General features: G+C 42.7%; 1 protein-coding gene across 1 annotated transcript; it reads left to right on the top strand.

Moving 5' to 3' along the window:
- Positions 1-44,813: 44,813 nt before the first annotated feature.
- LOC134910922 (nicotinamide N-methyltransferase-like) lies at positions 44,814-52,129 on the top strand. Its single transcript, XM_063919311.1, has 3 exons — positions 44,814-44,961; positions 46,060-46,267; positions 51,700-52,129. The coding sequence occupies exons 1-3, from the start codon at positions 44,814-44,816 to the stop codon at positions 52,127-52,129; spliced, it is 786 nt and encodes a 261-aa protein (XP_063775381.1).
- The last annotated feature ends 19,960 nt before the right edge of the window (positions 52,130-72,089 follow it).

Below are 72,089 nucleotides of genomic sequence, written 5' to 3'. Positions count from 1 at the left end.
TCCACTTAACCACGGACATGTGGACAAGTGGAGCAGGGCAGGGTCAGGACTATATGACTGTGACAGCCCACTGGGTAGATGTATGGACTCCCGCCGCAAGAACAGCAGCGGCGGCACCAGTAGCAGCATCTCGCAAACGCCAACTCTTTCCTAGGCAGGCTACGCTTTGTATCACCGCTTTCCAGAATACGCACACAGCTGAAAACCTCTTACGGCAACTGAGGAAGATCATCGCGGAATGGCTTACCCCAATTGGACTCTCCTGTGGATTTGTGGCATCGGACAACGCCAGCAATATTGTGTGTGCATTAAATATGGGCAAATTCCAGCACGTCCCATGTTTTGCACATACCTTGAATTTGGTGGTGCAGAATTTTTTAAAAAACGTCAGGGGCGTGCAAGAGATGCTGTCGGTGGCCAGAAGAATTGCGGGACACTTTCGGCGTACAGGCACAACGTACAGAAGACTGGAGCACCACCAAAAACTACTGAACCTGCCCTGCCATCATCTGAAGCAAGAAGTGGTAACGAGGTGGAATTCAACCCTCTATATGCTTCAGAGGTTGGAGGAGCAGCAAAAGGCCATTCAAGCCTATACAATTGAGCACGATATAGGAGGTGGAATGCACCTGTCTCAAGTGCAGTGGAGAATGATTTCAACGTTGTGCAAGGTTCTGATGCCCTTTGAACTTGCCACACGTGAAGTCAGTTCAGACACTGCCAGCCTGAGTCAGGTCATTCCCCTCATCAGGCTTTTGCAGAAGAAGCTGGAGACATTGAAGGAGAAGCTAACACGGAGCGATTCTGCTAGGCATGTGGGACTTGTGGATGGAGCCCTTAATTCGCTTAACAAGGATTCACGGGTGGTCAATCTGTTGAAATCAGAGCACTACATTTTGGCCACCGTGCTCGATCCTAGATTTAAAGCCTACCTTGGATCTCTCTTTCCGGCAGACACAAGTCTGCTGGGGTTGAAAGACCTGCTGGTGAGAAAATTGTCAAGTCAAGCGGAACGCGACCTGTCAACATCTCCTCCTTCACATTCTCCCGCAACTGGGGGTGCGAGGAAAAGGCTCAGAATTCCGAGCCCACCCGCTGGCGGTGATGCAGGGCAGTCTGGAGCGACTGCTGATGCTGACATCTGGTCCGGACTGAAGGACCTGACAACGATTACGGACATGTCGTCTACTGTCACTGCATATGATTCTCTCACCATTGAAAGAATGGTGGAGGATTATATGAGTGACCGCATCCAAGTAGGCACGTCACACAGTCCGTACTTATACTGGCAGGAAAAAGAGGCAATTTGGAGGCCCTTGCACAAACTGGCTTTATTCTACCTAAGTTGCCCTCCCACAAGTGTGTACTCCGAAAGAGTGTTTAGTGCCGCCGCTCACCTTGTCAGCAATCGGTGTACGAGGTTACATCCAGAAAATGTGGAGAAGATGATGTTCATTAAAATGAATTATAATCAATTCCTCCGTGGAGACATTGACCAGCAGCAATTGCCTCCACAAAGTACACAGGGAGCTGAGATGGTGGATTCCAGTGGGGACGAATTGATAATCTGTGAGGAGGGGGATGTACACGGTGATATATCGGAGGATGATGATGAGGTGGACATCTTGCCTCTGTAGAGCCAGTTTGTGCAAGGAGAGATTAATTGCTTCTTTTTTGGTGGGGGTCCAAACCAACCCGTCATTTCAGTCACAGTCGTGTGGCAGACCCTGTCACTGAAATGATGGGTTGGTTAAAGTGTGCATGTCCTGTTTATACAACATAAGGGTGGGTGGGAGGGCCCAAGGACAATTCCATCTTGCACCTCTTTTTTCTTTAATTTTTCTTTGCGTCATGTGCTGTTTGGGGAGGGTTTTTTGGAAGGGACATCCTGCGTGACACTGCAGTGCCACTCCTAGATGGGCCCGGTGTTTGTGTCGGCCACTAGGGTCGCTTATCTTACTCACACAGCTACCTCATTGCGCCTCTTTTTTTCTTTGCGTCATGTGCTGTTTGGGGAGGGTTTTTTGGAAGGGACATCCTGCGTGACACTGCAGTGCCACTCCTAGATGGGCCCGGTGTTTGTGTCGGCCACTAGGGTCGCTTATCTTACTCACACAGCTACCTCATTGCGCCTCTTTTTTTCTTTGCGTCATGTGCTGTTTGGGGAGGGTTTTTTGGAAGGGACATCCTGCGTGACACTGCAGTGACACTCCTAGATGGGCCCGGTGTTTGTGTCGGCCACTAGGGTCGCTTAGCTTAGTCATCCAGCGACCTAGGTGCAAATTTTAGGACTAAAAATAATATTGTGAGGTGTGAGGTATTCAGAATACACTGAAAATGAGTGTAAATTATGGTTTTTGAGGTTAATAATACTTTGGGATCAAAATGACCCCCAAATTCTATGATTTAAGCTGTTTTTTAGTGTTTTTTGAAAAAAACACCCGAATCCAAAACACACCCGAATCCGACAAAAAAAATTCGGTTAGGTTTTGCCAAAACGCGGTCGAACCCAAAACACGGCCGCGGAACCGAACCCAAAACCAAAACACAAAACCCGAAAAATTTCCGGCGCTCATCTCTACACTTAACACTAAGAAAATAAACACAAATAACACACTCCTCCACTAACACTACACACCATACACCAACCACACACAAACACACACACTAACAAGGACAATTAACTGAAAAAAATACAACCACAAAAAAGTAGACAAACTTTAAAATTACCACACTACAATAATCACAAGATGACTTACAAACACAATACACCACTCAGCAATCAATTAAACTCACCAAAACCACTTTACTACTCTCCAACAGTACACACCACTACCTCTCACCTCTCCACTAGCTAAACCCACGAGGTCCGTCCGGTTTGGGGCATATTTATACTAAGCAGCACAAACACTCCTCCATCACAAACCCAACCAAACACGTTCAAGTGACAAAAACGAAAGTAGTAAAAAATATGTCCACAAAAGTAATAAAAACACTGCCGCGAATGGTAAGTACGAATCCGTAATAAATTTCCGAAAATTACGATACAAAACACACAAATCGACCGTAAAAGCAATGTGTAAAATACGAATGACATTGACATCGGAAAACACAAAAATGCAGTATACGACAGCATAGTAAATGACACATAAATAAAACAAAAGTTGCAAATTCACACTACCGATGTCATTTGTGTTTAATCTCCCACCAAATCCCTACAAATACGAATGTTAGTAAATATACCCCCAGGATTGTTAGTGTGCCTGAGGACCGTGGTTGGGAAACACTGTTCTAGAAGATAATACCTGGAATCTGATTGGTTGCTATTGGCAACATCCTATCTCAAATAGAACTCCCATCTTAGTAAATCTACCCCTAGGAGTGGAGGTGAAAGCCTGTGTGTTGTTCCTGATTGCATGTGCCTCTCTAAATTTTTAGCATCTTCTTGACACTGTCCTCTCCTCTTGCCTTTTCTTATAATATGAAAAGTCATCAACTAAGGAGGTGGTATGTTTGTAGCTAGCTATGATTCGGAGAAGTTGGCAAGCTTTTTCCAGGGGGACCACCTGTCGTTGAAATGTTTATTAAACCATGCATGTCCTGTGTAAACAACATAAGGGTGGAACAATTCCATCTTGCACCTCTTTTTTTTTCTTTGCGTGATGTGCTCTTTGGGACCTAGTTTTTAAAACTGCCATCCTGTCTGCCACTGCAGTGCCACTCTTAGATGGGCCAGGTGTTTGTGCCGCCCACTTGTGTCACTTTGCTTAGTCATCCAGCGACCTTGGTGCAACCTTTTGGCCTAAAAACAATATTGTGAGGTGTTTATAATAGACTGGAAATGAGTGGAAATGAATGTTATTGAGGTTAATAATACTGTAGGATCAAAAATACCCCCAAATTCTGTGATTTTAGCTATTTTTATGTTTTTTTTTAAATAATCCAGATCCAAAACCAAAACCTGAAAGGGTGGTTTTGCCAAAACCGATCAAGGTCTAAAACACGAACGGTGATGCAGATACAAAACCAAAACACAAAACCCGAAAAAGTGTCCGCCACACATCTCTAGGAATAATGCACAGTTATTCTCTCAGAGGGGGAGATGTACTAAGCCTGAAAAGTGATAAATTTCACAGTGATAAAATGCCAGCCAATCAGCTCCTAACTACCATGTCACTGGCTGTGTTTGAAAAATGACAGTTAGGAGCCGATTGGCTAGTACTTTATCACCTTGATATTTATCACTTTTCAAGGCTTAGTACATCTGGCCCAGAATAAGAAAAGCAATGTGATCGGGTTGCTAGGTCTTTAAAACCTAGGAAAAAAACACTGTATGGAGAGAGACGGCACTAGGAGACATTTAAATGAAACCAAAATAAAATAATGGCGATAGCGGAAAAGATGTCAAAAAGGGTGGATGTACAAGTGGAATTATACATTGATAAAGCTAAATATTTATCGTATATAATACCCTTTATGAGGTCTAAGAACACTGTACGCTAACTACGTATGAAGTACCGTAAGGGTACGCACGTTGCGTATCGATCGCTTAGCCGTGGTCGAGACGCTCAAGCGTTACGTTCGCTCACGGCCAAGAGATCACTGGCAGGCACGCTATTGGCTGCCGACTACCGTAATGATTCGCTATAGCGATGCGACCGCTCGAGACCACGAAGAGATCACCAGCGGCGCATACGCTCACAATGTAAAACCTTTATATCTAAACCATAAACAGTGTATTATGCAGTAAACCCTTTGTGTAGTGATATGGTATGAATGCAACACAGTATAACCTTACTAGCTTGAAAGCAGTTTGAGCGTCACCGACGCTCTGAGAATACTTAACTCTATAAGAAATACACAGATACCTAGGCTTAGGGTCCAACGCCTAATATATATATATATTTTGAATGATATACTTGCAAAAGAATTAATACAAATACAAATCATACACTACAATATAACATAGACTAACTAACCAGGTAACTACACAGTAAATACAATACAATTAAGTTTAAGAGAAAATGAGAGATAGAGGAGAGAGAGAAAGATATGGCCCATAATAACAAGAGAGAAACAGTATGATTACGGAGAAAAACTTACGCACAAAGGAAACGATCGCATGCGCCTCTGGACATCCAGCTCCCGATTTTCAGCAATGATAACCGTTGAAGAGTGAGAGCTGGATGTGATCGGCCTTTCTATTTATGCCCCACACACAATGCAATTCAATGGTCCCTACAATGTCATTGTTCATTGGACACAGGAATTCGGCTTCGCATTATAACAAAAGGTCATAGGTTGATTCATACAGGTGGGCTGTGACTATTTTTAACAGCTCAGGTGGGAGGGAAACTGGGTTTCCCGCCGCATGGGTAATAAAGTGCAAATAAAGTAAATGTTCATAAACTTCTTATGTCCATAACTATTCGCACGAGCGATTGATCTGCTTCAAACCAACACCGGAATATTTCTAATTAAATATTCTTCCGATGGATACTAAACACCACTGTATTACTCCTGTCTGACCCTTCGTATCAAACAAAGAGGGATTTCTCTGTTCATGAACATTCTATATTAACCAAACTTTCAGAATCTATCAAAGGGACCATGATCTAAAAAATACATTATATAGTGAAAATATGTAATGATTGAGTTGCACGCTACGATCACATAAACTCTACCGTAAATACGCATACCGTGCGCCTGCGGGTGCCCGCGACTGTGAGTATGCGCACGTACGGGAGAGCGTACGCATGCGCAGCACGGACCTGTGTGAGGTGCAAATATGGTAGTGTGCATAGAGATATTTTTCTGACTTTGACAACATGTAATCCAACAAATAAAAAGGTAAAATAATTACGATGCTGCAGCATGGAATTTCTACTATTGTGCTTATGCATGTTTTGGCCACGTGGTGAGAGGAGCCCCTCCTGGCAGCTAAGGGGCATGGAGGGTTGGGTGGGGGCAGAGTAGGGGCAGGAGCAGCAGGTTATCATCAACATGGCAAGAGGAGCCTGTCCTTGCAGCCAAGGGAGGGAAGAGGAAAGGGGGGAGAGGAGAATTGGAGAGCGGGGGAAGGCCATGTAGCAGGATAGAAGGTAGCTAGCAATCACCTAATAGTATCCAGCCACAGAAACAGGTAAAGATGGGCTCTAACACACAGACACTATAGGAAGTTTGCAGTCACGCTGCGGGGTTACCTCTCTTTAGCTCTTATATTGCTGAAAGTGCTGAAAAGCAAAAAGGAAATAGGGACAGAAATATAGTCCCCCGTTGGGTGATAGGCGGCACAGACAAGCCCAGCGAGTGTCAGGAGGCATAGGGGACTGTGGTGCGGACGCAGATAAGCGCAAACAATGACAAAATACACGATTGGACATCACAAAAAAAAATACTACCGTTAAAAAACAGGAAACTAACAAACTAAAGAGGAATGAAAGGACAAAACAGTTATACATAAAACAAACATGGAGTTTCGGAGCCACTAGCAAAACAAGCATTACTGCGGCAGGTACAGTAACACAGACACTTAACAGGATTGTGCATTACTTACACAAATAACAGGCAACTTCTGTGTGCATATCATGTTCAACCTGTCACGATCCGGGTAACTGAACGCCATTTTCTACCTGTTAAGTGTCTCCTCAGATTGGCTCAGTGTGCCAGGGCCAGGTTATAACTATGTGTTCCTTACAGCTCTTTTGGTATTGCCTGCAGCGCTGGCTCAGCGGCCTTCTCAGTGTACTCACTTAACTGTGGTATGGCGCTCTCAGTCCCGCCGCGCCTGTGGTCTCACCTCATGAAAGCTAAGTACGGCATCCTCCATGTGCTGCGCCCGCTGTTATCATCCCTGTGGCCGCTGTGCGTGTGTGAGTGTGCGCGGAGCCTCTGCTGCTGCGGCTCTTGCCGCCATTACTGTTTGGCACATGGTCTCTCCGGATCATCTTTTCCCCTTCAAACCCCGTCATGGGCGCAGCCATCTTGGACAGAATCACATGTTGCTTTCCTCACCAATCCACAGCGCTGCTGCGGACTAGAGATGTGCACCGGAAATTTTACGGGTTTTGTGTTTTGGTTTTGGTTCCGCGGCAGTGTTTTGGATTCGGACGCGTTTTGTCAAAACCTCCATGAAATTTTTTTGTCGGATTCGGGTGTGTTTTGGATTCTGGTGTTTTTTTTAAAAGAAAAACCCCTCAAAAACAGCTTAAATCATAGAATTTGGGGGTAATTTTGATCCAATAGTATTATTAACCTCAATAACCATAATTTCCACTCATTTCCAGTCTATTCTGAACACCTCACACCTCACAATATTACTTTTAGTCCTAAAATTTGCACCGAGGTCGCTGGATGACTAAGCTAAGCGACCCAAGTGGGCGGCACAAACACCTGGCCCATCTAGGAGTGGCACTGCAGTGTCAGACAGGATGGCACTTAAAAAATTAGCCCCAAACATCACATGATGCAAAGATAAATAATAAAAAAAAGAGGTGCAAGATGGAATTGTCCTTGGGCCCTCCCACCCACCCTTATGTTGTATAAACAGGACATGCACACCTTAACAAACCCATCATTTCAGCGACAGGGTCTGCCACACGACTGTGGCTGAAATGACTGGTTGGTTTGGGCCCCCACCAAATAAGAAGCATTCAATCTCTCCTTGAACAAACTGGCTCTACAGAGGCAAGATGTCCACCTCCTTATCATCATCCAATTCCTCACCCCTTTCACTGTGTACATCCCCCTCCTCACAGAGTATTAATTCGTCCCCACTGGAATCCACCATCACAGGTCCCTGTGTACTTTCTGGAGGCAATTGCTGGCGAATGTCTCCACGGAGGAATTGATTATAATTCATTTTGATGAACATCATCTTCTCAACATTTTGTGGAAGTAACCTCATATGCCGATCGCTGACAAGGTGACCGGCTGCACTAAACACTTTTTCGGAGTACACACTGGAGGGGGAGCAACTTAGGTAAAATAAGGCCAGTTTGTGCAAGGGCCTCCAAATTGCCTCTTTTTCCTGCCAGTATATGGCTGACGTGCCTACTTGGATGCTGTCACTCATATAATCCTCCACCATTCTTTCAATGGTGACAGAATCATATGCAGTGACAGTAGACGACATGTCAGTAATCGTTGGCAGGTCCTTCAGTCCGGACCAGATGTCAGTACTCGCTCCAGACTGTCCTGCATCACTGCCAGCGGGTGGGCTCGGAATTCTTAGCCTTTTCCTCGCAGCCCCAGTTGCGGGAGAATGTGAAGGAGGAGCTGTTGACGGGTCACATTCCACTTGAGTTGACAAATGTCTCACCAGCAGGTCTTTGAACCTCTGCAGACTTGTGTCTGCCGGAAAGAGAGATACAATGTAGGCTTTAAACCTAGGATCGAGCACGGTGGCCAAAATGTAGTGCTCTGATTTCAACAGATTGACCACCCGTGAATCCTGGTTAAGCGAATGAAGGGCTCCATCCACAAGTCCCACATGCTACCGGAATCGCTCTGTTTTAGCTTCAATCTCTCCAGCTGCTTCTTCAAAAGCTTGATGAGGGGAATGACCTGACTCAGGCTGGCATTGTCTGAACTGACTTCACGTGTGGCAAGTTCAAAGGGTTGCAGAACCTTGCACAACATTGAAATCATTCTCCACTGCGCTTGAGTTAGGTGCATTCCCCCTCCTTTGCCTATATCATAGGCAGATGTATAGGCTTGAATGGCCTTTTGCAGCTCCTCCAACCTCTGAAGCATATAGAGGGTTGAATTACACCTCGTTACCACCTCTTGCTTCAGCTGATGGTGGGGCAGGTTCAGGAGTGTTTGCTGGTGCTCCAGTCTTCAGCACGCGGTGGCTGAATGCCAAAAGTGGCCTGTAATTCTTCGGGCCACCGACAGCATCTCTTGCATGCCCCTGTCATTTTTTAAATAATTATGCACCACCAAATTCAATGTATGTGCAAAACATGGGACGTGTTGGAATTTGCCCACATGTAATGCATGCACAATATTGGTGGCGTTGTCCGATGTCACAAATCCCCAGGAGAGTCCAATTGGGGTAAGCCATTCTGTGATGATGTTCCTCAATTTCCGTAAGAGGTTGTCAGTTGTGTGACTCTTATGGAAAGCGGTGATACAAAGCGTAGCCTGCCTAGGAACGACTTGGCGTTTGCGAGATGCTGCTACTGGTGCTGCCGCTGCTGTTCTTGCTGCGGGAGGCAATACATCTACCCAGTGGGCTGTCACAGTCATATAGTCCTGAGTCTGCCCTGTTCCACTTGTCCACATGTCCGTGGTTAAGTTAACATTGGGTACAACTGCATTTTTTAGGACACTGGTGAGTCTTTTTCTGATGTGTGTGTACATTCTCGGTATCGCCTGCCTAGAGAAGTGGAACCTAGATGGTATTTGGTACCGGGGACACACTACCTCAAGATATTCTCTAATTGCCTGTGAACTAACGGCGGATATCAGACGCACGTCTAACACCAACACAGCTGCCAAGGCCTGAGTTATCAACTTTGCAACAGGATGACTGCTGTGATATTTCATCTTCCTCGCAAAGGACTGTTGGACAGTCAATTGCTTACTGGAAGTAGTACAAGTGGTCTTCCTACTTCCCCTCTGGGATGATGATTGACTCCCAGCAGCAACAACAGCAGAGCCAGGAGCAGTAGGCGTTACACTCAAGGATCCATCTGAGGAATCCCAGGCAGGAGAGGACTCGTCAGACTTGCCAGTGACATGGCCTGCAGGACTATTGGCTTTCCTGTCTAATGAGGAAATTGACACTGAGGGAATTGGTGGTGTGGTTTTCAGGAGTTTGGGTACTAGAGGAAGGGATTTAGTTGTCAGTGGACTGCTTCCGCTGTCACCCAAAGTTTTTGAACTTGTCAATGACTTCTGATGAATGTGCTCCAGGTGACGTATAAGGGAGGATGTTCCTAGGTGGTTAACGTCCTTACCCCTACTTATTACAGCTTGACAAAGGCAACACACGGCTTGACATCTGTTGTCCACATTTCTATTAAAATAATTCCACACCGAAGAGGTGATTTTTGTTGTAATTTGACCAGGCATGTCAATTGCCATATTTATCCCACGGACAACAGGTGTCTCCACGGGTGCCTGACTTAAACAAATCACCTCACCATCAGAATCCTCCTTGTCAATTTCCTCCTCAGCACCAGCAACACCCATATCCTCATCCTGGTGTACTTCAACAGTGACATCTTCAATTTGGCTATCAGGAACTGGATTGTGGGTGCTACATCCAGCACTTCCAGGGGGCGTGCAAATGGTGGATGGAACCACCTCTTCTCGTCCAGTGTTGGGAAGGTCAGGCATCACAACCGACATAATTGGACTCTCCTTGGGGATTTGTGATTTAGAAGAACGCACAGTTCTTTGCTGTGCTTTTGCCAACTTAAGTCTTTTAATTTTTCTAGTGGGAGGATGAGTGCTTCCATCCTCATGTGAAGCTGAACCACTAGCCATGAACATAGGCCAGGGCCTCAGCCGTTCCTTGCCACTCCGTGTCGTAAATGGCATATTGGCAAGTTTACGCTTCTCCTCAGATGCTTTTAATTTTGATTTTTGGGTCATTTTACTGAACTTTTGTTTTTTGGATTTTACATGCTCTCTACTATGACATTGGGCATCTGCCTTGGCAGACGACATTGATGGCATTGAATCATCTCTGCCATGATTATTGGCAGCAGCTTCAGCACTAAGTGAAAGTGGATCTTGATCTTTCCCTATTTCACCCTCCACATTTTTGTTCTCCATTTTTTAATGTGTGGAATTATATGCCAGTAATATTATTATATCAATAGTAATGGCCTGCTGTACTGTACAACTATATACTGTTGGTCACCAAAATGCTGCACTGTAATACTATATATACTGCTCACATTTGCAGCACAGATATGGAATGGATACTTGCAGTGACACAGAGCTGCAAGATACAGCAATGGCCTACTGTACTGTACAACTATATAACGTTGGTCACCAAAATGCTGCACTGTACTACTATATATACTGCTCACAAAAATGCAGCACAGATATGGAATGGATACTTGCAGTGACACGGAGCTGCAAGATACGCAGTGGCCTACTGTACGGTACAACTATATACTGTTGGTCATCAAAATGCTGCACTGTACTACTATATATACTGCTCACAAAAATGCAGCACAGATATGGAATGGAAACTTGCAGTGACACGGAGCTGCAAGATACAGCAAGGGCCTACTGTACTGTACAACTATATACTGTTGGTCACCAAAATGCAGCACTCTGAGAACAGATATGGAGCTTTTCAGGCAGAGAACGTAGATATTTGCAGCACACTGAGCACAGATATGGAGTTTTTCAGGCAGAGAATGTAGTTATTTGCAGCACACTGAGCACAGATACTTGCAGCACACTGAGCACAGATATTTGCAGCACACTGAGCACAGATATGGAGCTTTTCAGGCAGAGAACGTAGCCACGTCAATGCTTCCCTGCTCTCTGCTCGGCACCCAGCGCTGGCTCCGCCCCCGACCTCCCTGCAGCCACTGCGGCCTGCTGGGAGATCAATAAGCTGCGCATGCGCAAAGGGACCCACTGCCGGACTCCACGCATCGCAGGGAGGGACCGCTGAGATGACCTCACCGCAGGAGCCCCAGATACCGCAGCGCATTGTCGGAAGGGTGAGTATACATGAATTGCTACTTATTACAGCCAGGCCCGGCGACAGGGGGGGTCAAAGGGGACACCTGTACCGGGCCCCGAGGGTTGGAGGGGCCCCATGAATCAGGGAAATAAAATATAGGACGCACTGCCTATTTGAAGTGAATGCCTGCCCAGCTGCCAATCACCTAAAAAATTAATTAAGTGTCCAGTCAGAAGCCGCACATCCCTGTATCCTGCCTCCGCTGAGGAGCAGTCCAGAAGCTGTGTACAACCTCCCGCTGCCGGCCTGGCCACCGGTGTGTGACTCTCGGAAGGAGAAGATTGCAGCAGCCCCCCCGCAGCGCTACACACGAGAGAGACACCCTAGCTGTGGTGACAGTGAGTCCTTCCTGGACAGTCTATGTCTGCTTTACAGTATGTGTGTATACAGTATATGTGATGTGTATGTATGTATGAGTGTGTTTGCGCTCCAGTAACGGACAGAGTGCACTTTTGTTCTGTGTTTTCCATCTATGTATTGTAGTGTTTCAGTATATGCACAAACCTAGTGCCTTGTATTTGGTGATGCCTGTATTGGCACATGCAGGTTAGGGATATTTAGGGAGTGGGGTGGAGGGGAGGGGGGCCCCAGAGATATCAGTGTAACGGGCCCCAAGATTTCTGTTGCCGGCCCTGATTACAGCTATACATCGCATCGAAGCGATAAGATGTATAGTGATAGGTAGCAATTCTGTTTTAGTTTTCTTAGTGAATAGACCCCCTAATGAGTTTCATTTTTTTGACACTTCTACGGGGAGAAGTGCTTACATCATCATAAGAGGCAGAACCACTGGTCATAATTAAAGACCAAGGCCTTAGCCTTTCACTGCCACTATATGTGGTGAATCGCATATTGCCATTCTAATGTTTTGATGTTTATTCCTTGACCACTGTAAAATTATATTGCTTCTTTTTATTTTACATGCCCTGACTTAAGCCCTCTATGCCTTTGCGCATCGGCCTTAGTAGATAATGTTGACAGACTTGTATCGTAATGACTGGTGGCAGAAGCTCAAGCACTATATCATCAAATACGAACGAATTGAGGTACAGCATACACCTCAATTTTTACAAAAAATTTAACACCTACAGTGTCACAATATGTGTATGAGTCAGAAATAATAATATAACACTTTGGGTCACTTCCAACTACAGTGTCACACAATTATGTGCATGAGTTATACCCCTTTCACACCGCAGCTTTAACCCGGTAAATTGACGATTTTTAAGCCTTCCAAAATGGTTCTTGCTGCGGTGTGAAAGGGCCACCTTGAATTTACTGTTTTCAAAATACCGGTATTTTGAAACGGTTAAAAAGCAGGGTCCTACACGGTTCAGACCCGTTTCATTGTGCAGTGTGAAAGGCTCAGAAACGGTATTTCCAAGCCACAGAAGGTGATAGGCTGTCTCCATGCATGATGTCACCAGTCAAAAGCAGGAAATAAACTGGAGGAAACACATGAGAGTGAAGGGAGCATTTTATTATACAGAATACAGTTTAAAATGGCAAATTGGAGTGATGAGGAGGTTAGGCAGCAGCTTAGGATCAGAGGGGATGAAGAAATATGTAGACAAATCACGGACAGTGAAGGATGCAGTAATCTACAAAATTATGGTAAAGATGCTTGAAGCTGCTGGGTTCCATCGTACGACTAGCCAAATTATTAATAATTATTAATAATGTGTGGGCCAGAAAAGTCAATTTACAATGACAACTACTTTTTTCTATGGGTGAAATGGGTTCAGTGTGAAAGGTACCAAAACGGTAATGAAATGGTAATATACCGGTTACAACATGCGATGTGAAGGGGGTTTAACTGCTCAGACCCGTTTTAAGACCCGTTTTAAGAAACGTTTTAAAAGCAGAGTTTGCAATGTGAAAGCAGCATGAGAAATAATAAAACACTGCTGTTCACTTCCATCCAACTTTGTCTCCTTTCCACAGACAGGCTTTGTTAGGGGCAGATCCTCGGTACACAATATGCGTCAGCTGATTGCTGTTCTGACCAAATCTTATTGGATACATAACAGACTAGTGAATTGTGTTGCTGATGAGGTGTTTGACCTGGTGTCTAGGGCTCACAACGAGTCTTTCATCTTCAACATTTTGGGTCTGATTTTGTTCATTTCATTTAAACTTTATGGTATATAAATCTCCTTTATGTCAATGGGGTGAATACTGGAATCTTTAATTTGCACTGAGGAACATGACAGGGTTGCCCCCTATCACCCCTCCTTTTTAATATTGCATTAGACCCAGTTATTCATCACTTTTATTTATGCACTGATTGGCAATGGGTATTGATTGAGTCTTATGAACCAAAAGTCTCAGCGTATGCTGATGATCTTTTATTACACTACCACCCATTTGGCCTTCCCTGGTTCTTGAATGGGTGTGTCAGCTCATAATTCCATTTTTCTCCCATTAACTGATAACGTGGTATGTAGTGGTAGCTTTACATCGACTGTGCTGGATTTCTTGGGTCTGGTTTACCAATTTCTGGACTAACAGACTTAAAAAGCTGCTTTATCATACTCAGTTGGAGGCTGACTTTCTACATTTAACTATTCCACTATTTATTTATTCTCAAATCTTAGCTCTATTAACACACTGTTGTCTAAGTTGCTGGCAGATAAGGATAATGCATTTGTAGGTGTGCTGTGTTGTTGCCCCAGGCTGGACTTCTAGACGACTTGTAAATATACTGATATCACGTGCCTGCTTAATCTAGTAAATTAAACACAGGTCTATATAAATAGAAGTGGATTTTCCTAATCTTTCTTGGAAAACATACTAAAAGCTTTTGTATGTCTCAATAAACATCTCATCTCAGCATTCTATGCAGAAATACATTATAAAATGCTTCACCGCTCATATACTATATCTTTCCTACAGATGTAGCCAGCTTCAGCTTGCTTTGATGCATATGAACGGGCATACAGTATGCTTCACAGTAAGTGGCTATATGCAGCATAGTACATATACTGTAATCATGGGTGCAATCATACCATTTAGTTCTATGGCCATACGCATCCATATGCACGCATGCGGACATTCACGGACACACTTGGTGCAACTTCTTTGCCACAATGCGTACGCATTGAGGCAAAAGATGAAGTTGTGTTTTCACACGGTGTCCCCCAACTAACTCCTATTGTTTCAAATGTCATCGGCCAGAGGTAAACATATATCATTGTATGTGGTGTTGTGCAAAATTCTGGAGGTTTTGGTCACTTATATAGTCATATAACACTGATGATTATTATTATTATAAAATTGTATTTATAATGCACAAGTGTTTTGCAGCGCCTTACAAAGGACAGTACAGGGACACAAAACTTAACATTACGGTAAATAAATAACAAAAAATAGAGTACAGGTAACAAAGAGCACCACATTTCTCAAAACATAATACAGCTAAGATGTAAGTAGTGAGGGAGTGATCATCGTACTACTGGGAGCTGGTGGCCATAGATAGAAATGAGCCTTTACCAGCAGGAGAAAAAGCGAGTAAAGATTTTCGCTGAGCAGGAGAAGGCTGTGAGTGAAATGTGTTGAGAAGAAGGTTTTGACAACAAGAGGAGAGATGGCCCTGCTCTGAGGAGCTAACAATCTAGTAGGAAGGGGCAACAGACAGATGACATGAGGTGCAAGCAAGTGGGAGGTAGCCTGATGGCAGGATGTAAGCAAAGCAGAGATGGTCAAGGCATGAGGCAGGGGGCTGGAGGAGTAGCCTCAGGACTAGGTTATGCATCGGAAGGGTACGCATTGATGAATAGGTGGGTTTTAAGTGCCCATTTCAAGCTTTGCAAGGTTGGGGAGAGTCTAATGGAGCGGGGGAGCGTGTTCCACTGAAGAGGTGCAGCACAGGAAAAATCTTGAACTTAAGCATGGGAAGCAGTGACAAGGGTAGAGGAGAGGCGATTGTCATTGGCCGACCATATGGGGCAGGCAGCGAGTATAAAGGGAGAGGAGGTTGGAGATGTAGGGAGCAGTGGAATTAGAGATGGCCTTGTATGAAATTGCAATTTTGATTAAGTGTTTTCCAATGAGACCACATTTGTGGCCAAAGTCAGTCAGACTCAGAAGAGACAGGATCATAATCCAGCACAACTGCTGGAAAAAACTGTGTATCCATCATTAGGGAGATGTTCTTCTCAATTATTTCATGTTAGTGGCTCACTCAAATGAATGGCTCCAATTAGTCAACCTTAATTTTGAGTTATTATTAATGTTCCACATTTTGGGATTATTTATTTACAAAATGCGCATTTGTTGTACAGGGTTCTTTCCCTGAGGGCTGCGTAGGGTTATCACAAGACCTCGCGGTGTTATAAGAACAGAGTTTCAGTGATCTCGCATTGCATCAGCTTTCCATTGCACTGCAGCACTAGATGGGCCAGGAGCTTCTGTGAGGCACAAACAGTTACTGAATAAGGCCCAGTATGGAGTCTCATGGTGGCTTACAGCCATGAAGATGTCTGACTTGCCAGGCTGAGACATGCTGGTTGCACAGAGCTTCCTCCCACAGTCCTACTTGTAGTATGAAATGAGTTTTGACTGTAGAGTGGTAAGCTCCACTAGGGCAGGGGCTCAATATCCCAAAAAATTCACTGCACAGTCCTGCTTAGTACATTACTGAACCCACCCGAACTCAACTTGCCCCATCCGGGGCTACTGTGGGTGCAAAGGAGAGGATACTAAAACATCTAAGGGGCTGCTTTATTTAAAAATAAAATATGAAGAAAAATAAACAAGACACACACGTATGCTCACGTGTGTAACTGGGACACACAGGTATGCTCACATGCGTGTAACTGGGAGTTGTGAAAAATGAAAATAGGACATCTGCCATAAAATGTGTAAATAAAAATGCAATAAAAAATGGAAAAAAGAGAAACACGAGATTGTCACAGAATAAGTCTCCAGACTCCGTGAAGTGGAAAATATCCAATCTTGATCCTGTGGTATTCACCAGTTGTCACAACTGAGGGCTGAGGCTGACCTGGGGAAGCCTCAGATGTAGGGACTGATGTGTAGGTGAACCAAGTAGGTAATATTGGGTTCCTAGACATACAGGAGCTCTAGCACCAGTTGCCTGAAGGCGTGACCACGACAACAAAGTTGTAAAAGGTAAAGTCAGTTTTATTGAACACACAGCTTAAGATACCTTAGATATGCAAAACATCACAGGAGATGTGCAATGGTAAATTACAGTACAGTTCCCAAAAGCGCAGGGTAATTAGTGCTGTGGCTTGCAGAACAGAAGATAACAGAGTCCTTGCCAGAACTGGAGATGGTAAGTCCATATGCCATAGCTAACCGCTGAGGAGATGTATGAACTGGTACTGCCCAGCAGATGGTGTACAGAGGCTGGAGCAACACAGATGCACAGAAGTAGATGGTACTTGGTAATTGCAGAGCGTGTCGGATGGACCCGGTATGAATGAAAGATGTGCAGAACTCACCACTGTAGATTTTAGAGTCTGATGGTGAGCACTGATGGATGCTGTGGTTCAATGGTAGAATGGTCACTGATGCAGACGATATAGGAATACCGCTGATGACGTTGAGATAAACTGAAGACACTGTGGAGCACTGCTAGCAGAATACGAGTGACTCAGGAGCACTGTGAAAGCTGGTAGGCCATGGTAAGTATGCTGTGGAGTATGGAGAGCGGTGCTGAGGAAAGGAGAAGTTGAAAACGATACCAGGACACCGCTGGAGGCTGGAAGCAAAGCAGGACCAATGCTGGAAGCAGGAATCCGGTGTCTGATCATGGTGAGTAATCAGGAGCAATACTGGAATACTCAGAAGTCAGGCTGCACCGCAGGATGGAAACATGTGCAGGTCTCTTAGTGGAGCTGAATCACAGGAGCCGGAATACCTGGAGTAACAAACATTAGAATCCACAAGCAGGAGAGACGTGTATAGGTTAGACAACCAAAGCACTGCCGATTATCAAACCCAGGAGCAGGATATTTATACCAGCTGGGAAGCAGGCATTGGCTGGATAATTAGGCAGAGTCCAGAGTGCAATGAATAGGTTGTGAAATGACATGTGATGAGGAAAAACATGGCTGCGCCCAAATTTGCATTTGGAGGGAAAGTCTGTTTGTATATTCCATGTGGCAAACAGCAATAATGGCGGCGGAGGGCAGGAGACACCATACTTTAAAACAGTGCAACTAAACTGTAAGGCTGCCATGACAGCGCTGCAGGATCACAGGGAAGAGATTTGCGGTGAAGATATACAGTGCGCTGCATGCAGACAGCACAGATGGAATCCCGTTTTGGAACGCAGGGCCAGTCTCAGGAGACACTTGGAAGATAAATAATCATGTCCAATAACCCAGATCGTGACAGCAGCCCTTTCCCCCTTTAGGAGTGGCCCCAGGACACTTCTTAGGCTTGCAAGGAAATATAGCGTGGAAAGCTTGGACCAAAATGTGAGCATGTACCTTCAATGCGTTTGTCCTGGAATGTTCCTCGGGGCCATGGCCCTTCCAATCAATCAAGTACTTAAGGTGACCGTACCTGAAGCGTGAGTCCAGAATCTTGGCGACCTCATACTCAACACCCCATTGAGTCTGGACCTTAGGTGCAGTGGGGAGCGCAGAATGAAAACTATTCTGGACCACCGGTTTGAGAAGGGAGATATGAAATGTCCTAGGGATTTTCAGAAATGGAGGCAGCTTGAGTTTATAGGCAACTGGATTGATGACTTGCTCAACCTGGAAAGGACCGATGTAACAAGGAGCAAACATCATACTTGGAAATTTCAATTGGAGATACTTGGTGGTCAGCCACACATGGTCACCTGGTTTGAGGGCAGGAATTGCTCGACGCTTCTTGTCCGCAAACTTTTTGTACCTAGGTTGCAGGTACTGATGTTGCTGGAAGCGATTGAAACTCTGGAACCTTTGGGTGAAACCCGTAGTTGAAAAGGAATGGTGTGGAAGAAGATGAAGAATGGTACTGGTTGTTGTGTCAAAATTCGTCCCACGGAAGAAGATGAACCCAGTCGTCTTGAGAAGAGGAAATGTAAATTTGTAGGAAGGACTCCAAGTCCTGATCTACCATCTCGGTATTCCCATTGGTTTGGGGGTGATAAGCCATAGAAAACTTTAGCTTGACACAGACTTCGACAGAATTTGGCTACGAACTGGACACCTCTATCGGAGATAATCTCTTCAGGAAGATCTTGTAGTCTGAAGGTCTCTTGGATGAAGACTTGAGCCAACTTGGAAGCTGACGGAAGACCGGTGAGCGGAATGAAGTGAGCCATCTTGGTGAACCGGTCAACTACACTCAGGAAGATCCGTAATAAAGTCCATTGATAAATGGGTCCACGGACGATGAGGAACAGACAGACGTAGCAGTTGTCAGGCGGGTGACTGGCGTGGTACCTTGTGCTGGGCAAACTTAGGGCAGGATGCAATGTCTTTCTGCAGGGTCTGCCACCAGTATGATCTGGAAATGAATTAAAAGGTTTTCTGAATACCTGCATGTCCGGCGAAGCGAGAGGAATGTGCCCATTACAAGAGCATCCTTCTGAGAGCCAGTTTTATGAGGCTTTTCCCTGGCAGGGTCATAGAATCCACCTCGTGGCGGAGAATGCCACTGGATCAATAATGGGATGCTTGCCAGTAGATTCAGACTCATTTTCTTGCTCCCAGGATGGGGAAAGGGTATCAGCCTTGCGATTCTGTGACCCTGGACAAAACAGAAGTTTAAAGTGAAACCTGGAGAATGTCACAACTGAGAGCTGGTGCTGACCAGGGTAAGCCTCAGTTGTAGGGGCTGGAGTATATGTAAACCTAGGCGGCAGTATAGGACTTCTAGACATGCAGATGGATTTGCACTACCACTGCCCGAAGGCGTGACCACGACAACAGGAATAAAAAAAAATAGTTTTTATTTAGCATAGTTCAGTTGATACATCGGCAGTTGCAGTAGTAAGATATGAAAAATGAATAAATGCAGTACACAGTTCCACAAGATGCAGCAGTAGGTGGAATGTCCTTAGGTGTGGTATCTGCAACAAGACAAGCTTGGGAGACTAGGAGATGGAAAGTCCTTTTACCAACACCCATCCGCTGAATCATGAAATGGAGACAGGAATTGACCAGCTGGTGTTATACAGAGGCTGGATGTACTGTGGAGTAAATGGTACACGTAGACTGCCGGGTTTGCCGGATGGAACCGGACCTGGTGAAGAACTGTGAGGAAGTGAAGATAAACCAGTGTAACAGGAGGAGAGTTGAAAGACACTGGTGAAGCTAGAGATCGATGGTGTTTAACAGTAGATGACAGGCCACCGATGGTATCAGGAAAACCGATGACGGAGCACCGATGATATCAGGAGGCTGAATACCGCTGGAAGCCAGACGCTGGAAGCCGGTGTTTTATAGCACTGCCAGTCACAGGGAGCAATGAGGACACTGTAGAGTCAGGCTGCACCGCAAGGTGGTGATTGGTGCGGGTCTCTGGTGGAGTGAAGACACGAGCTGGAATATCTGGAACTTAATAATCAACCACAAGGAGCAGAGACGGGATACACTGGAATGACAACCAAAGCACTGACAACTTCCTGGTTCAGGAACAGGACCTTTGTACCTGCAGCAGTGCAGGGATTGGATGGTCAATCAGGCAGAGTGCAGCGGTGCTGTGGATTGGAGGAAATAGCATCATGTGACTAGAACCAACATGGCTGCGCCCATACTAGCATTTGGAGGGAAATCAAGCTTGTTGCACTATGTAAGGAATTACAGTAATGGCGGCGGCGGCCGCGGAGGACAATGGCGCCGACTTGCATATTTGATTCACAAAGCTGGCCGCAGCGGGTGAGAAACTCCAAATAGACTTGTTGAAATATGAGGATGGCGGCAGAGGCCGCAGCGGAAAGGAGATGCCATGCAGACCCATCCAAGCACTGGAAATGCAGCAATGGCGGTGGAGGCCGTGGAGGGCTAGAAACGCCATTCAAACTACATGAGTTCATTGTGACAGCATCTGCGGACTGGCAGAGAGGAGATGTGAAGTGAGGATGTCAGCAGCATAACTGAGACCTGGCCCTGGAATGCTGAGCCAGCCTCAGGAGACACCTGAAAGGTAGATAATTGCGTCCAGTAACCCGGATCGTGACAGAAAAGAAGAGTGCCCATCTGGCTTAACAAGGATTGAGGCATTGGGTGGCTTTCAAATACAGGAGGTTCTTGTGGTCTGTTAGAATAGTAATAGTATGAGAAGCTCCCTCCAGTAGATATCTCTATTTTTCTAGAGCGAGCTTGATAACTAGAAGTTCTTGATCACCAATGGCGTAATTGCACTCAGCAGGGGAGAACTTCCGTGAGAAGAAGCCACAATGATGTAAGTGGCCATCATCAGCTCTTTGAGACAGGACTGCGCCCACTCCAGCAGAAAAGGCATCCACCTCCAGGGTGAAGGGCGAGCTGGTATCTGGCTGTTTCAGAACTGGAGCAGAGACAAACTTTTGTTTCAGTAGATAGAAAGCTTGAGTAGCTTCTTCCAACCACTTGGAAGGATTGGCAGCTTTCCTGGTAAGGGCAGTGACAGGCGCCACAATAGTAGAAAAGTCCCGAATGAACTTCCTGTAATAATTGGCGAACCCCAGGAATCTCTGAATACCCTTGAGTGTTGTGGGTATTGGCCAATCACGATTAGCCTGGAGTTTCTCAGGATCCATCTCAAGTCCGGAACCAGACACAATGTAACCTAGAAACGGAATAGATTTGACTTCGAAGACACATTTCTCCAACTTACAATAAAGATGGTTGGCACGGAGATGAGACATGACCTCCTTGACCCAGAAGCGATATTCCTATAGATCATTAGCGAAGATGAGAATATCATAGAGGTAGACCACAACATGTCGGTAGTGGATATCTCGGAAAATTTCATTCACAAAGTATTGAAATACCGCTGGAGCATTGCTGAGTCTAAAAGGCATGATGAGGTACTCGTAATGTCCATCACGGGTGTTAAACGTGGCCTTCCACTCATCACCCTTCCGAATCTGGATGAGGTTGTATGCACCCCTCAGGTCTAAATTAGAAAAGATGGTAGCTCCACTGACACGGTCAAACAGCTTGGTGATAAGGGGCAGAGGGTACTGATTTTTCACAGTGCTGTCATTCAACCCACGGTAGTCAATACAGGGTCGCAGGCCACTGTCTTTCTTCTTTACGAAGAAGAAGCCTGCACCAGCTGGAAAGGAGGAAGGCCGGATAAACCATTTGGCAAGGTTCTCTTTGATATATTCCTCCATTCAGTGGGTCTATGGAAGCGACAACGGATACGTGCGTCCCTGAGGTGGAGTCTTCCCTGGAATGAGATCAATAGGACAATCCCACTCCCTGTGAGGGGGAAGAATATATGCGGAGGACTTACTAAAAACATCTGTGAAGTCTCGGTATGGTGGAGGCGGAACATCTGAAAACTTGGAAGAGAATGTGCATACTGGAAGTACCTTTTGAAGACATGTCTCTGAGCAGAAAGGACTCCATGCCAGGATATTCGTAGTTCTCCAATCAATTTGAGGATTATGGAGACCAAGCCATGGAAGGCCTAGAACCAAAGTGTGAGTAGCTTTTGGAATAACCAGGAAAGAAATCAGTTCGGAGTGAAAAGCTCCTACCTTCAGACGGATAGGCAGGGTCTTGGAGACAATGACTGTATCGGAAATCCTGGCAGTCAAGGATATGGAAGACTAAAGTCTCTCGGTGGGTAGGGACCACCGCTTAACAAATTCCTCAGTCATGAAGTTCCCAGATGCTCCAGAGTCCAGCAGAGCAATTAGGTTCCTGAAGCGCTGAGACACTTGAAGTGAAACTGAAAGACTACAATCACATGAAGATGGAGAGGAGTTCATTACTCCTAGCCGGCCCTCTCCTTGACTGGTTAGGATTTGGAGTTTCCCTGACGCTTTGGACAAGCGTTGATGACATGAGAAGGAGCAGCAGAATACAGACACAGATGTTCGGATAGGCATCTTCTACGCTCTGCAGGCGACAGACGAGAGTGATTAATCTGCATTGGCTCATCTTTGGGCAGAGATAGCTGACGAGGAGCAGTAGCAGTAGAAGTCTTAGGAAGTGTGGACCTTCCTCGCTCAATCACCCTTTTGCGGAATCAGAGATCGACTTTGGTACAGATGAGCTCATCAAGCTTTGGAGGCAAGTCTCTAGTAGCAAGCTCATCCTTGATTCATTCGGATAATCCATGCCAGAAGGCTGCATAGAGAGCTTCATAATTCCAGGAAAGTTCAGATGCTAGGATCTGGAATTGTACCAGATATTGATCGACTGTCCATGTCCCCTGATGTAGCCGGAGGAGATCAGTGGAGGCGGATGTCACACATCCCGAATCATCAAAGATGCATCTGAAGGTTGCCATGAAATCTGCTGGGCATCGGATTTCTCCTATAGGGGTGATGCCCAATCCAGGGCGGAGCCACTGAGGAGGGAGATGATGTAGGCAACCTTGGTGTGGTCAGTTGGGAAATTGCCAGGCTATAACTAAAGGTTATTTCACACTGATTTATGAAATCACGACAGGCTTTCAAATATGGCTGGTGTCAGCAAATGGAGACGAGGAGCAGAAACGGGTGGGTGGGGTTACCACCAGAAGTACTAAAGTCAGAACACTAGATGCCCCTGAACCATGGAGGGTTACTTGGATTCCATTCAGCCGGGTGGAAAGGTTCTGGAGACAGTGAATTACGTGACCCTGTGCAGCCTCCTTATGATCTAAACGGACTGCCAGTTGTTGCATCGGGTTAATTGCTTGGGCCTGGTCTCCGGCCGCATCCATTAGGTCAGTGCTTACTGTCACAACTGAGGGCTGAGGCTGACCTGGGGAAGCCTCAGATGTAGGGGCTGACGTGTATGTGAACCGGGGAGATAGTATTGGGTTCCTAGACATACAGGAGCTCTAGTACCAGTTGCCCAAAGGCGTGACCACAACAACGAAGTTGTAAAAGGTAAAGTCAGTTTTATTGAACACACAGCTTAAGACAGATATTCAAAATATCACAAGAGATGTGCTATGGTAAATTACAGTACAGTTCCAAAAAGCGCAGGGTAATTAGTGCTGTGGCTTGCAGACCAGAATATTACAGAGTACTTGCCAGAACTGGAGATGGTAAGTCCATATGCCATAGCTAACCGCTGAGGAGAGGTATGAACTGGTACTGCCCAGCAGATGGTGTACAGAGGCTGGAGCAACACAGATGCACAGAAGTAGATGGTACTTGGTAATTGCAGAGCGTGCCAGTTGGAACCGGTATGAATGAAAGATGTGCAGAACTCACCACTGTAGATTTTAGAGTCCAATGGTGAGCATCGATGGACGCTGTGGTTCAATGGTAGAAGGGTCACTGATGCAGACGATATAGGAATACCATTGATGACGTTGAAATAAACTGAAGACACTGTGGAGCACCTGGAGAAAAAAGCAGTAGAATCCACAAGCAGGAGAGACGTGTATAGGTTAGACAACCAAAGCACTGCCGATTATCCAGCCCAGGAGCAGGATATTTATACCAGCTGGGAAGCAGGCATTGGCTGGATAATTAGGCAGAGTCCAGAGTGCAATGGATAGGTTGTGAAATGACATGTGATGAGGAAAAACATGGCTGCGCCCATGTTTGCATTTGGAGGGGAAGTCTGTTTGTATATTCCATGTGGTAAACAGCAGTAATGGCGGCGGAGGCCTCGGAGGGCAGGAGACGCCATTCTTTAAAACAGTGCAACTAAACTGTAAGGCTGCCATGACAGCGCTGTGGGATCACAGGGAAGAGAATTGAGGTGAAGATATACAGTGCGCTGCATGCAGACAGCGCAGATGGAATCCCGTTTTTGAATGCTGGGCCAGTCTCAGGAGACACTTGGAAGGTAAATAATCGTGTCCAATAACCCGGATCGTGACACCAGTTTATTTGCATCACAGCAATAAATCCGAGATTATCTTAATCCCTGAAAATGGAGAAGGGGGTACAAATTTGGAGGCTTTGGCACCTAGTTTTTCAGCTTGTCCAGTAATGTGGAAATTGTATATTTGCTTGGTTGAAGTCCTTTCCATTCCACACCAATATAGGGGGTAAATTTACTAAGATGGAAGTTCTATTTAAGATGGGATGTTGCCCATAGCATCCAATCAGATTCTACTTCTTATTTATTTACCACCTTCTAGAAGATAATTCCTGGAATCTAATTGGTTGCTATGGGCAACATTCCATCTCAAATAGAACTCCCATCTTATTAAATCTACCCCTAGGAGTAGAGGTGAAAGCCTGTGTGTTGTTCTTGATTGCGTGTGCCTCTCTAAATTTGAATCACCTTCTTGACACTGTCCTCTCCTCTTGCCTTTTCTTATAATATGAAAAGTCATCAACTAAGGAGGTGGTATGTTTGTAGCTAGCTATGATTCAGAGAAGTTGGCAAGCTTTTTCCAGGGAAACCACCTGTCGCTGAAATGTTTATTAAACCATGCATGTCCTGTTTAAACAACATAAGGGTGGAACAATTCCATCTTGCACCTCTTTTTTTTTTCTTTGCGTGATGTGCTCTTTGGGACCTACTTTTTAAAACCGCCATCCTGTCTGCCACTGCAGTGCCACTCTTAGATGGGCCAGGTGTTTGTGCCGCCCACTTGTGTCACTTAGTTTAGTCATCCAGCGACCTTGGTGCAATCTTTTGGCCTAAAAACAATATTGTGAGGTGTTCAAACTAGACTGGAAATGAGTGGAAATTAATGTTATTGAGGTTAATAATAGTGTGAGATCAAAAATATCCCCACATTCTGTAATTTTAGCTGTTTTTATGTTTTTTCAAAATAATCCAGATCCAAAACCAAAACCTGAAAGGGTGGTTTTGGCAAAACCGATCAAGGTCCAAAACACAAACGGAGATCAAGATACAAAACCAAAACACAAAACCGGAAAAAGTGTCCGCCACACATCTCTAGTAGTGACGGTTATTCTCTCAGAATAAGAAAAGCAATGTGAACGGGTTACTAGGTCTTTAAAACCTAGGGAAAAAAACACTGTATAGAGAGACATGGCACTAGGAGATATTCAAATGAAAATAAAATAAAATAATGGGGGTAGCGGAAAAGATGTCAAATAGTATTGTGCTTACGCATGTTTTGGCCACATGGCGAAAGGAGCCCCTCCTGGCAGCTAAGGGGGATGGGGGTTCAGTGACAAACGCAGGATTTAGTAAGGGGGGTTTTCACCGTGGTGTGAGTGTATGCATCTATACAGAGTACATATATATATATATATATATACTCTATATATACATATGCTGTGTGTGTGTGTGTGTGTGTGTGTGTGTGTGTGTGTGTGTATATATATATATATATATATATATATGAATACATATATATATATATATATATATATATACATATACACGCACACACACATACATACATACATAGCACATTCATTCATACACAAACACACACACATACATATTTCATATACAGTATACATACTGTATATGTTATACTTACATACAGTACCACCAGGTCATAGTAGGCGGGGGCAAACCAGCAGCACTGTGTGAGGATGGAGGGAGCTGCTGTGGCTGAGCATGCATAGCCAGCAGCTCCCCCCAGTCATTCTTTACTGCAGCAGGACCGCGATCGCAGCTTTTACTGAGACAAAGACACTGCAATCTCAAAAATAAAAAACTTGTCTCATCAGGGGGGGTTTCCAGGTACTCGGAAACCCCCCCTGTGTGCGCGAGTGGGGAAGGTAGGGGCAGAATAGGGGCAGGAGCAGCAAGTTATCATCATCATGGGAGCCTGTCCTTGCAGCCAAGAAAGGGAAGAGGGAAAGGGGGAAAGGGGAAGTGGAGAGCGGGGGAAGGCCATGTAACAGGATAGCAGGTAGCTAGCAATCACCTAATAGTATCCAGCCACAGAAACAGGTAAAGATGGGCTCTAACACACAGACACTATAGGAAGTTTGCAGTCACGCTGCGGGGTTACCTCTCTTTAGCTCTTATATTGCTGAAAGTGCTTGAAAGCAAAAAGGAAATAGGGACAGAAATATAGTCCCCCGTTTGGGTGATAGGCGGCACAGACAAGTCCAGTGAGTGTCAGGAGGCATAGAGGACTGGTGCGGATGCAGAGAAGCGCAAACAATGACAAAATACATGACTGGACACCAAAAAAAAATACTACCGTTAAAAAACAGGAAACTAACAAACTAAAGAGGAATGAAAGGAAAAAACAGTTATACATAAAACAAACATGGAGCTTCAGAGCCAGTAGCATACATCCCAACTGTTCCAATTTTCGAAGGACAGTCCCGATTTTTGGGGACTGTCTCACCCGCGGGCCGCAGTTTCCTGCGGTGGGGGGGCAGTTGGGAGGCTCCTGCATTCGCTGCCCTGCTTAGCAGAGCAGTGGTGAATAGACGCTGTGCGCATGCGCACAGCATCTACTCACTGGAGTCAGAGGGAGAGGGGGCTTGCCAGCAGCTCACAGAGCACTGGGCATGCCCCCTCAGTGATGAAAACAGGGGCGTGGCTCGCGATCGCGGGTCCTCCACAAAGCCATGCCCCCTTTTTGTAGGCCACGCCCCCTTTTCGAGCTTCGCCACACGTGTCCCTCTTTATAGTAATGAAAAGTTGGGAGATATGCACTAGCAAAACAAGCATTACTGCGGCAGGTACAGTAACACAGACACTTAACAGGATTGTGCATTACTTACACAAATAACAGGCAACTTCTGTGTGCATATCATGTACAAACACAATTTCAATCCAAGTTCCACCATCTCCACAACAGTCCCACCTCATGCTTCCAGCAGTACACAAGCAGAGAAGAGAGTGTGATCAAAGAGCCGCAATAACAGTCCATTCTCATCATCGCCACCTCCCTGTTGACGCACCCAAATGCGTCGGCGTTGGGGGAGAGTAAGTTATTTCGACAAAAGAAATGTATTTGCAAGCTGTTTGAAATGCAGTTACAACTACATGTGTTTTAAAAATGTGTCCCTGCAAATGCTGTGCTTGAACACATTCCAACATTCCCTGTCTCAGTTTAGTGATTAAGCCATGCTATCACTGAGTCAGGACATGCTTGGATATGTAGTTCCACAGCAGATGTAGAGACGCAGTTTGCTGAGCATGGGCCTACACCCGAAATGGTGAGGCCTGGCCACTCCAGATGTGGGTGAAGTACACTTCCCAGCATGGCCTACACCAGTTATATAGTCCCTACACACTGGCCGACAATCTTCTTTGACCTAGGTAGTGACCGGTTAAAATGTGCTTTGTGCCTTGCTTCTATATTGCGTAATGTGAGTAAATAATTTTGTATTGTTTACATTCATTACAGATGCTGCATTTGGAGATCCCAATGTACGAATGTCTCAAATATTGGGCAGGATGGAGCACCACTGCCGTGGCCTCCTGGACGAAATCCCGGCCTTGAAACAAATGTTTCACTAATGTTTTGTTTGTATAAAAAAAGATAACAAGCATGTTTTCAAAATAAAAAGGTCAAATCCAAAATTGTTGTGTTGTGTTCTGTAAAAGGTAAATAACATATTTGTAAAGATATTTCATCACTTGTAAAGGGTTAAAATGAAGATTAACAAATGGCTAGTTAATCAACTACTAACCGACACTTAAAAACCAAAGGCTGTGACATGACAGTTAGGAGCTGATTGTTTGGTACTTTCTCAATCCCCATATTAACACAGACTAAACCAAAAAGCATATATGGTAAACTGTGTAATTATTATTATTATTATTATTATTATTAGCAGTTTCTTATATAGCACAGCATATTCCGTTGCGCTTTACAATTAGAACAACAGTTATAGAACAAAACTGGGCAAAGACAGACATAGAGATAGGAAGGCCCTGCTCGCAAGTTTACAATCTATAGATTGTACATTATGTCAATCAGGGATTATACACATTTAAATTATGTGGTATTGAGCAAATAGGGCTACAAATATTTAAAAATCTATATATTTGAACCCTTAATTGAGGATTGTTATTGTGCAATTAGGTTGCCAAACTCTTCATTTCGAAGACTTTGAACACTTAATTGGACAATCACATTACAAATCCTTAGCCTAATTGGTTTCTTAATTTAGAAAGGGATGGGATGAAATATTTATTAAAAAGCCCAAGGACTGTGCGAATATTTGTAAACTAATGATATCATGTGCATGTCAATGAAGGAATAGCACATATACGACAGTCTCCATGTTGATAGCGAAGCGTTTGGCACTTATGCTAATGCATCGCTACCATGCGAAGCACAATAGTAAACACCCACTTTGTGTGTTGCTGCATGGTCATTTGCAGTTGTACGTGGTGGGTGTTTGTTTGCATTCGTGCAATGTGTTCGCTGCTGTGTGAACGCTGCTCGCGCGTGCAGCTAATAGCGATCAACTCGGAATGAGGTCCCATGTGCACTGCAGGGGGGACAGACATAACATGTGCAGAGAGAATTAGATTTGGGTGGGGTGTTCAAACTGAAATCTAAATTGCAGTGTAGAAATAAAGCAGACAGTATTTACCCTGCACAGAAACAATATAACCCACCCACATCTAACTCTCTCTGCACATGTTATATCTGCCACACCTGCAGTGCACATGGTTTTGCACAACTGCCAACAAATTTGCTGCTACGATCAGGTCTGAATTACCCCTCCTGTACACAAATGCACGTCTTGTAAATAATCCCAAAATGTGGAACATTAATAAATCAAAATTAAGATTGACTATTTGGAGCTATTAATCTGAGTCCCTAACATGAAATAATTGAGAAAAACCTCTCTCTAATGCTGGGTACACAGTGCACACTAGAAGATCTACAGTATCTACTAGAGATGAGTGGGTTCAGACAGGGCACCCCTGGAATTATATGGCAGACATATAGACTTAGGTGTGCTTTGAAAATCTAACTTTCTCTGGCAGTTGTCGGGTTCTGCTGGATTATGATTATGTCTCTTCTGACTGGCTTTGGCCACAAATGTGGACTCTCCCCATTTTGTATGTGTTTGCAAAACACTTTGTCAAACTTGGAATTTCTATTTCCACCTTTGCAGCTATATGTTTTCACAAATCTGGTTGTGATACTGAAGCTTGTTTCATATTCTGCTCTAGGCTTTAGTTTAAACCTAGGATCAAGTACAGCAGCACCCCTGGAATTATAAGGCAGTGCCTCTGTACTTGCAGCAGATAAGAAGCCCCACTGGACTTATACAGCGGATAGGCAACACCCCTAGACTTAAACAGCATAGGCAGCACCCCTGGAGAAATGCACAGCAGACAGGCAGCAGCACCCCTGGACTTAAACAGCAGTGGGGCTGTACCCCTGCACTGACAGGGCAGAGGGACAGCACCCCTGTACAGTACCCCTGTCCCTTTAGTCTTGCTCCAGGACAATTGACTGCATCTTTCAGTTGACTACTGCCCTTATCTCACAATTGTCCGGATTGTACTCTAGTACATCTTCAACCAGCTAACTAGTTAGTTACACAGCACAGCAGACAGGCAGCAGCATCCCTGGATGCAAATAGCAAAGTGACAGCACCCTATGACTTACAAGGCAGAGGTACAGCACCACATATAGGGCAGTGCCCCTGGAATGATATGGCAGACAAAGAAAAAACTTGCAAGATTGACTTGTCCTTGGGCCCTCCCACCCACACTTATGTTGTATAAACAGGACATGCACACTTTAACAAACAAAGCATTTCAGTGACAGGGTTGATCACATGAGTGTGGCTGAAATGATTGGTTTGTTTGGGCCCCCACAAAAATAGAAGCAATCTCTCCTTGAAAAAAACTGGCTCTACAGAGGCAAGATGTCATCCTCATCCTCCGATTTCTTACCACCTTCAGTGTTTACATCCTCATTCTCACAGACTATTAATTCGTCCCCGCTGGAATCCACCATTACAGGTCCCTGTGTACTTGCTGGTTTAGGTCTTTCTGGAGGAATTTATAATTCATTTTGATGAACATAATCTTCTCCACATTTTGTGGAAGTAACCTCCTACGCTGATCGCTGACAGTGTTACCGGCAGCACTAAACACTCTTTCAGAGTATACACTCCTTATCCTGTCAGTATACATAAGGACTGTCTGACATGCCTAGTTGTATTCTATCACTGATATAATCCTCTGCCATTCTTTCAATGGGGACAGCATCATAGGCAGTGACAGTAGACATGTCAGTAATTGTTGAAAGCACCTTCATTCCAGACCAGATGGCAAAACTTGCTGTTGACTGTCCTGCATCACCACCAGAGGGTCGGCTAGGAAGTTTTTGTTTTTTCTTCGCAGCCCCAGTTGCGGGAGAAAATGAAGGAGGAGCTGTTGATGTGTCACATTCCGCTTGAGCTGACAATTTTTTCACCAGCAGGTCTTTGCACCTCTGCAGACTTGTATACACCGGAAAGAGAGATACAACATAAGCATTAAACCTAGGATTGAGCACGGTGGCCAAAATGTAGTGATCTGATTTCAACAGATTGACCACCCTTGAATCCTGGAAAAGTCCCACATACTTAGCAGAATAGCTCCATTTTAGCTCTTCCTTCAATTTCTCCAGCTGTTTCCGCAAACGCCTGATGAGGGGGATGACCTGACTCAAGATGGCAGTGTCTGAACTGACTTTATGTGTGGCGAGTTCAAAGGGTTGGAGAACCTTGCACAACACAGAAATCATTCTCCACTGCACTTGAGTCAGGTGCATCCCCCCTCCTTTGCCTATGTCAAAGGTAGATGTAGAGAGTTGAATGGTCTTTTGCTGCTCCTCCATCCTCTGAGGCATATAGAGGGTTGAATTCCACCTCGTTACTACCTCTTGCTTCAGGTGATGGCAGGGCAGGTTCAAGAGTGTTTGCTGGCGCTCCAGTCTTCGGCATGCAGTCGCTGAATGTCAAAAGTGTCCCAAAATTATTTGGGCCACCGACAGCATCTCCTGCATACCCTTGTCATTTTTAAAACATTCTGCAACACCAAATTAATTGTATGAGCAAAACATGGGATGCGCTGGAATTTGCCCAGATGTAATGCACGCACAATGTTGGTTGCGTTGTCTGATATCACAAATCCCCAGGAGAGTCTAAGTGAGGTAATCCATTGTTTGATGATGTCCCTCAGTTTCTCTAAGAGGTTCTCAGCTGTTTGCCTCTTACAAATGCCGGTGATGCACAGTGTAGTCTGCCTAGGAATGAGTTGGCATTTGTGAGATGCTGATGCTGGTGCCACTGCTGTTGTTGCTGTGGAAGGCAATACATCTACCCAGGGGGCTGTCACAGTCATGTAGTCCTTAGTTTGCCCTGCACCACTTGTCCACATGTCCGTGGTTAAGTGCACAGTGGGTACAACTGCATTTTTGAGGACACTGAGGACACTTTTCTTAATTTCCCTGTACATTCTGGGTATCGCTTGCCTAGTGAAGTGGAATCTAGACGGAATTTGGAACCGGGGGCACAGTATGTCCATCAACTATCTAAATCTCACTGCAGTAATGGCGGATACCGGATGCACGTCTAACACCAGCATAGTTGTTATGGCCTCAGTAATCTGCTTTGCAACAGGGTGACTGTTGTCATACTTTATCTTCCTCGCAAAGGACTGCTGAACAGTCAATTGCTTTGTTAGAGTAGTTTAAGTGGTCTTCCTGCTCCCCTTCTGGGATGAAATTTGACTCCAAGCATCAACAACAGCATCATCAGTAGGCGTAGCACTCAAGGATCCTCCAGAAGTCAGTCATGCCTATGACATGGCCTACAGGACTATGAGGGTGGTGGTGTGGATTGCAGGCACTTGGATACAACAAAGAGAGAAAGCTAGGCGTCACTGGACTGGTCACACTCCTAGCCAAAGTTTTTGAACTTGACAATGATGAATGTGCTGCAAGAGAGGGATAAGGGAGGATGTTCCTACATGGTTAATGTCCTTACCCCTACTTATGGAGAATTTATGGAGAAATAATTCCACACCAAAGAGGTGGATTTTTTGGTATTTTGCCCAGGCATGACAATGTGCTTTTTCATCCCATTGCCAACAACTGTCTCCATTGGTGCCTTATTCAAACAAACCACATCACGATCAGAATCCTCATCATCAACTTTCTCTTCAGCACCAGCTACACCAATATCCTCCTCATCCTGGTGTACTTCTACAGACACATCCTCAATCTCAATATCAACAACTGGACTGGCGGTGCACCTCCCAGCACTTGCAGAGGGCATGCAAATGGTGGTAGGAGCCTCCTCTTCCCATACAGTATTGTGAAGGTCAGGCCTAGACATCACAACCGTGAACAGACTTGGACTCTCCTTGGGCATTTGTGATATCTATGAATGCACAGTTGTTTTTTTCCTGTGCTTCAACAAGCTTTATTCTTTTTATTTTTCAAGAGGTAGGAGGGCTTCCATCCTCATGAGAAGCTGAGCGCCCAGTCATGAACATAGGCCAAGGCCTTAGCCTTTCCCTGCCACTTTGTGTCATGAATGGCATATTGCCAATTTTATGTTTGTCTCAGATAATTTCTTTTTTTTTCTGATTATTCATTTTTGCTTCTTGGATTTAACATGCCCTCTATGACATTGGGCATCGGCCTTAGCATACGACGTTGATGGAATTGCATCGTCAATGTCATGACTGGTTGCAGCAGCAGCTGCAGCACTAGTACTAGGAACTGTAAGTGCTTCCTAATCTTCCACTATTTTTTCCTCCAAATTGTTGTTCTCCATTTCACAGTACAGCACCCCTTCATTATTACAGCACACAGAACAGTGCCCCTTTATTTTCACAGCACCCCTGTATTCTTACAGCATAAGGGGACCAGTGTGCTTTTATTTTAACTGCAACCCCCCGAATTTTACAGCATACAGGGCCAGTGTAATATTATTTTAACAGCAGCACATCTATATTTTTAAAGCATACAGGACCAGTGTGCTTTTATTTGAACAACTGCACCCCTGAATTTTTACAGCATACAGGACCAGTGTGCTTTTATTTGAACTATAGGAGCACCGCTGAATTTTTACAGCATACAGGGCCAGTATATTATTTTAATAGCAGCACCACTATATTTTTACAGCATACAGGACCTGTGTGCTTTTATTTGAACAACAGAAGCACCCCTGAATTTTGACAGCATACAAGACCAGTGTGCTTTTATTTAAACAACAGAAGCATCCCTGAATTTTTACAGCATACAAGACTGGGCCAGCACCCCTGTATTTTCCCAGGATAAGGACCAGTGTGCTTTTATTTTAACAACTGTACCCCCAAATTTTTACAGCATACAGGAGGACAGTGCCCCTGCCCACTGTAAAACACAATGACAGCCAGGACAGCAACACCCATGTGCAGCTGCAGCATCCCTAACAGCACATGAAACACCAGTGACAGCCAGGACAGCACAGGTACACCACAGTGACAGGAGCAGCACCCCTACAGATCACACACTGACCCCACCTGATGCCACCACCCACAGTGAGACAGAGGTCCGTCTACCTCACTCTCCAAGTCCAGAGTGAAAATGGCAGTGATGCATGGCTATTTATATGGAATCCAAAACCTTCGAGAATCCAACAGCGGGATGATGATGTTTTGCCTTGTTCTTGTTTTCGAGTCTGGCAGGAAGTCCTGAGCCGGGCTTGAATACCGGCTTGGAGAGTGAAGTTCGGGGGGCTTCAGTTCTCAGGGAACCGAACCAGCTCATCTCTAGAATAAAGAAATCTGCTTCCCCAATCCAGAGGTATTGTTTCTGCAGGCAAAGGGAACAGGAAGCATATTCACAGCAACAGAAGCTAATTCTGATCAAAACCAAATTAACATTGGCAGAGAGATTAACATAGCTAGGAACAGGAAAAGCACAAACAAAACTCTAAAAGCTATGTGTGCAAATGCTGGGATGTTAGGAAATAAAATCCCAGAACTAATTGCAATAATGACAAGGGATGATCTAGATATTGTGGCAATTACAGAGTCATGGTGCAATGAAAATCATGACTGGGACATAACTTTACCGGGATATACTTTATTTAGTAAGTACAGAATGGGAAGAATCGGAGAAGGGGTAGCAATGTGTGTAAATAAAAGCATAAATACTACCTTAATACAAAGTATTGAAGAAACAACTGAGTTCCTTTTGGTGACCATATAATCAGGGGAGAAGTCAATTCTTCATATTGATGTGATATACAGGCCACCAGGTCAGAAAGAGGAACTGGACAAGAACCCACTGCAGGACATAACTAAAATGCCATTAAAAGGAGAGGTAATAATCATGGGAGACTTTAATTTTTCTGATGTAAACTGGTAGGTGTCTTTTGCTAGTTCCACTAGAAGTAGGGACATTTTAAATTCCCGGCAAGGATCATTCCTCCACCAATTGGTGAGGGAGCCCACTTGGAAAGACACAATATTAGACTTAATACTTACAAATGGAAACAGAATATCTGATGTACTGTAAAAGTGGGTGAAAACCTGGGATATAGTGATCATCAAGCAGTATGGTTCAGTATAAAGACACAGACTAACTCATCCCATACAAAAACAAAGGTGTTAGATTTTAGGAAGGCTGATTTTGTAATGAAGGGAAAATGTGTAAGCGATTCTTTGGCAGAGTGAATGAACTTGGTAGCAGTGCAGGAGAGGTGAGAAACATTAAAAAGTGCAATATTAAAGGCAACAGACCTTTGTATCAAAAGTCTTAGGAAAAACACAAGGAAAAGGAAGAAGCCAGTGTGGTTTGCAAAAGAAGTAGCAAGTATTGTGAAAGCAAAAAAGATGGCTTTTAGGAAATATAAGCAGACACAAAATAATGAAAACAAAGAGATATATCTTGTTAGAAAGAAGGAGACTAAGAAGGTAATAAGATGTGTAAAGGCACAAGCTGAGGAGAAAATGGCCCGGTCAGTTGGTAAAGGAGGCAAAACTTTTTTTAGGTATATAAGTGAAAGGATAAAAAACAAAAGGCGGAATAATAAAACTAAAGACAGAGACTGGGAGAATTGTTGAGGGAGACAATGTCATAGATCATCTTAATAAATTTTCTACTGAAAGAGAGGGGAAGGGGCTCCAGTTAAGTTGCAGGGATATTCAGGAAAATCAAACAAGTACATTTACAGAGGAGAAGGTGCTCTCAGAACTCTCAAAGCTGAAAGTGGAGAAATATATGGGGCCAGATGGGATACATCCAAGGCTACTAAAAGAGTTTAAAGAGGTGCTGGTAGAACCATTAACAGATTTATTCAACCAGTTATTAGCTACAGGAGCAATTCAAGAGGACTGGAAAAATGCGAACATAGTCCTACAGCACAAAAGTGGAAGCAAGGAAGAGGCAAACAACTACAGACCAGTGTATATAATATCTTTATTACTGACATTGCAAATGGCATTAAAGTATGCCTTTTTGCAGATGACACAAAGGTATGCAACAGATTAGTCACACCAGGAGGGGTAAAAAAAAGATTGAGGATCTAGGTAGACTATAGGGATTGTCAAGCATGTGGCAATTACAGTTTGATGCCAAAAAATGCAAAATCATGCACTTGGGTCCCAAAAATCCAAAGGCTAAATATAGTATTGATGGCACTATACTGAAAACTACTGAGGAGGAAAGGGATCTAGGAGTCATTATTTCAGGTGACTTAAAGGTAGGTAAGCTATGTAACAAAGCAATGAGGAAGGCTAGTCAGATGCTTGGATGCATTGGGAGAGAAAATAAAGAAGTAATAATGCCAATATATAGGTCATTGGTACGGCCTCATCTAGAATACTGTGTTCAATTCTGGAGGCAACATCTTCAAAAGGATATCAATACATTAGAGACTGTACAAAGAACAGAAACTAAAATGGTGCATGGCCTACGCAACAACACATACCCATAAAGACTAGAAAATCTCAATATGTATAGTTTTGAGTAGAGAAGGGAAAGGGGTACAGGATAGAAACTTTTAAATATATCAAGGGTTTTATCAAAGTCCAGGAGGGAAACATTCTTCAAATGAAGAGAAGCAATAGGACACAAGGACATGCACTGAGACTGGAGGGAGTTAGGTGCAGGGGAAATTTGAGTAAAAATTACTTCACAGAAAGGGTAGTGGACAAGTGGAACAGCCTCCATTCAGAGGTAGTAGAGGCTAAGACAGTAGAAAAATTTACACATGCATGGGATAGACATAAGGATATCCTTACAAATAAATAAGGATCAAATAAGGTTTAAGATAGAAATATGGTAAAAGAGGGCCAGACTAGATGGGCCAAATTCTCTGTTTTTATGTTTCTATGTAACATTGAGATCTGAGCCAGGAGCCGAGTCTGGCTTGGAACTTCCCACCTTACTCGGATCCCAAAGCAAGGCCGAAAGTCATCTTCCCGCTGTCATATTCTTGTGGGTTTAGGATTCTATATAAGTCCCCGGTGAACAGCGTGGAAAGTGTACTGGATTGTGTTGTCTGGTGCGCTCTGTCTGCTGTATCTGAAAGGGTTGCTCTCTCTGTCTGCTGTATCTCAAAAAGAGGTGCTGTCTCTGTCTGCTGTATCTGAAAGGGGTGCTCTCTCTGCTGTATCTCAAAAAGGGTGCTCCGTCTGCTGTATCTGAAAGGGGTGCTCTCTCTGTCAGCTGTATCTGAAACAGGAGTGCTCTCTCTGTCGCCTGTGTCTGAAAGGGGTGCTTTCTCTGTCTGCTGTATCTGAAAAAGGGGTGCTCTCTCTGTCTGCTATATATAAAACTGGTGATCTGTCCATCCATCCAGGGGCTCTGCCCAAGTGTAAAATTTAAATTTAAAAAATAAAAGCTATAAACAAAAAGCCTAATATATATATATATATATATATATATATATAATTATTATTATTTTTTTCTGTTTGTCCTGTATCCCAGTGTTAATAAGCAATAATTTTTCTTAATAAAGTGCAAACACATACATAATAAAATGTCCCTCCTCAGTGATTAGAATTAGGTGAGTGTCCCAAGTATCCTTGCTCTTGAAATGGAACTATTCCTCCTCTGTATATCACGATTTGACATACAGTAATTAAACCATTCACATATGATTTATTGAATTTCAAAAATAGAGAGGAGACATTGGGCCTAATTCAGACCTGATCGCAGTAGCAAAATTGTTCTCTAATGTGCACTGTAGTGGGGGCAGATATAACATGTGGAGAGAAATTTAGATTTGAGTGGGTTATTTTGTTTCTGTGCAGGATAAATATTGGCTGCTTTATTTTTACACTGCAATTTAGATTTCAGTTTATACACACTCCACCCAAATCTAAGTCTCTCTGCACGTTATATCTGCCTCACATGTACTGCACATGGTTTTGCCCATTAGAGAACAATTTTGCTGCTGCAATCAGGTCTGAATTAGGCCCATAGTGCAATATTGCAACAAACAAGAAACAAGATTTTTCTTTTCAATATTCCACTCACAATTTTAAAACAATAACATGTATGTAACCATAAAATGTAATAATCAGGAGTTTTTCACAAGGAACGCTGTAGTCATCTAGTTACCATCCCAGTCGCAATTGGTAAAGGAAGAGGTCTGGATTACCCCTTCAAGGCACCAGATTACCAAAAATCCAGCGGATCTTCTGTATAGTGTTCACCAGCCTAAAGCTGACTCTGATGAAGGACATCTGTCCGAAAAGCTTTAGGCTGATGATCATATTCTTATGTTATAACTTATTTTCCTATTTTCATCATTCTTATAACCACATTGGGATTGATTCAAATTAATATTATTAATAATAATTAGAAATGAACTACATTTAAATTAAATCAATATAACTAAACTCTCCACACTTGAATAGTGAACTTTCTGTATACCAAACATATCTTTTAGGAACAGAAAAACTTGATACAAAATAAATTAAAATCATGATTACAGCATCTATAATAGTCTTTTTTTAATTCTTCTTTACCCAATTCATCTTTTTGTGAACTGAAATCTTGAGCCATGCCTAATGTATCTTTTTTTTTTTTAAATACATTTTTTTTATATTTTCTGCTGTGTCATCCCAGTATGCATTCAGGGACTGCAGCTGCTCTGTCCATCTAGGGATGTTCTGTCAGTCCACCCAAAATAAATGCCTATTATTTATATATATATATATATATATATATATATACATATATATATAAATGGTGCTGTATCCTCCCAGTATACATCCAGGCATGCACCGTCCATTTCGGGGTGCTGTGTCCATAGATCATATTCTTATGTTATAATTTATTGTCCTAATTTCATCATTCTTATCACCAAATTGAGATTAATCCAAATTAATATTATTAATAATCATTCTAAATGAACTCAATTTAAATTAAATTCATATAACTAAACTCTCCAAACTTGAATAGTGAACTTTCTGTATACCAAACATATATTTTAGGAACAGAAAAACTTGATCCAAAAGAAATTAAAATCTTGATTACAGCATCTATAATAGTCTTTTTTTTATTCTTCTTTGCCCAATTCATCTTTTTGTTAACTGAAATCTTGAGCCATGCCTAATGTATGCCGGGCCATTTTTTCTGCTTTTGTGTTTTAATTCTGGATCTGGATCTCTTTCATGTTTAGATCTGTATTGGTTTTGCCAAAACCGCCCTTGCAGGTTTTAGTTTTGGATCTATATATTTTTTTTAAATCATAAAAACAGCTAAAATAACAAAATTTGGGGTGTTTTTGTTCCTACATTATTATTAACCTCAATAACATTCATTTCTACTCATTTCCAGTCTATTCCGAACACCTCACAGCTCACAATATTGTTTTTATCCAGTTTAGGCCAAAAGGTTGCACTGAGGTAGCTGGATGACTAAGCTAAGTGAAAGCAGTGGGCAGCAAACACATGGCAGTTAATTAAATATTTTTAAATGCTGTAATCATCTGTTAAAATTATTTTAAAATTAGGATCAAGTTTTTCTGTTCCTTAAAAGATAAGAAGGTACGCTATACAAGTGTGGATAATTTGAATAATTCTGAAAATAGGACAATAAGTAATAACATATGTTTATGAGTTATGGACACAGCACCTTGATAGGGACGGAGCATGCCTGGATGTATAATGAGAGGATACAGCACAAAATATATAAAAAAAGTCTTTTATTTTGGGTGGACTGAAAGAACACCCCTAGATGGATGGAGCAGCTGCAGTCACTGGATGTATACTGGGATGACACAGCACAAAATATAAAAAAAAAATATTTAATAAAATGATGCATTAGGCATGGCTCAAGATTTCAGTTCACAAAAAGATGATTAAGGCAAAGAAGAATAAAAAAGGCAATATTTTAGATGCTGTAATCATAATTTTAATTTCTTTTGGATCAAGATATTCTGTTCCTCAAAGATATATTTGATATGCAGATGGTTCACTATACAAGTGTGGAGAGTTTAGATATATTCATTTAATTATTTTTTTTTAATGTATAATTATTACTAATAATATTAATTTGAATTAATCACAATGTGGTGATAAGAAGAATTATGAAAATAGAACACTAAGTTATAACATAAGAATATGAGCACCCTGAAATGGACAGAGCACACCTGAATGTATACTGGGAGGATACAGCACAAAATATAAAATAAAAGATGTCTTTCATTTTGGGTGGCCTGACAGAACACTCCTAGATGGACAGAGCAGCTGCAGTCCAAATATTAATTGATATGAAAATGTATGTATTATTTTTTATATCACACATTGTGGTCACAGTGTCGCACAAATGAGTAAAAAATATGTACTTTTTATAACACACACACACTGGCGGTTACAGTGTTGCAAAAATTAGTCAGAATAAATATATTTTTTATAATTATAATTTTAGGCCTTTTGTTTTTAGCTTTTATTTTAATTTTACACTGGGGCTGAGCCCCAGGATGGACGAATAGATCAACCCTTTCTGATACAGCAGACAAAGCTCCCCTTTTTCAGATACAGTAGAGAGAGAATATTAAAACCGAAAAAAATTAGTGCTAATAAACTGCATATGTTTAAAATTACATGCATTTATTCCATATTCCGCACAATTGATTGTTGCAACAAATATCTAAAAATATGATAATAAGGGCATATCAAAACACTGCTTATATTTGATTGATTAAAACCATGAACATATGAGCTGGGACTTATAGTTCATTTTAGGAGTGCAGCCACAGTCCTGGGAAATAAAGATGGTGCGAAGATTATATTACCAGCTGTTTTGGAAGATGCGAGACCTCTGATGGCTTGATTAGGACTCCACTTTGTCCTAGTGAAATCTCCGGTCCACCACAAATGTCCACTTGGTCGCAATATTCCCTGTTTGGACCTCTAGGCTTATCTCCAATTGTAAAGATGAATCCCATAGTATGCCCAGCTCTCCACCAACGCGTACTACAGCTTTTTCAAGGTGATGTGGTTCAGTGCCATAAAGGCGTTTTTATAGCAGTGATGATTGCCCATTGTTTACAGGTGGTCCTTACTACCAACACTTTAGAATTACATCAAATGAAAACATATCCAGTTCCATAAAAATAGTGACAGACATAGTATGTTTAATCCATCATAGGGATTGTTATAATCTTTAAATTTCATCTTAAATTTACATTAAAACACAGACATCCATTTAGAGAGAGCACCCCTTTTTCAGACACAGCAGACAGAGAGAGCACCCCTTTCAGATACAGCATTCAGAGAGAGCACCCCTTTCAGACACAGCAGACAGTGAGAGCACCCGCCCCATGCCTCGCCAGACAACACAGTACTGGAGATGGACACATCCCTCCAGTGCACTCTACAGCCGGAGTGAAGATGGTGCAGATGCACTGGGACTTATATAGAATTCAAAACCCACGATAATCCAACAGCTTGAAGATGACGTTAGGCCTTGCTTTGGGATCCAAGTAAGGTGGGATATCCTGAGCCGGACTCATATCCCCGCTTGGATCGCAATGTTCGAGTGGGTTCAGTTCTTAGAGAAACAAACCCCCTTATCCCTAATTTCTGTGGATGCTTTTTTTTTTTGTTTGTTAGTATCATAGAAGAGTCGGAAGTTGGGACCCCTTGTGCATGGGCCATGCCTAGTACTCACCAAGCTGTTAAGCTGTCCCCAGACTCACCTATCCCACATATACTGTAAAGCCAATTTGAGAAAGTGCTCCCAAAACTTGCTTTCCCCCTCTGTGATGACAGTACACTGCCCACAATCGGGATGCTTGGGGAGTATACAAGGGTTGGTGAGAGTATTCCAATTTTTGCATACATGCATCTTATCCTGAACATTTTTTTGTCTCTTGATGAATTGATTCTACAGTGGCACATGGAGGCACAATTTGTAATAAAGAATACTGTGCCACTGAAGAAATCTGAGGCTTCTTCATTGAATAAATATTGATAAATTAGTAGAAGTGGGAATAAGCCCTTCTTTGGTTGAAAATTATGGAAAAGGGATTTGTCTTCACTTGATAATTATACACCCTAGTATGAGTTGTATGTGTAGGATGTGGTTATAATTTGTTCTGGAAAAATATCCTTGATTTTGAGCATTACACTTTTCTGAAACTTATTTGTTAAGGATTGCTGGAAGTTAATATAATCTGGAACAATTGCACACAAATCAATGAGCATCTAACCCATCTTATTACTTACTGCCTTAGCTGTAGCTTCCCACAGCTCTCAAACAGTCAGTTACATACATGCAAAAGTGTTGAAGAGATGCCTGTCACAGACTGGAGGGGATCCCAGTGGCAGTCCTGACACCTGTCCAGGCACTGCAGATGCTTCTCTGGTGGGGGTGTGGCTTGCCTGCATCTGGCTGCTGGTGTAGTGCTCCATGATAGTCCATGTGGGGGCCTGGGTGAGGTCTCCAGTGGAGATGCAGCAGAGGTGGTTTCCCGCCAGTGCCAAGTGCTGTGTGTTGCCATCTTGCCCGCAGTCAGGTGAACCTCACTCTCCCAATACAAGGGCAGATTCCCATCAGCTGACTGTAGCAACCTTCCCACAGCAGGTACAGTATGAAAGGTCTGGCCAGAGTATTCTCAAGCTGCCATTGCAAAGTCAATCACCACTCAGTCTGTGACCAGACTTCGTGTGCTACACAGAGTGTAAATGCTGAGTCTTTCTTTGATGAAACTGAACCAATTTCTTCTGTTGGAGTGGTCCAATGTGAGTCCGGTGCATGCCTGGTTCAGTCCAAGTCTGGAGCTTACCAGTTCAATCCAAGTCTTGTGCATGTCTGGTGCCTAACCAGGTCAGTCCAAGTCCAGTGCTAGTCCGGTTCAGTCCAAGTCCAGCGCAAGTCTGTGTAACTCCAAGTCTGCTTCAAGCCTGGGTAAGTCCAAGTCCAGTGAAAGTCTGGTCAAATCCAAGTAAGATCTTAGGACCAGTCCCAAGGAACTTCCATACAGGGATTCCAATTGCTCAGTTCTATCCAAATTCTGTTCCTTTCGAGTTGTGCCTGAGTTCTATATGGGTTTTGCTCCAACCAAGCTTGTTCCTAGCCAGTGACTCTCTGAGATGACTTTTCAAGTCATTCATGAAACTCCAGACAATTCTTTGACAGAAGGGCTAAGTACTATAGGCCCAGAATCTTCATCCAGTCCTTCTGAACCCTCTGAGTTGTCACCACCTGTGACCAGTTGAACTTCTTCTCCTGTCCAAGCATTATCTTCTGAGTTATGGCATTCATCTCATACGCAGAAACTTCATAAGCCTATCAAGTTTCCAGCCTTCTGTACCTGCATCATCAACCACCTCTGAAACCAGTCTGAGATCACAAAGTAACATAAATGTGACAATGCCTTTATGTGATGTCAATTTTTATGCATCTAGATCTAATGGGACATTGCATAAGTTTGTAAGCCAAGATGGCAGTTTGCACTCACCAAGCTGAATAGTTGGATCAGAGGTGCTCCTTGCTGATTAGGAGCAAAGGTATATTTACCTCTCCATTCCAAGCAAACGTGAGATTTTTTTGTAATAGTTGTAAAGTCATAGGGGGGAATTCAGTTAGTCGCTGTAAATTTTTTTTTTTTAGGTGCAAAAAAAGCTAAATTGCCTGAAGAAAAAACATTACAAAAAAAAAATAAAAGTAATGACAATGTCCCATTTCTTGTGCCCGAAAAATTACCTTGACTAATTAAATTCCTTAGAACATACAGTATAGTAATGTGTGGTTAGTGCTGCACTGATAGTACTCTAAGTCAATATACCATGGCTAAATAAACGTGACAATATAACCTACAAAATACTGTAAATTATATTATAATTTAATAACACATTAATCATGTAAACACAATGGTTTGCAAGCAATCGATTGCAACAGTATATAAAATCTATACTAAAAAAGAAAATATAAATATAAATATAGATATTCAAATAACTTTCCCTAATGATTTTCTCTCTATAGGGAGCATTTTCAAAGAACTGAAACACGTTAGAGAACAAGAGCCTGCTTTATTCCCATTCACATATTAAACGCATTGGACCAAAATTGGAGATCGAGATAACTTGTTTGTGTAATCTGAAGGCATAAGTGTTTATCCATTTATAGTTGCAGGTAGTCCCCTCTATTGTGGCAAGATGGAGGGCTCAGCAACCACTGAAACAGCTTCCAGCATGCAACCTATTAACTGGCCAGCATTTCGGAGGTACACAGACTGCGGGTATGATTGACACCACAGCAGAACACCACTGCAGGAGGAGGTTCTTGGCAAGCCTCCACGGCATAAGAATGGGTTTGTGAACACAAAGTGTCCCAGGTGTCTGCAGCTTCAGCATTTATATTTTTTTTACTATACAGATGTTTTTAATCTATTTTATATATTTGCCATACAAGCGCCTGAATACATAGTTTATTTCCTAATTGAATTCCCCACTTAATTTACTCAAATATCCTCAAGAAAAATAAATACATCTCTCCATGAGCACACCTCATGGGGATGATAAAGATGGTATGATCCAATTATAATATTTAAAGTCAGAAGAGTTAAGCTTTACCTGATATTGCTATAAAAAGGAACTTAGAAGGAGAACGTACTGTAGATCTCAGCCAAGGGCTCAAAATACTGAGAATGGCCTCCAGCACCTATAAGCATTATGATGATGATGATTTTAAAGCCAAAGAGTTTGTTGAAACTCACTTTGCTGATGAACATAACAGCATAATGGAGGAAAACATTGGCCATCCAGCGAAAATACTGCATGAACTGTTTTCTTCAGGTCAGTAAATAATAATAGTTAGTGTATAAATCTCACATTTACCTTTAGAACTATGGATAAATTTGGGGGTATATGGATTATTTTAAAAGTAAATAACAAAACATGATCAACATTTTTGCTTAAAGTAATATATAATAAATCAATTATAAACTTTGAATGTAAGTACCATACAGACATAACAACAAAACAGTCCTGAAATTACTAACTATTTATACATTTACTCGGTTAAATATTTGAGGCAGACTGTGCAGGAAAACTATTGCATATACTGTAATTTATTTCAAAATTTGAATGATGTATGAAGCGTGAACAATGGTTGGAAGTCCCAGGACAGAAAGTTGTGCAGTGTAGATACAATGTACATAATAAATGTATGATCAAATGGGCAGCAAAGGGTGACTTTAGAAATGATGTAGAACAGAATAGGATCACTTATATATAAAAATTGCTTTTACTTTTAAATAGCACTTTCATTACAGGCAGTACTGGTGTATAGCCATTGCTGGACTAAGTCATTGACTATGTAAATGACCCTTAGTCTTACTGTATGTTAGCTTTCAAGATGGCACCAATTAGGAATACTGCCAAAATAGAGCTATATCATTAACATTTGACAATAAATTGGAGTTTGTGTACTAAGGTTTTTTAGGACATAAAAAAAGCAAGCAACTGAGCAAAACTACTGTATGTTGCACTGCAGGTGGGGCAGATGTAACATGTGCAGAGAGTTTTAGATTTGGGTGGGATATATTGTTTCTGTGCATGGTAAGTACTGGCTGCTTAATCTTTATACTGCAATTTAGATTTCAGTTTGAACAAATCCCACCCAAATCTAAATCTCTCTGCACATATTAGATCTGCCCCACCTGCAGTGCAACATGGTTTTCCCCAGTTGCTTGCTGTTTCGGTTTACAAACAAACCTGAACAAGGCCCCAAGCCTCTGAATGTACAGCAAGTGTAACCAGTAAGGCTATGTCTACAAGGTTTTACATCACTTTTGATTTGTGTTTAAAAACTGCTAATCACAGCAATGCCAAATGTGAGTACATGCAGATGCTGTTTCATTCAAAATTGACTGTTATGTCTGTTTGCAACAGGACAAGTGACAGGAGAAATATTGATCGATATTAGTATCGGGGCTATAATCTACCAGCTCTTATCAGCCAGCAATATTTTCAAGAAGATCTATGTGATTGATTTCACAGATGCCAATATCAAACACTTCAAGCAATGGCTGGAGAAGGGTAAAGATGCCACTGACTGGTCATTTGCTTCCAAACGAGTTTGTGAACTTCAAGGCAATAGGTATAAAAGCTAATTTGTATGTATGAGTAATGATACTTTAATAGATATTGGGTAAGAGGATGCACTTTGCATATAGATGGGTCTCAAAAGAGAAGATACAGTAAAAATAAACACTAGTGAGATCCTATTTTTGGTAAAAAATAATTTTGACCACAGGTTAGAGCAGGTTACTGGTCTGAATAAAGAAATATTTGATTCAGCATTTTGTGGATAGAACTTGCAAGTAAGGCTAAATTATACAGTATTGAGCTGTTTTAGCCCATGTTTATTTATTATTATTTCCATTCACTTGTATATGTAGCACCACTATATTGTCCAGCTTGGTACAGATAACTTTGTATTTATTCTTCAGGTTCCATAGGGTGTCCACAGGGAATACCATGGGGGTTGTAGGTTGTGGTTAGTACTGGGCACCAAACAGTTAAGCTTTTAGCATCCAAAGATGCTCTGGTCCTTCCTCCCTATACCCAGCATCAATGCTCAGGCATCCTCAGTTTCGTTTTGGTGCCACAGGAGCCGCACCTTTAAACAGACGGGGCTGCTTTTAAACAGCCGCTAACCTGCCAGACAGGTACATCCAGTGGGGTGAGGCAGCGCAGCTAGCACCACTGAGCCTCCAGACCCCATGACTACACACTGGCAACAGGGGGAAAAGGTAAGGCTAGTACCCACTTGCGGGACCCGTGTTTTCTTCATGGTCTGCCTCTGGTCCCAGGAGACGGATCGGAGGTGACAGTGTGGACCCCGATTCATCCGTTGGACTCCACTAGACCACAAGGGCATTTCTGTACTGGCACAGGCTGTTTTACAGGGCCAGGGTACCTGGTGGGTAATGCTGGCATAGGGGAAGCCAGTCCCTTGCCTGGCCCCTCCCCCACCTACGGGCACCAGTCCACTTTAGTACTTCCTCCGCTGAGCTCCTACTACTCCACACTCCTCCCCTTCTGAGACCAGAGGCACGCATCTTCGGCAGCACCGGTTTCCGGGAACACTGGGTTTAGTCTCCCTGTATACCTCTCCAAGGAGCAAGGCTATACAGCACTAGTATTCTACCAGCAAATCCTGCTGTGTAGTTGACTTAAAGCACATACACACTTACCGAGAAAATGAGCGACGGCGCTCTTTTTTCCCATTCCTGAGTGGCGTCGCTCATTTTTTCTGCAGTTTGTGTGTATGCCGCCAGCGATGATCGATGCACGGCCGAACATGTTGGCAATTATCGTCACTTTTGGCAGTACCCAAAGGGGATTCAGGGCCGGCACAGCCGGGACCGAGATGGCAGTATGCACCTGGTGAGGAATACCCACAGGGGGGTGCGGGAACTAGAGGAGTTGCCAGGTGGTCAGCTGTTTGACACAGTACCTGAGAAAAAGAAGCCCATGAGGGTTTTTGGCTAGAGACTGAGGGAGCTGGCTGGAGTGGTGCTGGCTGGTTAGGTAGGATATAACAAGCAGCACATAACTCATCCTGTAAGTTATCCTGAGGTGACAGACCTGCCGAGCAGGATTTACAAGAAGTTAAAATAGGTGGCGTAGCCTCCTTGTGGCTCTTGCCTTTGCCAGACATGGCAGCTGGAGAATGTGTGCACATTATGGCAATGGGCATGAGCAACACTGCAGTAATGTGACTAACTTAACCAGCCCAGGGGCTTAGAACAAATGTAGAACCACTTAACACCTAGATTTAGGGTAACAGGTTGGAAAGAAAGGGAAAGGTATATGCTGACAGAGGAAACAAAACAGACAGCAGAGCTAGCAGAAGTCACATACAATGCAGAATACAGTAGTAATGCAATTTAAATATACTGCAGTGGGCACTAAAGGTCCGTACACACTAGACGATGTCGCTCTATGAGCGACATCATCTTGTTTTTCCTCTCCCGGGACGGGTGGTCGGCGGCCACCCGTACTCACTGAGAGATATGACCACTCATATCGCTCAGTGACATCACGCAGCTGCCAACCATGCATGCAGTCGCTGTGCGTGCGAATACACGCAGCGTGCACAGCGATATATGGTAGCATACGCATTCACACAGACAAGCCACAAAGATATATTCAACACATATTTCATACCACACATAAATTAAACATGTCAAGCACCAGACATTATAATGTATTAAATTATATAATAGAGTATAACATCATGTATATGTATTAATGAAACGGAACAAGATAAACATATCATGCTTGGTGTCAAAATAATCAGGGGAATGAGTGTGTTAATTTGATACCTGTGGTTAGAGTGTAACGCATTGCAATGAGTAGTTATGATTAAATGTATGAATATGAAGCCATAATTCAAATGAGAACAAAGAACATTCCAAAGAAAGCATGTGAATAGTACCCCAGTGGCCAACCCCTATGATGTCATCCCAATAACAGAAGACTCAGTCCCAGACATGTACTCCCCCAAAATACACAGTATATAGGTGATTCCAGTCACACAAGTACCTCGGTTTTGCTGTTTTTATGCTGCTGGTAGTTGCTGTTTGTTGGTGTTGAGGCAGATTCAAAGATGGAGCGGAATGTACATTGAGCAAATAGGGTGAAGTATGTTGGCTGTAACTGTATGGATTCTTTTGTAATAACTGCTTCCTGTGTAATTGTAAACCTGTAACCATATATATACTGTACATGTGTTATATTGTATGCATATCCTTTTAACATCAAATATATACATCACTGAGCATTGTAACTCAGACAATGTGTATGAGTGCTTGTTTTCTCTTAAGGGATGTAGTGTTTGCGATGTACAGCGCACTTTTATCATATATGGTAATAAGATGCACCTTGCGGCCACAGCATATATTAACGTTGGCATTTTAAATAGTTATTAGAAATAATTTGAACTTAACACTATTGCATCTGCTCGTAGGGTATCAGATTTTGGAGCACTCTCCTGTCTCTGCCCCTTTCTTATTTTTCATTGGGACAGGGCTGTTCTCAGAACTAGGCCCAATTTTATTTCTAAGGTTATGTCCCATTTCCAACTTAATGAGAAGATAGTGGTACCAGCTTTTCTATCTCCGAACCTTTCGACTGGAGAAGTCTCACTTGATTTGATCTGGTGTCTCAGGATCTATGTGGAACGTACCAGTTCTCTTCGGAAATCAGATTCCCTACTTGTCCTCTATGGCTTCCACAAAAGGGGTTAGCCAGCCAACAAACAGACTCTGACTAGATTGATTCGTATGACCATTTCACAGGCGGGAGACCCTCTACAGTCTCAGTTTAGTCTACTCACTCTGCGGGTCCCTCGTGGGCAGCACACCATGGAGCATCTGCAGGACAACTGTGCAAGGCTGCTTAATGGTCTTCTGTCCACACCTTTCTTAGGCACAATGCATTTGATACTTTCACTTCCCAAGGTGCTTCTTTTTTATGCCGGATTTTTTTATCCGCTCAGGACTGTCCCCTCCCTTAAAATTACTTCTTTAGGATATGCCCATGGTAATCCCTATGGATCCTCTATGGAACCCAAAAAAGAAAATGAGAGTTATGGCAAAAATTTAGCTTTGTTAACTCTCCTTCTTCGAGGTCCATCGGGTACACAGGGCACACACCCTGACGCACCAGGCTTCTATAGGTTACTCTTTTTTGGTACCATATCTTGTGCATACCATATCTTCCTTCTCTCCTATCCTGCACCTGCCTTGGGCTTGTTGACAAAATTGAGGATGCCTGGGCATAGAGGTGGGGTATAAGGAGGAAGGACTGGAGCATCTTGGGATGCCAAAAGCTTAACTGTTTGGCATGTCCTAACTACCCCTTACAACCCCCCTGGTATTCTCTGTGCACCCTATGGACCTAGAAGAAAGAGCGTTAACAAAGGTAAGTTTTACCATAACTCTCATTTTCACATCAGTCTGTGTCCAATTGGAGTTTAAAATCGGTATTCCTTAACCCCGTTATCGGTTTATTTTAATCAACGGTCAATTGATCTACTGTACCATTATGTTTTGGGACTTAGGCAAGGAGCCAGAGCACCTAGAGAGAACCCACACAAGCACATGAAGAACATACAAACCCCACACAGAAAGTGCTCTGGTTGGGAATTGAACATATGATCCCAGTTCTGTGAGGCAGCAGTGGTAACCATTATGCCACCATGCTGCCTGTTTTAGAATTGACATAATTGTCCTAAGCACAAAAAATATTAGTCTATCAGTATCAATAAAAATACAGTAATTTTTCAATATATTATTAACAATAATAAACAAATATAAAACACATATATAATATCATTTGGTTGGGTATGAATTGTATTGTAAATTCCTAATTAATAATTTCTTTCAACACTTTGGATTTTATATAATCCTCTGCAAGATGCAACCGAGGGTGAAATTCTTGAGAGTCTGCCCATACGTTTTAAAGCCGCAATAATTTAAAAGGCATAAAGAGCCCATGCCTGCATCATGCGACTATTGTCCTCTGCTGACAAATCAGTTAAAATGTTTAGTAAAAAAAAATATCTTAATTGTCTGTATGAAGGACTTCTAACCTAACTGAGGGCCTAATTCAGATCTGATTGTAGCAGCAAATTTGTTAGCTACTGGGCAAAACCATGTGCACTGCAGGGGGGGCGGCAGATATAACATGTACAGAGAGAGTTAGATATTGGTGGGGTATGTTCAAACTGAAATCTAAATTACAGTGTAAAAATAAAGCAGCCAGTATTTACCCTGCACAGAAACAGAATAACCCACCCAAATCTACCTCTCTCTGCAAATGTTATATCTGCCCCACCTGCAGTTCACATGGTTTTGCCCAACTGCTAACAAATTTGCTGCTGCGATCAGATCTGAATTACCCCCTGAGGTGGTTTGTTTGAATGTTACATATTTCTACTTTCTAGTGCAAACACCAGGCATTAGGGGAATTATAGTAAAAAGTCCTAACAGCCATATGCCCTTCATCTACTGTAGATGCTACTAAAATGACAGAGGATTGTTTTTTTCTCTTAAAAAAGACATAATGCTTTTCTAAAATCAAATATGTTATAACAAAAAACAGTGTGATCATTAGCAATGAATATGGATACGAAAATGAGCATTGAAAGAAATCCCTGTTAATTAAACATTCATACTGTATAGTGCAGGGCAAATGTCCCATGTATGATACGTTGTTTGTTCTGAATATGGCTGCGCTACCATGGACAACAAGTAATACATAAATACACACACAAGCAAGGACTGTCCCTTTGTGGTGCACTGAATCAGCTGGCACCATAGAACATCTCACCCATGTTAATAATTATCAATTTACAGATAAACGGAGGATAAATAATTGAGAATATGTAATGTTATAAGTGTTTTAGCAAATTCTTATACAATTATTAACCATCTCTACTTATTTAGTAAGTTCATCAGTATGAAGTCTATGATATTTGCTTACTGTAGATAATATTAATTGGCTCTTTTTTAATTTCAGAGATGGATGGCAGGAACAGGAAGAGAAAGTGAGAAGAGCGATTAAAAATGTTGTTAAATGGGATATCTTTGAAAATAGTTGTATAGATCCCCTACTTGTACCCATGGCTGATTGTGTCATCAGTCTCTGGATAATAAATGTAATTAGTAAAACCAAGGAAGATTTCCAGAAGAACGTGAAAAGTTTCACATCACGGCTTAAGATCGGTGGACATCTGCTGCTCTTTACTGTGCTGGGTATGACCTACTATAGAGTGGGGAACCACAAGCACTTTGTCCTTACAGTGGATGAAGCTTTTGTACGAGAGGCAGTGATTAATGCTGGGTTTGTCATTGAGAAGACAGATTTGTGGAATGGTATAGCAGAGTCTGATATTGTTGATTATAAGCAGTTGTTTTTCATCCTTGCTCGCAAGGAAAGAGAGGTCTAAAAGTGGAAAATAAGAAGAATAACATTTCAACTAACTCATATATCTGTTTATTACCCCTTTCACACTGCACAAATAACCCGGTATCGACCCGGTATATTGCCGGGTCGATGCGGGTCCCTATGCGGTATGAATGGGTCAGTGTCGATTTCCAGGGTCATCTGACCCAGTAATTATTACCGGGTCAGGTTCAGGGCTTCCGGGTTGATGTGACCTGGGACCCATTTACAGCATAGGGAGAGGTGACGCAGCGATGATCTCATATCCTAGCGCCGCTTCCCCCCCCCCCCCGACCCCGATGATGCCGTGGTCCCTGCCCCGATGGCAATCCAACACTGCAATATGCAGGGTCTGGAAGCCAGTTCTCAGGGTCCAATGCCATGTCGCACTCGGGAAGGACCCGTTTCCAATTCCCGGGTGCGACCCGGCATTAGCGATCTGAAAGCGGTATAAGTTACTCCCTTGTTATCTGAGCTATTTTTTATGTTACAGCTATACCCAGTTCCCCTTTGTATTGGCAATCTCTGCTGGAGAGATATACAGTACACTCATGTACCAGAGATACTGAGACAGCTGCTTCCATTCGCAGTACATGCCCTGCACCCAGCATTAAATGGTATCTTGCACAATTGAAATAAATATGCAGTAGCCTTGGGATGTAGTTAAATTGGTGGCAGTCAGGATCCCGGCGGTCTGGATACCTACGCCGGAATCCCGACTGCTGACAATGCTGCCAGCCGGAATCCCGACTCACAGGGGCTATTCCCACTCGTGGGTGTCCACAACACCCACAGAGTGGGAATAGAAGCTGTGGTGAGCCTAGCGACCCACCGAGTCCGCAAGGGGCTTTCTAACACTCACCCCGATGCCGTTGTCTGTATACTGACAGCCGACATCTTGACCATTGGTAATTTATTCTGATCCCGCAGCTTTCAGTATAACAGATGCTCATATTCTGATTTAATGTTATTGAGGCCTTAAGGGATAAATCCTAGATGAAATTAAAGTTGATTTAATGTGAATTAAGTTTTTGGGTTGTATGCTTTTTTTTTTATTTCCCAGCATACCTCTGCTGTTAGCCCTCCATAAAAAAAATAAAAGTATGGTTTGAAATGTCTCTTGTGATCATTTACATTTGTATATCGTATTTAATAGAAAATATGTACAGTTGCTCTGTAGAAGACCTTATGTGTGAAAAACAATCATACATGCAGCTTATTTATTTGTTTCATCTATTGCACTAGTGAGTCTGTTGCTGGGCAGCTCCAGGTCTACTAGCAACCTGTAAAAGGTTTTTTGCAGCGCCCCTCTCATTAATGTCCCTGTTCAAAAAATGTTCCCACAGGTTTGCACAGTAAATAATATGCCCCATCAGTAGTGTCCCAGTTAATTAATTTCCCCCACAGTAGGCCTCCAGTTAACGATATGTCACCACAGTAGTGCCAAATAAATGATATGCCTCCACAGTAGTGCCACAGTAAACAACATGCTTCCATACTAGTACCCCAATTAATGATATACCCCCACAGTAGTGCCAATTAATTAATTATTAATTATTTATTTATTTAACAGTTTCTTATATAGTGCAGCAAATTCCATGCTCTTTACAATTGGACACAATGATAAAACAAAAAATGGGTAATAATAAACAGTCATAGATTTAGGAAGGCCCTGCTCGCAAGCTTACAATCTATAGGGAAATAGATTGTTTTTTCATTGATACATAAGGATAGGTGCTATCTATTGAATAGTTGTCCACCAGATTGCAAAGGTTCTCCGTGGGCTGCATGATATCACATCATAGAAATGATGAACCAAGGTCAGGAGGAAGGGAAAGTGAAGAAATAGAAAATATGTGCAGGATACTGTATGTGTGGACTGTACAGTGGGTATATAGGGGATAATTCAGACCTGATCGTAGCAGCACCCCATCGCCTGTGTATGCAGGCCAATATGGATGATCTCGTCCATATTTGCCTGAACTTCTATGGAGCTGGGTGACGGGGGAGTGAAGAAACTTTACTCCCCCCGTCACTGCCCCCCGCAGGGTTGCCCGTCGGCCGTATCCGCCGTCAGGCAGCTCGGCGGCGGACCCCTCAATGTGTAGGGCCCTTAATTCAGATCTGATCGCAGCAGCAAATTTGTTAGCTAATGGGCAAAATCATGTGCACTGCAGGTGTGGCAGATATAACATGTGCAGAGAGAGTTAGATTTGAGTGGGTTATTTTGTTTGTGTGCAGAGTAAATACTACCTGCATTAATTTTACACTGCAAATAAATTTCAGTTTGAACACACCCCACCCATATCTAACTCTCTCTGCACGTTATATCTGCCACACCTGCAGTGCACATGGTTTTGCCCAACTGTTGCTGCTACGATCAGGTCTGAATTACCCCCATAATTAGATAGGAAAGCTTGTGAAGGTTATGTGAGCGGTTCTGGAATTTTATAAGCTTGTCTGAATAGGTGAGTTTTAAAGGGAATGTTTGAAGTTTTGGAGACTAGAGGAGAATCTTATTGTGCATGGTAGGACATTCCACAGATTGGGTGCAGCCCAAAGAAAGTCTTGCAATCGTGCATGGGAGCGAGTAATGGGTGTGGATAAGAGACATAGGGCCTAATTCAGATCTATTCACTCGTTAGCTATTTTTTGCAGCGCTGCGAACAGATAGACGCCGCTTATAGAGGAGTGTATTTTAGCTTTGTAAGTGTGCGAACGCATGTGCAGCCGAGCAGTACAAAAACACTTTGTGCAGTTTCTGAGTAGCTCTGACCTTTCTCAGCCGTTGCGATCACTTCAGCCTATTGGAGCCCGGAATTGACGTCAGACACCCACCCTGCAAACGCCTCGACATGCCTGTGTTTTTCCAAACACTCCCAGAAAACAGTCAGTTGCCACCCACAAATACCCTCTTTCTGTCAATCACCTTGCGTTCGGCTGTGTAATGGATTCTTCGCTAGAACCAGTGCACAGCAACGATCCGCTTTGTACAAGTATGATGCGCCTGCGCATTGCGGTGCATACGCATGCGCAGTAGGTCCCTGATCGCTGTGCAGTGAAAAACGCTAGCGAGCAAACAGATCTGAATTAGGCCCATAGATCTTGTGAAGAGCGAAGAGGTCGGGTTGGGAGATATTTTGAGATAAGCAAAGAGATGTACATAGGTGTAAATTGGTTAATGGCCTTGTGTGTGAGTAAAAGTATTTTATAATGAATATGGTAGAATACAGGTAAGCAATGGAGGGACCGACAGAGGGGATCTGCAGACGATTAACATCTAGAGAGGAAGATTAGCCTCGCAGCTGCATTCAGAATGGATTGTAGTGGTGAAAGTCTCTATTTGGTAAGACCAGTAAGAAGACAAGTGCAATAATCAATGCTGGAGATAATGAGAGCATGGACTAGAGTTTTTGCAGTGTCTTGTGTGAGGTATGCTCATATTTTGGATATGTTTTTTTAGAAGCATGTAACATGATTTTGAGACAGATTGAATGTGGGGAACAAAGGACAGTTCACAGTCAAGAATGACACCTAGGCAGCAAGCTTGTGGGGTAGGACTGATTGTCGAGTTCTCAACAGTGATAGAGATAACAGGTTGGTAACTAATATTGGCCGGTGGAAATATAATTAACTCTGTTTTGGAAATATTAAGTTTGAGGTGGAGAGATGCCATCCAAGATGGAACTGCAGAGAGGCATTCAGTGACATGGATCAATACAGATAGAGACAAATCAGGGGAGGATAGGTAGATTTGAGTATCATCTGAGATGATACTGAAATCCAAAAGAGCTGATTAGTTTACCAAGAGATGAGGTATAGATTGAGAAAAGCAGAGGACAAAAGACTGAGCCTTGCAGGTGGATTCAGAGAAGCGGACACTAAAGGAGCGATTAGATAGGTAGGATAGGAACCAAGAAAGGGCTATGTCCTGAAGACCTAGGGATTGTAGTGTTTGTATAAGAAGAGAGTGGTCAACAGTGTCAAAAGCAGCAGAGAGATCTAGAAGAATAAGAAGTGGCTAATGGCCTTTAGACTTCACAGTGACCAGATCATTCACTTCTTTAGTCAGTGCTGTCTCAGTGGAGTGTTGAGAACTGATGTGGGTCCAATAAGTTGTGTGAGTTAAGAAAGTGTGCGAGGCAAGTGTAGGCAAGTTTCTCAAGTAGCTTGGAGAGGCAAGGGAGCTGAGAGATAGGGTGGTAGTTTGAGAGAGCGTAAGGGTCATTACCCCCAAAGTAGAAGGTTGGTTATCTAAAACAAGTAAAATAAGCTTCATGAGTCCCCACACCAGGCATAATCAAAATAACAGACATCACAGTGTTGCTGGTATTCTTCTATCTCCAGCAGAGTACATATGAAAGGCTGACTAGCAGCAGTGATGGCTTCTTGCGCTGACACTGATGCTACAGCTGCTAAAAAATCCTCATGATCAGGAAAATGCTGTAAATAAGTTCTGCACTATGTGACCATAAATAAGCGCAGGAGAGGGCACAGGGGTACCCCAAGAGGACTTCAACAACTCCTCCCCCTTTCCCCCGCCAAGGACCCACCATCATGTACTGCCTTGGGTCTTGGAGTTCAGTATGCCCTCTATGGTGGGCAATTATTTTGGCTTGGGGGGCCTCTTAACAAATATTAAAAAACTGTACTGGGTTGTACACAAAATATTTTTGTGAGTAATGAACATTTACTGTATATAAGTGCATGGTAGACAACTATGTACATAAATGCAATAAATATGCTCTTGGTATCTTCTATCAGATATACAGATACTGTATATACTGTAAATGCACACATGTGTAACAGGCATGTGTGTGTATTGATGTCTGAGTGTGCACTACCTCAGAACAGTTTCATGTCATTAAGCCCCTCTCCCTCAAAACAGAGCCACAATTCCTATTATAATCTCCTCATCTTTCCACGCTTCACTAGGATGTGGTCAGGATGCAGGAGATCTGCCTACTGTTCTGGTGGTGCGGGGTGTTCTGCAAGTTCCAAGAGAGTAGGCTCTATGATCCAGACTGATAGGAAGTATAGCACACTAATCACAGCATAGCGGGGCGTACGTAATGTGTATGCTCCCACTATACATTGTCTTTAATGGAAGCTAGCAGGTGCCTGGCCATTAAGTCTTATGGATGCCAGCTGCAATGCAGATGCTTGTGGCATGCTATAAGCAGCAAAGCTGTAGTGGGACACATCTGTAGTAACACCAGTTTATAGCTTGTCTAGAACCAACACTGTATTTGGTGGACCTATTTAAGACATATTTAATAAAAATGTCATCCAAACCCTGAAAACTAACAAATATTATATTATGATGATGCTTATTATTATTATTATTATTATTATTATACTATATTATATTATATTATTAATGATTATAAACTTCATTATCAAGAAAACAAAAAATACCCTTGGGTCTCTAGAATATTTACTAAAGTGCAGGTTTATAGAAGTGAAGATGTTGCCCACAGCAACCAATCAGATTTCCTCTATTATCTTCTAGAAGGTGCTACATAAATGATACGTAGAATCTAATTGGTTGCTTTGAGCAACATCTCCACTTCGATAAACCTACACCTTTGTAAATATACCCAAAGATATCCCATCCACTGTTCAAAAAGTTGGATTGCTGTCACACCAGACCATTCACTGATATTGACAGCTAATCCAAGACGTCAGCTTGTGACTCACACAATGCAGGAACATCTGGAACAGAGGTTAGATTGTTAAAACAACCCCAAAAAACTTGCTAGAGTTAAAGGAAAAAAGAGGGTACATAATTAGGTAATATCAGCACAATATTCAACCTTTGTAACCACTTACTAAAACCAGAGTACATACCAATCCTTTATAAAGGACTTTCATTCATACCTACCTTTTCATAGAACTAGTTTGACTGGTTGCTGGTCTAACAAATCATCTCACTCTAGCACTTACACACAAAAATGTAAAACATCAAGCACCTTTGACCCCCCCAACTTGTGTTAATCCATCTATTAATGCATTAATGAGGATACTATATGGAGGCACATCATCTTACATTAACAAGCACTAGATTTCATACCATAATATAACAAACTAAAAAAAAAAAAAGCAATAGCTACACTTATGTACAGACAAAAATTTCAGCATCAGGGCAGTGGAAAATGAAAATGGCAGTGTCCTACAATGCCATGTTGACTAATTTATTGTGAATAGCTAGAGTAGTTTTAGTCTGTTTACCCACCCTGTGCAATTTGTTCTATGATCAATTAGCATTTCAATCAGGTGACCAAATGTTCAGCGGTAGGCCTGTTCTTAATCAGAGACAGTATTTCTTTAGATTCAGTTAAGGGGTCAGCTTGCTGGGGGTAGATTGCGTGGAATTTATTAAGTGTGGAATTAAGAAGTGTGTTATCCGAACAGTTAAAAAAACAGTTGAACAAACATTGAACAACATCAAGGAAAGGTAACTTACTTTAACAACTTACTCCAACTCCACTTAACCCAAATAACACAAACAACCTCAGCATGTTCATCAAACTACTGTTTCTTATTTCAATTCATGGAATTCTCACCAAATTTAACACATTCTACACTCACCCTGAAACTCACCCCTCTGTACACATTACAGCTTCTATTCTCCACTCCCCTCTTCTAAACACTCATAAGCTTTATACTTACCTCTCTGCAAGTACTTTGACAACCACAATTGGCCACCAGAATAAACACTCGCAAACATCAACCAATATTTATCTCACTCTTCTGCTTTTATTAGCTGGTGATATATCACCAAATCCAGGCCCCAACCAGCTTTCCCTCTCACACTCGGCTGTCTCAAAACAACATAGAAATCCATCTAACCTCATAAATATCACGTGTCTCCCATCCCCCTCCAAGTCACTAAAATGTGCCTTATTGAATGCACGCTCTGTTTGTAACAAATTAACATCAATCCATGACCTCTTCATATCTCACAACTTTAATCTGCTGGCTATAATAGAAACATGGCTCACACAATCAGACACTGCTTCCCCTGCAGCACTTTCACACGGTGGTTTCCACTTCTCACACACATCTAGGCCTAATAATAGTAAAGGTGGTGGGGCTGGAATCCTACTGTCACAATTTTTCACATACACTGTTCTACCTCAGGTTCCATCACTCGCATTCACATCATTTGAAGTTCACTCTATCAGGATTTTCACCTCCTTCTCTCTGCGTGTTGCAGCTATCTATCACCCTCCTGGGCAACCTAAACAACAATTTCTAGAAGATTTTTCTGCCTGGCTCCCACACTTCTTATCCTCTGATATCTTCACCATCATTATGGGCGATTTCAATATAGCTCTTGACAGTCCGCAATCTGTTCATGCATCCAAACACCTCTCTCTAACCTCCTCTCTTGGCCTAACCCGATGGTCCAACTCCTCTACTCACCAGGAGGGCCACTGCCTTGATCTTGTGTTCACCAGGCTCTGCTCAGTTTCCAAATTCATTAACACTCATTTCCCTCTCTCTGATCACAACCTGATCACCTTCACAATCTCTTCTATTACTTTAAATTCTAGGACACTAAAACCAAGCAAGCCTCCTCTAACCCGCAGAAATACTAACAATATACATTTTCAACAACTTTCCACTTCTCTGCCACAACTACTCTCACCAATCTCTACATTCACCACACCTAACACTGCTGTATCCCACCTGCACCAGACCCTAGAGAGTGCCCTTGATGAAGTGGCTCCAGCTACCCATCACACTCCACGTAGGCTTAGATGCCAACCATGGCACTCTAAATCAACAAGACACCTACAAAAACTGTACGTAAAGTAGAATGTCAGTGGCAGAAATCTCAGAATCCAAGTGACTTTCTCACATATAAGACTACCTACCACACCTATCGTCAGGCCCTGGACACTGCCAAACAAACATATTTCCAATCTCTCATCTCTTATCATGCCACCAACCCCAAGCGACTTTTTAATACATTTAAATCACTTATTTACCCTCCCTCACCTCCCCCACTAGCTACTATCCATGCACAAGAACTTGCTTCCTACTTCAAGGATAAGATTGATAAAATCCGAGATGAAATGGTATGCTTTAACTCAGCCAGTGACCTGCTGAATTCCCTACCTGAACCCTCTGGCACTTTCTCTTCATTTGATTCCACAAGTGAAGATGAAGTATCAACACTCTTTTCATCCTCCTACTCCACTACCTCTCCTCTTGATCCAATACCCTCACAGGTCAGTAAAACTTTGTCTCCTGTGATTATCCCAACCTTAACTAAAATCTGTAATCTCTCTCTCTCTCTCTACTGGTATCTTTCCCTCTCTGTTTAAACATGCACTCCCATTCTAAAAAAAACATAACTCTGACCCAAACACTCTCTAACTACCGTCCAATTTCTCAGCTACCTAGTTCCTCCAAGTTACTTGAGAGATTTGCCTACACTCGCCTTACACACTTTCTTAACTCCCACAACTTATTGGACCCACTTCAGTCAGGCTTCCGTGCCCAACACTCCACAGAGACGGCACTGACCAAAGTAGTGAATGATCTAGTCACTGCTAGAGCAAAAGGCCATTACACACTACTTATTCTTCTAGATCTCTCTGCTGCTTTTGACACTGTTGACCACTCTCTTCTTATACAAACACTACAATCCCTAGGTCTTCAGGACACAGCCCTTACTTGGTTCTCATCCTACCTATCTAATCACTCTTTCAGTGTTCACTTCTCTGATTCTACCTCCTCTTCTCTACCTCTATTAGTTGGAGTACTGCAAGGCTCAGTCTTAGGTCCTCTGCTTTTCTCAATCTATACCTCCTCTCTTGGTAAACTAATCAGCTCCTTCGGATTTCAGTATCATTTGTACACTGATGACACTCAAATCTACCTATCCTCCCCAGATTTGTCACCATCTGTATTGGCTCATGTCACTGGATGCCTGTGTGCCATTTCATCTTGGATGTCATCTCGCCACCTCAAACTCAACATTTCCAAAACAGTATTAATTATTTTCCCACCAGATAAGAGTAGTTACCAACCTGATATCTCCATAACTGTTGACAATGCAACTATCCACCCTACCCCACAAGCTCGTTACCTAGGTGTCACCCTTGACTCTGAACTGTCATTTGTTCCACACATTCAATCTGTCTCTAAATCATGTTACATGCACCTTAAAAACATATAAAAAAAAATCCTTATCTTACACAAGACACTGCAAAACTCTAATCCATGCACTCATCATCTCCCGCATTGATTATTGTAATAGTCTCCTTACTGGTCTTCCCAAACATAGGCTCTCACCACTTCAATCCATATTAAATGCAGCTGCGAGGCAAATCTTCCTCGCCAGACGTTCTTCATCTGCTGATCCACTCTGTCAGTCCCTCCATTGGTTACCGGTATTCTACCGTGTCAAATATAAAATACTTTTACTTACATACAAGGCTATTAACCAAACTGCACCATCATACATCTCCTCACTCATCTCAAAATATCTCCCTACCAGACCTCTCCGCTCTGCACAAGATCTGCGTCTCTCATCCACATGTATTACCTGTTCCCACTCAAAATTACAGGACTTTACCCGGGCTTCACGCACTCTGTGGAATGCACTCACACGCACAATAAGACTATCCTCTAGTCTCCAAACCTTTAAACATCCCTTGAATACTCACCTCTTCAGACAAGCCTACCAAATTTCAGACCCACACACATAACCTTCAATGCTTCCCTATCCAGTTACATCCCCTCTGTACAGTCCACATAACTTCACATTTTGTCTTCCAACATTGCTGGGTGATCATATCATACAACCCATTAAGAACCTAGCAATCTGGGGAACCATTATGTAACAGGTAGCATCTATCCTTGTGTATCAATGCCTATTTCCCTATAGATTGTAAGCTTGCGAGCAGGGCCTTCCTACCTCTGTCTGTCTGTCTTTGCCCAGTTTTGATCTACTGTATAACTGTTGTTCTAATTGTAAGCACAACGGAATATGCTGCACTATATAAGAAACTGCTAATAAATAAATAATATATAACAGAAATCAAACAGCATCTTTCCATGAAAGAATGTTAAATTGAACTTAAATATGACCCCACCACAGCATACTGTAGAAAAAAGAAATACAGTAGATTCTGTCATTCAGTTATGTGTGGACAATCACTACACTATTCAAGAAATTGAACATTTCTTGCTGCACCACCTTCACAGAATACCATTCAAAGTATATACACTTTGCCTAAGGTCCACAAATGATTTAAGCTATCTGCTAGACCCATCATGTCGAGCAAATATTCCTTATGTCAACTGTTATCTCAGCTTGTTGAATTCTAGACCCAGACCTTGGCTTGAAGCTCTTCCAGCTATATATATTGGACACCACTGCATTCCTAACCCACATTCACAACTGGGTGAGATTGATGAAAGTTTTCTATAGGTTACCATAGATGTGTCAAGTCTCTACACAAATATAACACATGAAGTCAGTATGGAAGCGCTTAGGAAAAATATTCTGACAAACAACAATTATAGTGGAGCACCAGTGGAATGCAATACCCAATGTTAAAGGGCTTTATAGTAGTCTAGGCATGATGATACAAATGCATTTATGACTTTAGGTATATCATCTGAGGGAAGTAAGTGCTTGATTCTGGCAATTTTCCTCAGAAGAAAGTTTAAGGATTTAATTGTGGCTGATACCCAGGGAGGATTGGGATGGTGGGATGCTGGTCAGCCGACCCCTCTGCTCCCCTCAGCAGCCAATTTTCCCCCAACCCTACCCCCAACACATTGGACCAATTCATAGTAAACTACAGCAGCAAATGCCGGGATTGGAGCTTCTGTGTATGTGCAGAAGCATACACAAGTTGGACCCGTGGTGATCTGCTGTTACTGTGCGTCTGTGCAGTCCTTATTTAGCTCTGCCTCCCCCAGATCCTGCACACTTTAATGTATGCTGAGCGCTGGGCAACTAGTGAGGAGCCCAGCAAGAAACGCGGCTTCCATGCTGCAGGTTGCAAGCTGCTGGGTAAGTGGACTTTGCTTTGATTGAGAGGGGGAAGGGGCAGCAGCTGCCGTAATGAGTGCTGAGGAGGAGGAGTGGAAGGGGGTGGGGCGGACTGCTATCGGGTGAGTGCTACAATCTCTTGGCGTCCTCAGGGGCTCTGTATTCCAATCCCTTAAAGAGCCACTTCATTGGTCATTCTGCACTTTCCCTAATTAGCTGTATATTTGTCTGTATCGATATCTGCTTTCACACAAACAACCCCCTTGTGTTTCTTTTGTTATGCTTTGTCCCACAATATAGATGTTTTTGGAGTATGTTGTACACAGAAGGTTTTTGGAGTATGTATGAGAAACTGAGTACCAAAGACTTGTACCTTGTGTGCAATAGTATTTATTTTCTATTGTGTTGGAGCATACAGTAGCAACAACTATAGACTGTGTTGTTTGAAGAGATAGTGGATGGACAGCAAATAGTATTGTGTCCTAGGCTAAGCTATAACTTTGTAGTATTTATTGCGTAAATGCATTCTATAATATATCCTTGTTGTTTATTCTCCAGATTATGTAATGAGGCACTTTCTCTTCATTTGATCCCACAATTGAAGATGAGGTATCAGTAGGTAGAGAGCACCTTTCTATCAAACTTAATTGATTTTGACAGGTTGACAACCACTGCCAGCCCACTGACACACACCCTTTGATATCAAATTATAGTGCTTGATATCGATTTTATATCAAATTTATAGAGCTCGATATCAAACTGTATTAAAAGATAATTGCTTTGAAAAGAATGTCACACAGCACCAGTCGCAGAATGTCACGCAATGCCGCGCGTCAAATCAAGCGGCTGAAAGAATCATATTACACAGTATTAAAACCGGATAGTTTTAGCGGTATTGATAAATATTATGGCGCGGTTAAAAATAAATTTACAAGATCCAACGTAAGAAAGTGGTTACAAGAACAAGACGCATACACATTGCACAAACCGGCAAGAAAAACTATAAAAAGGAACTTGATTTGTGTATCGGGTATAAATCAACAGTGGCAATGCGATTTGGTTTCGCTCATAGATCTGTCAAAATACAACGATGGTATTAAATACATATTAACCTTCATCGATATATTCAGTAAGAGGGCATGGGCTGAAAGTCTGACCGCTAAGAAAGCCGCAACAGTCGCTAATGCTTTTAAAAATATATTCCAGCAGGGGGAAGTGCCGAAGAAGCTACAAACCGATAATGGTAAAGAGTTTCTAAACAGAATCCTAAAAAATTTATTAGAAAAATACGGTATAAATCATTTCACAACCAATAATGATGTGAAAGCGGCGGTTATAGAGCGCTTCAATAGGACTTTAAAAACACGAATGTGGCGCTATTTCACGGCAAAGAATACCTACAGATATATAGACATTTTACAAGACTTCATACACAGTTATAATAACACTTACCATAGAACGATTAAGCGCACTCCAAATGATGTGAATGACTCTAATGCTTTGAGCTTCTTCAAAGTGACCTGCGGTGATTACTTTAGAAGTAAGAAAACACCCGCTTGTTTAGGAGTTGGTGACCATGTCCGTATTTCTAAATATAAGGACATATTTCAGAAATGTTTTCACGGCAGTGCATACATGTACGGTTGCAGATTAGGCGGTATATTTCGAAGTCTGTTCAGAAAGGCTGTGCCGCTTTTCCGAAGAGGCCTGGAGTTAGCAAAACCCCACATGAAGAAAGCAGCGCGCAATATCGCAAAAGACGTCATCGGCCAGGCTACAACGGCCGTTGTGAATAAATTACACGAGGCAAACCAAGCGAAGCAAGATGATTCTGGATTAATTTATACGTGGAAAGGGGCGGTTAAACGAAAACGGAAGCGTTCCACGCAACTTCCACCTTGGTGCATGACCCTTTTAAACAAAAACCGAGGCAGACGCAGACGTGCCCCAGATGCAAACTAGCATAGAGAAAAGTCTTTACGTCGAAGTTCAACCTTTAGCGGCGTTATCCGTGACAGCTCCGCTTGAATTCTATATAGCGGTCAGTGGTGAGCACTACTACGATCTGTACAACACGCTGCTGTACGTAACCTGTAAGATCGTACGGTCTGACAACAATCCAATACCGCAAGGGGCACAGGCAGCACTTATTAATTATACCATAGCAACTTTATTCAACCAGGTGGATGTTTCTTTGGGCGATAGACTCATATCACAATCCAATAATCTTTACGCTTATAGGGCCTACATAGAGACCATACTGAATTATAGCTCAGATGCATTATCCACAAAACACACAACAGGATTATTTTATAAAGATGTGGCTGGAGAACACAACACCAGGGCGCTGGATGGGCTAAACACCGGATTTATAAAAAGAGCAAACGTAATGGCGCTAAGTTGAACGGTGGAATTGCTAGGGCCACTACACTGCGACCTTTTCCATCATGATAATGTCAAATATTACCTTTAAACATAAGCTATATACTATTTACGGACTAAGTAAGCTATTGGCGCACTTAGCATAGCAGACGCTAGGCCGTGGGCGTGACGAACGAGCGACACGTACGCACGAGCGACACGTACGCCCACAGACTCACGATTAGTATCGAGCACGCTAAAGGCGTCCCGAGTACCGTAATGATACGCTATCGGCGTAGCGGACGCTGCGCCGTGCGAGTGAGAAACGAGCGGCGCAGACGCTCACAGATTGACGCACAGTAAACCTTGTTAACAACACACAGTAAGGGTATGCTTATACTCTAAACCTTAGCAATGTAATACTACAATGATGTAACGCTTATTAACCTTGATAATATGAAAGCTGTTTGAGCGATTGAGACGCTAAGAAAACCCTTTACAGTAACTAGTGAAAACACAAGACCTGGTTTGGATTTAAAAACCACTCCGGCTCTAACACCTTCGTGGATGATTCTTTAGAGTAAAAAGGGAAAAAACAGTACAGCTTATACACTACAAAACTAACATAAAAACCTAAACAGAATAACAAGGAATAATATGAACAATAGCATACAATTACAAACACAAGCAAACAGAATGAGAATAAATGGCAAACACTAAGGATAACAAAATGGCTACAGAGAAATATACATACGTGGGGATGATTCGCAAGCGCGTCCTGGATTCCATCCCTCAGCATTCAAAGAGAAAGCCTTTTGGAGAGAGTCTTGTGTGTCAAAGCCTGCTGCAAGCTATATTTATTCACTAGCTCAAGACATAATACAATAGACACTATGTGCTCTTCTTCCATTGGTTAGGGGGTGGGACATGTCCTGCACCAGGGATCATTGGTTAGCTCAAGAAGTGGGCGATGGCTAGGACTTGTTAGTATTGTAAATTCCTCTCTGTCTGGTTATGTTGTGTGAAAGCTATTGTTTCGGATCTTCCAAACAAACTCTGTTCCTAGATATTGTTCACCCTTGTTTATGTCTCTTTCAGTTGAGACAATGGCAACTCAGCACTCATTATTCTGGGGAGAAACCTGGCCCTATTCATAAACAAAGGTGTATGCCCTCTTCATAGAATCTCAAAGCTTAGTGTAAATAAGGCCATTGTATCTCAGTCTGTGGGAAATTTATGTGTGAATTCCATTCTTATCCTCTCCCCATTCGTAATATATTTTAAATACAATTTTATATCTATTTTCTACTTCTGCGCATAACTATGCGCAGGAACATGCAAATCTTTCCTAACTATCATAGGAATATTACCCTTAAAATACCCTACAGCTGGATACTAGACACCACCGTTCAACCTTTGTCTGACCCTTCCTATCATGCAAAGAGGAATCTCTCTGTCCAGGAACAGTTTAAACTAAACATACTTGCTGACGTTGCCTAGGGGAATATTAACTATAATATACGCTATTTGGGTTAAATATGTTACGATCGAGTCGTACGCTAGACGCTTACAAACTCTGCCGTAAATACACATCTCCATGCGCACGAGACGTTGGAGCGTCCCTTACGCAACCTGCAGGGATGTGTACGCACGGGGGGGGGGGTGCACGAGCAGCGGGCATGTGCATTGGGGTTAGTACAAGGCATGTGAATCATGATATTTTTCGACTTTGACAGTCCACCATTTGGCAGTCACCAATAACTGCCACTTATCAAAACAATTAAGCAGAAAAATATATAATACCATGAACTATCTATTTATAATTGGGAGTAGGGAGGAGAGAAGGTGGAAAATGTATGACCTAGTGAGATAGTAAAAAGCATGTATGTATGAAATCCATGTCTGAGGGGTCATGTATCATTGTGCCATACATGTTCTAAAAAAAATAAGCTTCGAGGTATTGCGAAGTATACATTGAATCCTTCTTATCCCGTATTAAGGGTCTGTTAGTGGGCTAACAAACTCTACCGAGCTCTTTTCGGCTTTTAAGTTCCAACAAATGGGGTGCACATTAGTTGATGATACATGAAGGGGGAAAATATGTGAGTGCTAATATATGTGCCTATATTACCTGTCGACTATGTGTGTCACTACCTGGAGATAGTAGAGATGAAGATAAGAAACATGCATTATAAATGCATTCTTATGATTATTGTATGTGCTTGTCCTTGGGTGTCTTGTTGGTGTCTTGTCGATGTCTTGTCCGGATTGCTGTATCTTTGCTGTAAGTGGCAAGCAAAGTTTTTCAAGTGTCCATAGAAAGTTAAAGTCTCTAAAAGTTCATCAAATGTTTGTGAAGAAGTTCATCAATGGTCTGTATAAAGGGTCATCAAATTCATCTTCCGAGTGGGTGTCTTTTTACCTTGGAGAAAAACAAAGGAGAAACGGGTGAAAGAAATGGACCGTGGAATCACGTCTTATCACAACATTGTCTCGATTGATGGGTCATAAATTAAACCAGTTGTTGTTACAATGCCCTCGCTCCTCAAACTCATCAATTTGGTACTACGCTTGCAATTAATTGAAATCTGAACACATCTAAATATCAATCCAATCATTATGACAAACTCCTAGGATACATAAGAGGAATTTCCCTACAGTAACGATAACATTTTGGGCCCATTTTCCTAAACTTGAGAACCAATTGCGTGGGTCCAACCATGATACCCAGCCGGTCAGTTCATTACTCACAGAAGTAAGGGTAAGGTTGTGCCTCCTTCAGAACTCCCACTTCAATTGCAAGATATCGTCCATCTTTTGATCTATGACCTCGGTTGGGTCATCAGTGCTGTTTGTGATATACGTACAGCACTTTACACCATACTGAGTTGCTAGGGTGACACAATACCCGCCTGTCACTGCTGTGATGTAATTTAGAACCATCCTGTGCTGGATCAGTTCTGTTTTGTAAGCTTGCAATTCTCTCCCAGTATACCTAAAGGTGTCATCATACATCTCGGTGATATTGTCTATCAGGTTCGCTAGCGCAGTTATATACCTAAAATTTGGATTTTAGAGAATTGCGGTGAACGTCTTTCATCTTTTCATGGGTAATGGTCATTACTTCCGGCAACACTCTTCCAATGTAACACAATCCCTCTGAGTTTGGGGAAAGCCACTTATACGCCTTCCTCCCACATATGAAATATGCATCATCGGCGAGGACATATGGGACAGAATATGACATCACCATATTACAAACCTTCCAGGTGAAAAATCCTATCCCTAACTCTCTCATTTGTCTAGTACACGTATCAGGCTGTATGATATGCGCACAGTATCCTGATGATACTTCTCCAACTCGCATGGGCCTACTTCCTAGAGTGTACCTATACTGAAAATATCTCCCACTGTTGGCTGTTTGGCGTATAAGCTCTGAGTCTACGGGCATTCTATCGGCTCTGTGTGAAAATGCCATGGTTTGGTTGTTCCATGTCACTTCCCAATTTCCCGGCTTTCGGGGATTGGAAATGTTAAAACATATTAGGGACCTATCCACATGATATTGGTGGAGCTTCAAACTAGGAGGCCTAGAAATATTAAATTTCTTGTCCACCGGTCTCCCACCCCTTAATTCAAGTACCTCATCTATCGTTAAAGAGTATGGCACTAGTCCTGGCTTTCTATGACCTTGAGGTACTTGTGAGCACACCCAGCATTCCGTTTGGTTTAAAACCTTACCCACTAATGAGTGATAGTAACTCAATGGATGACGGTCCATGTTGATATTAAGGCTGGACTGACATTTCTGGATGCACTCGTCCTCAACTATGTTTTCACAATTCCTACAGATACAATTCTCTTCTAACAATCCTTCACAATGTCTCTTAGTGTCATGGCTACCAGATCGTTTTCTGATACTCGCCTTTGCTCGGTGATTGTGTTGCTCTCGGAATTCTACGAATCCATCCTGGTCATCAGAACCCATTCCAGATCCTTTCTCGACCTCACTGGTACTCTCACCGAAACAGACTGCTCTGGTCAACAACAGGGTCAACAGGAAAACACGAACTGCAGTCTCTTGGGGCAAGTCCATCTTGCAGGAGGAGAAAGAAAGAGTTGTAATGGGGGTACAGAAAATAATGGAAGGGAAAGAAACTTGTTACGATAATTTGTCCTCTAGTCTTGTTGTTCTTCTTGCTCAGATGTCGTCTCAACAGTGCTGTCTCTCAGTCTTCCCAAAACGAACACTCCAGTGATACTATATTCTTTCCGATTCAGCGATCTTTCTGTAAGGAGCATAAATCTTGCATTACCATTTGTTTAACTGTTGTATGACATACCATCCGTAAAACATGAAAGAACAAAAAGAGAGAACAATAGAAAAAAAGAAAAATTGTCAGATTTCCGTTCACCATCAGGCTGTCACACCAACATGTCTATCGGTATCTCTGCACAGTCTCCCCCACCAGTATTTCCACTCTCCACCCTTTGTGCGTGGCCAGGCACAACGATGCTGGTAAGATATACTGGGGTTGGGTAGACCTCTGAAAATACCAAGTAGACATGTGACGTTTGAGCTGTAGTTCTGCTGGTGAATGTCAGAGATTAAGAGGAAACATTTAAAGATAAATTCCAGAGTTTACCTGGCCGCCCCTGTGTCTACAAGGAATGACCTACCAATTACATCGACTGTAACCTCAGGCTTACTATCAAGGCTAATAATCAACTTCACTGGCTGCAAATTACAGGTGCGGCCCAAAATTTTTCCTATATGATCCCTGATTACAATTACGTGCGTTATGTCGTTGTCTAGGGGGTTGATATACCTTATGTGGGTCTCTAAACATACAACTCCGTGCATAATTCCCTTCCCTCTGGCAGTTATAACATGTTATCACATTCGACTTACCAACAGAGGTCTGGGGTTTAAGCTGATGTGGCTTCGTTGTCAGGGCCTGTCTACTTATTGTCATTTGCTTACCCCCTTGTGACTCCTTGTGTTTTACGATGTTCCGATCATGCTCAATAGCGGTCTCTCTCAAAGTAGCCACCGACATACCTCTCCAGTTAGGTTGAGTGGTCTATACCCTTGTCCTCAACACTTCCTTTAAACCATCCATTAATACAGAAACCGCTACCTCTCTATACTCTACAATATGAGGTGCAATTGTCTGTGCATAACATACAATACCGTACTTACCTGTGGACATGACCTCACCTGACCCTCCGTAACGGGGCTTTACTACTGCCTTTACCGATTGGGCCGTGCCCACCTGGGTGTCTCGTATGATGGCTGCTGGAGAAGGTGTCGACATCGTGCTGGGCTCACTTTCTTACTTGTAATCCTGAGGGAAGTTTAACATGGGGTGCAACTTGCACGGGTTAGAATTTGTACATTTATCAGTTTTACTTCTATCGTTATTACCACATTTATTACGCTTACTATTATCATCATTAATACATTTATTAAGTGCACTATTATCATCATATCCCAGTATGCCATTCTCTGTAGCCATTATTTCTCCAGTTGTCATCAGTTTCCTGCTAAGATGGGAACCAGCTGCTTGAGCTAATTCCCTCTGTATATCACTCTCTCGTTGCTTTATCACACTCCGTCGCACGTGTTCACCAAAACCGTGCTCGCACGTTTTCACCTAGACCGTGCTTCACCAAGCTTCACCAAGATCACCAAGCTTCACCAAGATCACCAAGACCACCAAGCGGGATTCAATACACTCATACCTTTTTCAGCCCACACTATCATTCTATAGTTTTCTGATCAGAAAAATAATTTCTTGTTAACTGATAGCTTTCCCCAGAGGTAATACAGAAAGTAAGGTATTTAAACTAAATATTGGAAACTGATCAATTTGTGCTATTATCGCGTGGCTACCGTATCGCCTAAACTAAAACAATGCTATCGTGTGATTTGTATTTAGTGGGCGTATCCGTACGCACGTTGCGTAATATACGCCCACTAAATACAAATCACACAATAGCATTGACGAGCCCCCAATTGATAATGTCAAATATTACCTTTAAACATAAGCTATATACTATTTACGGACTAAGTAAGCTATTGGCGCACAGAGTACCGTAAGGGTACGCACTTAGCGTAGCAGACGCTAGGCCATGGGCGCGACGCACGAACGACACGTACGCTCACAGACTCACGCTTAGTATTGAGCACGCTAAAGGCGTCCTGAGTACCGTAATGCTATGCTATCGGCGTAGCGGACGCTGCGCCGTGCGAGTGAGACACGAGCGGCGCAGACGCTCACAGAATGACACACAGTAAACCTTGTTAACAACACATAGTAAGGGTATGCTTATACTCTAAACCTTAGCAATGTAATACTACAATGATGTAACGCGATTGAGACGCTAAGAAAACCCTTTACAGTAACTAGTGAAAACACAAGACCTGGTTTGGATTTAAAAACCACTCCGACTCTAACTCCTTCGTGGATGATTCTTTAGAGTAAAAAGGGAAAAAACAGTACAGCTTATACACTACAAAACTAACATCAAAACCTAAACAGAATAACAAGGAATAATATGAACAATAGCATACAATTAC

Source organism: Pseudophryne corroboree, chromosome 4 (genome assembly GCF_028390025.1).
Source record: "Pseudophryne corroboree isolate aPseCor3 chromosome 4, aPseCor3.hap2, whole genome shotgun sequence".
NCBI lineage: Eukaryota > Metazoa > Chordata > Amphibia > Anura > Myobatrachidae > Pseudophryne > Pseudophryne corroboree.
The sequence above is the reverse complement of the archived record's forward strand: the minus strand, read 5'-3'. Positions and strand labels throughout refer to the sequence as shown.

Excerpts from the sequence above, each read along its gene's own strand:
- LOC134910922 (XM_063919311.1), top strand. The coding sequence starts at position 44,814 with ATGGCCTCCAGCACCTATAAGCATTATGATGATGATGATTTTAAAGCC. Across the intron at positions 44,962-46,059 it reads GCATGAACTGTTTTCTTCAG|GACAAGTGACAGGAGAAATA; the intron begins GTCAGTAAATAA and ends TGTTTGCAACAG. Across the intron at positions 46,268-51,699 it reads TGTGAACTTCAAGGCAATAG|AGATGGATGGCAGGAACAGG; the intron begins GTATAAAAGCTA and ends TTTTAATTTCAG.